A 72,089-nucleotide genomic window follows, 5' to 3' on the forward strand; every position below is an offset into this window, starting at 1 on the left:
AATGAAGTATTTTGAGTTAAACTAAGATTCTGGGAGGTTTGTTGAACAATAATTGACGTACAAATATGGAATTTCTGTGAAAATGATTAGGGTATTGGTTTTACCCACAGTTCCCCTACACCTGCAAAATGAGGGACGGTCAGGTTTTTAAATATACTATTAAAAGAAATCCGTCAAGCTTAAGTCGACCGGACCTTGTTTGTCGAAATTGTAGCTATGTTTGAGATTCAAACAATATACAATGACAATATTGAAAACATCCCATATAGCCCTAGCTGTGCTGGCGGCCGGCCAAAAGGAATTAAATAAATAAATATTGAAAACAATATTCTAGAGTTGGGCAAAACCGTCAAAACGTCTCTTTTGTGTGAGCAGTTCTGAACCGTTTCAGTTGCTGCCGCCAACCGATTCAAATGAGCAACTTGTGGTTCACGCTTGGGTTCACGGTTCATTTGTCCGCCTAGTTGACAGTTCGGTAAAAATAATGATTCGCGAACCAAAGTTCGTGACACTTTCGGATACGTTTGAAGAACTGTGATTCCTTCACTACAGCCGTTCTTTTGAACGCTTCCACTTGTAAACCAGTTCACTGACACCAACCCGCTGTCACCAATACATTCTTACATATGATTTGACAGTACCCCCATACTGATGGGCACCTCGATGCTGGGACCCCAAACAACAATGGCCGCTCCAAAGAATTTCTATGAAGTCAAGTGACTTCCCGGCCAGTGTTTTTAACATTTCAGCTGCAGTCACAGCAAAATGGCGACGTGCCGGGGGGTCGATTTAGACGGCTCGTGAGCCGTTCGCCCATCGCTAAAATATTCTCCAACTAACTGTAAACATTTAGTTGTTTTCATTACGAGGCAATTTTTTATCGCTCGTTTCCAATTTCGGCTTGGTCTTATGATATAGGTTCTGCTGAGAAATGGTCATTTCTAAGCAATAGTTTGCAATTGTAGATTCAAAAAGAACAATATTACTTTATGACTAGGCAAGAATTTTTTCCAATTAAATGGAAAATGATTTCTTACTTTCTGATATTCAAGATTAAAACACTAACACTCTCAAAAATGTTTTTCCAAAATCAACTTTAGTTTAACTTTTAAAATAGTTAAACGTTAATCCGACGAGTGCGGGGTATGTCTTGAAATCGTCGGCCTCTTTCGTGTTCACTAACGAATGCTGTCTCCGCTGGAGGTATATCTGGCATTCTCGCCACGTGGCAGGTCCATTTCAGCTTGCCGCGTTTTACTAACTAGATTTTACCGCTTGGAGCACCAGTTGAAACTGCAGTTCACCGCCTAGAATCGATCGCAGGGGTTTTCGCCTAAAGACACCAAGAGTTCTAAGGTCGCTCGCTTTCAGCGTCAACATTTGGTGGCCGTAGAGTACCACCAGGAGATTCAGTGTCTTGTAGACTACAGGGATTATGTGAACTTGCAGATTGCAGAATTTTAGCTTACGGCTAACACAATTGTTACATGTCACTAGTGTATCAAGGTAAACAAATTCGCTAACCACTTCAAAAGTATCTCCATCTAACACCTCCACCTGCGGCACTAACACCCGACGGGCTATCACGCTCTTCACCAGCCATCGTATACTTCGTTTTGGTAAAGTTTATGACGTATTCAATTCTCGTAACTTCTTTCCTGAGGCTTTTACCCCTCTTCTACTGCTCTAGTTAGCTCTGAAAGTCTCTTATACTGCTCTATGGTTAGCATCGATGATAATGATGTCATCCGCAAATCCTAGGAGCATATAAGACTTCAACAGAGTTATCCACTATCCTGATACTTGGTGTGAAATCTCCCAGCTAGCATTTTGATGTGTAAATTAATAGTAAAATAAGGTTACAATGAAAAATTACACACGTATATGTAACCATCAAAGTTGCATTATACAAGTTTACATATTCACACTATTTTTAAGGTAATGAACGTGGATGCTGAGGAATAATCGTAAACGTGACTGGTTGCATATTGATCTATGACTCTGTTTAGAATCTCGTATGCATGTTAGTTGCTTTCATCTTATACGATTTAACACAGACAAACAGACGAGACACTCGCGATAATTCCATCATCCAATCAAAAACCACTCATTTTTCAAAAAAGCATGTTTCACAACATGGCCACACCGCGGCGCGCAAGTGTTGCTTTGAGTTTTCAGTGTAAAACCATTCAAATGTACAAAACCCTGCAGCATAAAACCCTGCAAATGCAAGCTGTTCCGCAACATGCATAACAGAGGGTGCTAGTGGTGCAAGCAAACTGTGCAGGACGATGGTTTTTAAAGGATTTTCTGTGTCAGTTCGTCAGTGGATTTAATATCAACTTGCTCTGTATTGAGCTTTTTGTATGATTTCGAATTTTTTCAGAGATATTTATGTTAATTTTTATTCATTGATATATGATTTGTGATTTGCTGGTCATCCCACCTTTGATCAGTCTCATCAGTTTCGTTGAAAACCCATATATGACACTATACGAACCGTTTCTTTTCAAGAGATGGCGCTTTTCTAGTGGTAGTAAAATCAAAATTTCTCACTTATTTATGTTTACCTACCTAAAAAACAATCACTAATCATATTTTATTTCTGGTGCAGTTACTCTGTTATTCTTAATTTTCATGACTTCTGCCTAATTTTGAGAAAAAACAAACATTTCCTATACCTCTCCATAGTATCTTACACTCAAAATATATTTCACGTCGAAGTTACCTGAAAAGTTATGTGAATATTTTCCATCCAGCTTTTCCTGTACTATTTACGTGATTTTCAGGTAGTTCGCACGCATACTAATGCGTTAACGTGCAAATCAGATAGATGTTATTATTTTTTCCAACAACAATCAGCTGAAAGTCATGTAAATCCCTGTAGAGAAATTTACGTGATTTTTCACGTGGAAAGGACGTGTGGATTATTTTGAGTGTACTACCAGTCATCCGAGAACCCTGAAAAGCTAAAGCCCTATAAAGATACATTTATAAGGCTTAATGAAAAACCTGGCCGAGAGCCAGGAGCTGATATGTTTGCGACATTTCAATTCGAAAAAATTAAATTTCGCAACATGAACGCAATAAATAAAAACAATGTTTACCAACTATTTATTGGTTCAGGTGTCAAAGGTTATATTGCGATTAGCGATAAACACAAAAGAAACTGAGATGCATGACAGAGTAAGGTTGTTGTGTTCAGTAAATTTATTATCGCGCAAAACTCAGCTGTTACGCAAATGTACAATATACGCTACGAAGTAACGACATCTGTTGTATTCAACAGGGAAACATTGATAGTTTCAGGCATAGTCTATCGCATGTCGCATGATGAAACACTTGCGCCAACTTCTGTTATTTATTATCAGAACAAGAGGCGGAGTCCTATTATAATCCGCCACAAGTCATTTCGCTTTACTGAATTGTACGCTGCCTTGAAGTACGCAAAGAGATGGCGGATCTATAAGTTGAATTCTCGAAATTTGTCCAAGATCTGAAAGTTGCAAAGTTGTTCGTTGTGGAGGGCCATTCGCAAAACCCTGCAAAATCTTGCAACAACCTCGGGTTGTGGAACAAGAACCGGCATGAGAATTTTGATCACCGGGTTGGAGAGAACTATACTCCTTCTTTTCAGGTTATAACTGCAATATGACTGCCTGGATTGCACAATACAGCCGTTCACTTCCGACTTTCAGTTTGCAGTTCTTGAGTTCTCGCTGCTTTCTTCACTCTGTAGGAAGCAGACAGGTCCAAAGCCTATCAGTCATATTCAATCTCTATCATGTTCCTCGCGACGACTCTGCATTTTTCACCGTTTATCACAACGTTTCTCGGTAATCAGGTTTGTAATCAGCCTAAATGTACTTGTAACGCTAAATCCAACTACGTTACTGATGCTTGTCTTGACTGCAAACTGACATAATTGGTTAGAGTTTTCGCTTACTGCGCTTTTTTTGGGGGGCTTTCACCAGGGCACTGACATGTTGCTATTTTTATAACAAGAACTTCGTTTGCGGGCCAGCAGCACAGAATTTACTGCCCAATTGACAATGCTCATGAGGTACTCGCACCAGCTCGGGGTTATGTGGTATTAGTTACAGCTTCGTACAAAGCATGCAGCGAGCGAGCTGCGCTTCTTACCACGAAAATATGGTGTCTTGTCAGGGGCCTGATTTTGGTTACAGACGAAAGAAGACACTTATAATATTGGGAGCATTGCCCAATGCTAAACGCGGTCTAAAGGAAACACCGCGCTTGAAGCAAACACCGCGCTGGAACTGTTCCCTGAATATTGTAAATAAATATGTTGTTCACATAACTGTGACGCCAAAGCAACTAAAATTTTACGATTTCTGTGTAATTTCTTCCAATAATATCAAAATCGAGCCGGCAACCATGAAAGAGCATTTCAGTATGGAGTTGAGCGGTGGATAACTTTCAATGAAACTCACAATATGTATTAGATTTGCCATGGTTCGTCCCTTCTAGCACTGTCTCTACTAGGCAGTTATGACAGCTGTTATATGACCAACTTTAGTTACAAGTATTTTGTTGCAACTAGAACTGCTAAGAGTATACTATTTGGCTAATTCCGTTGGTCTTAATTTTGCTTTTTTTTGCACTGACACTTTTGACGCTGCAGTTTCTTTTTAGCAAATGTTCCCTGCTCTGACGCGTCGGTTTAGCAACTAACCTCAGAGCTTTTGGTAGACTTTAGGGTAGCACCAGAATAGAGCGACTTTACGATGAGATACGTCTTTTGTTTTATGAAATGTAAGCGAAGTTGCATTGCCTCAGAGTACAGTCGCACCATCTGAGACACCATTATTCTCAGCTGTCACTCTAAAGGGCTTCAATAGCGTTTTGCACGGGCTAACATAACCTCACTTCTTCGACGTCTACCGGTGTTTTGTTAACATGGATTTAGAATGTGGGCTAAAATAATGAAAGTAAATATTGTTAATGGCAGGTCAGAAAAGTGGAAAAACTGCCATTCGAAGTAATTTGGAGGGAAACTCTGCTGGACACAAATGAGACGTTTTACTCAAAATAATGTATATCACTTTCGCAAAATTCGACTAACAGAACAAAACACGGATGGATGTCAAATGTGTGGGCCGCGTTTATTCGTAACGCCAGCGTGCAAAACCTTTGGGTAAAGCAACCATAATTGGACCCTTCAGTGCTTGAGTTGTCTTCTATGAATTATTTTGATCTGATAATGCCAAACATCCTACCAATGGCACTAACAATATAAATAATTTTCGATTAAGCCCAAAAACTATCACTTTATCCGTTTCCTTTTTCCTTGTCTTCCTTTCCTCACTTGTTGAAAATGTCGTTTGGCCGGAAATGTTGTGAATTCAGGTTAGGCATACACGCTTGACTATGGGTAAGTGGCCACGATCAAAGCTGGAAAAAGAAGATGTCGGATTCGGTCTTAACTCGAACAACTCACTGGGCGCTGCTATCAGGGTCCTGACAGGAAGCCATGGTTTTCTGATTAGAATCACAACTCGCCTCCCTCACGCTTTACACGAAGCTAAAACTAATACATATTCACCTAACCTAAGCTGAAGCGTACGCTTCACGAACACTTCCTTATCCAAGGCAAGATTTGTCGTGGGCTTGAAACGAGGCGGGTTCAAAATTTGTGTTACAAACAAACCCCGCGCATTCATATAGGGATGTCACCGATCTGGTGGCTACAGCAGAATTGCTCTACCAGTGTTGCACCTTGCACCTAAACAGTTTCAAATCGATTGCTTATCTTCAAGTGAAGCTATGAGTTCATTTAGTTCTAATTTTCCTTTCAACAAACCATGTGATGTATGGGCTATGGGTTATTCAGTAATCCAATATATGAATTGTGACAAAAACTAAATTTTAGTTTCGACGCAGCTCAACTTGACACTTAGCGCGATAATTCCCAGTCACCAAGTGTACTGTTTTAAACTAGTACGCGGTATTCCAATGACCAAGCCATCAAAATGATGAATGGCAGTCGGTTTGTATTGCTTTCCTATAGCTCTAAGAGAAATTTAAATAAAAATCGTTGGACAAATTTTCGAGTTACGCCCGTTTAAAATTTTATAGGACAGGTTGCTTCCCAAGCCAAGGTACACCGTAGTCGGTATTACTTTTTCTGCTGTAAATACACATTGGCGACCATTTTACAGGGTTTGAATTTTGAATTCAATTCAAATCAACCGGAAATGTGCCGACTTCAGTGATCCTTAAGCTGAAATTAGCACTTTGCGACCTGGCCTAAACCAAACCACGTCATGCAACACCTCAAATTACATTAGAATTCAAAAACTAGAACATTGGAACATTGGCCTTCCAGGCAAGTGGTCAGCTTTGAACATGATGAAAAGCTCATCATACTATGCCTTAAACCACACTGGAACTCGAAAACTAGTTCAATCGAAGCCAAATTTAATATCCAGGGCCACGTTGATCGTATCTGGACATATTCGAGGGACTCCGGAAACCCACGGAGAACTTGAACAACACTATATGGCATATTTTTTATAATAAAACCATGTTCGGAATTGGTCATTGTGGTCCTATAACTGTAAGTTAGACTTACATAGATCTTTGCTAGAGTTTAGTGTGATTCGAGATGTCGTATGACGAGTTTTGTTCATGTTCGAAACTGGCCAGTTCCCTGGGGATTCCCGGAGTCCCCTGAACATGTCCAGTTATGACTGGCTTGAACCTAGATAGCGGGTCTGGCTTTGAAAATAGCATCATTTGAATGTTAACAAACTCGACTGGGCACAATATAGCCAAATTTCATGCAGCATTTGTTGCCTTTAGTGCCGTAGTTAATCACTAATAGTTTTTGTATGACTCCAAAATTACAAACTGGTTCGCCCACTCTAGCCTCGCCAGTACATCGGAACTAATAACAACAACAATGGATAATGGGGTACTCGCGACGCGAGTCCATCTGAATAAATATTCATAACTTTCCGAGACATTGGGAGAAGTGATCACCTTTTGAAAAGCAATCAATCAAAGCACGTACATATGCAGGCACGCTTCTTGCATTCGAATGAGCTTTTCTATTAGCGACCCACCGAACCACTTAAGGACCACCGAAGGTCGATAGTTCAGCCTGGTTGAAATCTGTGCTGGCTCGACGCTGGCCGAATTTCGAACTGGCCGGTGCGGAACTGGAACACGGAAAACACTCTGAAGGTTCGCCGGCACGGCACGTTATCGAACGGAAGACTCTGTCAAAATGGGTGAACCCCCGTTTCGTGAATACACGCATACACTGTGTTGTCATTCGAGTAAGTTTTGACGGCTGCCAGTCGTCGGGGACAAACTTAAACTGGGTAGCTCTCGAGTGAGGACACTTGACTTACAAAAGGCAAATACTGACGGGATGTGAAGAGTTTGGCTGATTCTTTTGTTCGCTGTTTTAAGATCGACTCCGTCGTGAATGACGAAGCTGAAGTTCGATTTTGTAGGCACTGGGGGAAGGTAAAATTATTTGATAGCTTTTGTGAACTATTAAAATTGAAGTCATTCTTCACGTATCATCTTTGAAACCCTTAATAAGGAACAATCAGTTGAATCATTTCCATAAACGATGGCGGTGATTTTCCTGAACAACAAACGATTTTATTTTCCAATAAACACCGGTAAGTGACGATTCATTTCGAATCGAGCGTGACGCTCGACCGAGAATCGATCTCTTCGGTGATTAACAGTTCCTAAAAGTAGCTTTTCTGGAGCCATCATCGCGAGGAATTGATGCGAAAGATCGACTTTTCAGGCGAACCGGTCTTTTGAGCGGACCTCGCCGATCGCCTATGTAGGTACTTACTCTTCGCAATTCACGGGACACAACAGCGATAGCCGGTCTCATTAGAACCAACACGCTAAATAAACAAATTATCCGGTTAACATTAATTAAATTATTGGAACACAAACACGACTCTCGGCTAGGGCAAACGGTGGCGATAGCAACATCTCTTTCGCTTCAACCCTCACTATATCTGTCTCTCTACGTTCTCTTTCTCTGCTATGGTACCACCAAAAAAAGTTGTTAAAAACTAGTTTCGGAATTTCACTTCATTGCTTCAAGCGGAAAGATTTTAGATCGGTAGAAATTACAGGCAGTCACGTAGGCAGACATCGGAAAAGTCCTCAAATGTGACCAACATTGACCAAATCTAGATCGAAATGCAAAACAAAACAAAGACTCTGGTTTCACACAGTCCAAAAAAAGCAAACTGTCTTACGAGTGCGGACAAACTGCCAACACTGGACGGGAAGTACGAAATCAAAATGTGCAATTATAACTAAGAACAAAACACTTGTACACACATGTCCCAAGTATCTCCACGATTCCTCATGTTCTGTACAAAAAAAGCGGTTCCCCTTTCCAAAATCTTCACCACCCTCGGACAAAACAGTCCTAATTTTGAGAATTTAATCTGAGCTAATACTAATTGAACGAACGCAACGTGCGTCCATCGTAAGAGATAAAATGATTTGTTTTCTACATTATCTGCAATATTTTATTTCAAAAAGTGTACATATTTTATTATCTCTATGTCTAAGTCGAATCTTTTTATATATACAACATAAAAAATCTAGAAAAAAAACTTTTAGCGATATAGTAATATAAATCAAAGAATCTTGTAAATAGATAATTATTTTTATTTTCCTTTCCAAACCACTTTTCGAATCAAATTGTGAATATTAAAATAAAACTGTAAAACAAACCTATAGATCGAGTTATAATTATACGAAGAAAAAAATCAACAATTCCAAACAGTACATCATTATTTTCCAGCATTATTTCACTAGTGAGTAGAGGCGCCAACAGTAAGCTACACTTCATTGCTGAAAAAACGCAAACTGTGCTGACAAGCGCAACACAAACCCGAACTAATTTCGAATACTATCACAACCTAGTGCAAAATGGCGACAAGCTTACGTTTACCGGTAGTTAGAATCCCTTTAAAATATGTAAATGAAAGGTTCCGATAATCTCAATTGTGTAGCAAAGCAAGGGAAAGCTGAATCCATTTCAAATTTAGAAACGCTGGATCGCAGGTCGAAGAATGAAACAAAAAAAAACACAAAAACAAAAACATCCCACAGAGTGGTGTGTGGGAAAATACAAAATTGTGGAAACTAAAACCAACTAAAACTAAGTGAGACATATGAGAAGAAGAAAAAGAAAAAGAAGAAAAAGGTCTAGTGAATAGAAGATGCAAGAAGACGAAAAATTCTCTTTAAAATAGAGCAGAACCAAGCAGAAGGACTCGGTGGGGCGCCACCGCACTGTGGTGGCACTCTTCGACGTTCGTTGAAGCATTAATTTAAAAATTTAGCAACTCTCGTTTTCTTTGTCGCGAAGAAGCATACAATTGAAGTAATAAAAGAAAAAAAAAACAAATCAATTGAATAAAAGAATTAAGTGTTTTAAAAATTCAACCCCCGGTGTTTCGTTCTACGCGTTCTACGCGGCCGCCGGACCGACCCAGTGAGAATTTTTCGTCCGACGTTGCAAGATCGTAAGCAAAAATTTCGCTTGTATCGGACGACACCTATCCGACGTCGTGCGACAAATTCTTACTGGGGGTTTTTGAAGAAGTCCGTCGAAATCTTTAATCGAACCTGCAACATAAAGCTGACGAGTAGAAAATAAAAACTGCAGTTTGGGTTTATAACTTTGTTTCTACTGATCGGAGAACGGTAAGTACCACAGTAAATTAGCTAGTTGACACTATTAGCAGTTGAATTTTAATTGTTTCTAGGGAAAGTTGAATAAAATCCAGTAAAGTACCCCGGAACATGTGAGAATCCAAGTTAAGTGAGAATGGTAAACTCGCTTCAAGCAACTTACACTGAAGTTTTGCTTTAAAATTAATTTTTGAATTACGTTGTCAGTTACACGAATATTGCTATTAGTGGATTACCTACGAATGGCCGAAACACAAATGGCCGAATCACGAATGGCCGAATCACAAATGACCGAAACACGAATGACCGAATGTCATATTCGACCGAAAATATTCATAGCCTCAACCTGCGCAAACGTTGGGTACATGCTGTCCTTACTCGATGCCGCACGTTCGGACTTAACTAAGGGATAATCCCTAATAGACAGCAAACCTTGAAAAATGCGTGCCCCTCAATAGTAGTGGTTTCTGCAGGGGGGCTGCCACCCCGCAGTGGCCGGCGCTTCCGACGGGGGGTCACCGGCGCACACTCGCGGCCTGCGGCCGTCTCGCCCTGAATCATCTAGGAAACATTTGCTACTAGCACGGTAAATACGTCTCGCACCTTATAATGAAGATGTATTTATAATTAAGAAATATGCGATAATAACCAGGTAAAAACAAGTTTATTACCCTATCACTAAAGTGACCGAAATATTTAATTCAATATCCCGCCGTGTCCATCTTTGTTGACCGCACATAGCAAAGCCAACAGTTGTGTCCATTGTTGTTGAACACGGTTTGCTTTCCGCACGGTAGTTGGCAGTTGTCCAGTGAAAAATGAGTGCATCCGGCGATTCATCCGATGTTGCTGGTTTCAACCACGAAGAAAGTGCACCTGTCGTCAAAATTGTGTTGTCGCAGAGAGGAAAACCGATGCTTTCCATTGATGGGGTACTATTCAATAAAAACAAGCAGGTAATGTACGCAACTATTGTTGGTTCCCATCACCTGTCAATGACCAGGATCATCACAGAGCTGCGGGTGGAGCAAAAGGCGATAGAGTGGAACATCCTTAGAATTCTTCAAGGGGATGTTCCGAATTCGCGCCGAGAAATAGACGAAAAAATCTACTCGAAATGTGTTAATGCTCACAAAATGAGCAGCAAAAATTTTGTTGACGCAGTTGCGGTTTTATTAAGCGCTAAACAAAGGCGTTCGTAAAGCATGTTTTGTTTGTTTAATAGTAGTAGTTTGTTTTTTGTTTGATTAAAGTTATTTGTTAACTACTTGCCAATTCATGGTTTTTTATTGAGTAGTTATTTAGGCATTCCGAAAAATTTCGGCCTTTCGTGATTCGGCCATTCGTGATTCGGCCTTTCATGATTCGGCCTTTCATGATTCGGCCTTCTGTGACTGTTATTGAAATTCGGCCATTTGGATTTCGGCCATTTGTGTTTCGGCCATTCGGTACCAGCCCCTATTAGTGATGTTTTGATTATTTATAAAAGTGTCTATGTGTGCCTCTTTTTACTATTTTTTCCTGAAGGAATAATATATCATCACAAAACGGAAAGTCCTGTATAAAGCAATGGGTTTCTTCTGTGTTAACATTCAAAAATAATAACATATCAATGCTAGGTAATTAATTAATATACTTAATGACTCATCCTTGTACGAAGTCCTTTAAAATTTCACCTGCATAACAGGTTTAGCAGCCGAGAGCCGGGGTGGCTCTTGCCGTATCAAGAATTTCTCTCCATTGTACTCGCTCCTGAGCTACTCGTCTACAGTTCGTTTCACGTCTCGACGCAGGCAAGTCGACTTTAACCTGGTCGAGCCATCCAGCACGTTGGGCCCTTCTATTCCTGGTGCCAGTGGAGCTCTTGAAGAGGACGGATTTCACTACACAGTCGTCCGGCATCCTTGCGACGGCCCACTGTAGTCTCCCAACTTTCACCAGGTGTACGATGGGCATCTCTCCAAGCAGTTCCTGTAGCTCGCGATTCATACGCCTCCGCCAATCTCCGCTTTCTGTTTGTACTACGCCAAAAATAGTCCGCAACACCTTTCATTCTAACACGGCTAGTGCGAGTATGTCTTCCGTAAGTAAAGTCCGCAGAGGACTACTGGTCTGATTGGCGTTTTGTACATCGTCAGCTTTGTGCAGCGGCGTATGTTCCCAGATCGAAGCATCTTGCCGAGGAAAAAGTAGGCTGGATTTCCAGCATGAATGCGCCGTTGGATCTCCTTACTCATATTATTGTCGGTGGTGACCAAAGATCCCAAATATAAGAACTTATCAACCACTTCCAGTTCATCGCCGTCAATAGTCACTGTTCGTGGGAGGCAAACGTTACTTTCTCGGGAGCCTTTCGCTACCATATATTTGGTTTTCGATGCATTGATTTGTAACTCCATCTTCCTAGCCTCAGTCTTTAGTCTTGTGTAGATTGCCTTCGCCGTCCCAAGGTTTCTAGTAATGATGTTGACGTCGTCTGCGAAGGCTAGGAGTTGGCTACTCTTGCTGAAGATCGTTCCTCTCATTTCGATGCCCGCTCGCCGGGTCACACCTTCAATAGGGATATTGAATAACATACAGGACAGTTCATTCCCTTGCCGCAACCCTTTACGCGATTCAAAGACTCGAGAGTGTTCCCGAAACACGTACGTAGCGCGTCACTCGCTCCAGAGTAGCTTTGATCAGCCGCGTCAGTTTTTCCGGAAAACCGTACTCGTGCATAATCTGTCATAGCTGTTCTCGTTCAATAGTATCGTAAGCTGTCCTGAAATCCACGAAAATATGATGCGTGGGAACGTTGTACTCTCGACATTTCTGGAGGATTTGTCGGAGAGTAAAAATTTGATCCGTAGTAGCACGGGCCCCCATAAAGCCCGCCTGATACTGCCCTACGAATTCTCTTGTTATTGGGGATAGAATTACTTAGTTACTTATGTGTCCATGTCCGCCGGTCCGGCAGAACAAAGGGATGAAATCAGAGATCTCCACTGCTGACGGTTATCCGCCATGGCTTTTACCTGCCGCCAGGACAGGTTCTCGTCTACAGCCCGGAGATCGTTGGTTAAGCTCCGTCGCCATAAGCCTGGGTCTGCCTCTTCTACGCTGTCCTTGTGGATTCCAGTCGAGTGCTTCTCTGCAAACCTCCTTTCCTCAAGGTGTGTCCGATCCACTTCCCCCTACGTTCACGAATTTCTGTGGCTATCGGCCGTTGATGACACCGACGATGGAGTTCCTCATTGGATATCCAGTTATCAGGCCACGAGGCACGAATGATGTATCGCAGGCATAGGTTAATGAATACCTGCAGTTTTTGCGTTGTCTCCGCTGAGACGCACCACGTTTCGGAGCCATACAGCAATATGGATTTATTGGGGATAGACGACGCAACAAAATCTGGGAGAGCACCTTGGCGGCCTTGACCAACGTTATGCCGCAGTAATTACAGCAATCTAGCCAATCGCCCTTTTTGTAGATGGGACAGACTACACCTTCCATCCACTCCTTCGGTAGTTTCTCCTCCTCCCAAATCCTAGAAATTATCCAATGAAGTGCCGTTGCTAGCGGTTCTTGGCCATTTTTGTAGAGCGGTTCTTTATGGCGGCTCTATTATTCTTCAGCTGACGAATTTCTCACCGGATCTCTTCGAGATCGGGAGCCGGCAAGCTGTTGTCGTTTGTAGGCACCCCGAGCTTAACTTCCATTACGTATCCTGCTGCTATATCGCCGTTGAGGTGCTTATCGAAGAACTGCTTCCACCTGTCGACCACCTCGGCTCGTTTGTGATTAGATCCCCTTCCTTGTCCCTACGCATGTCAGGTTTAGGTGTAGGTAGTCCTGGCGAATTTGGTTCACCTTTTCATAAAACTTGCGCATGTCATTAGCCCGGAATAGTTGTTCCAGCTCCTCACGGTCTCTGTCCTCCTTCTGGCGCTTTTTTCTCCTCAGGATCGTGATCAACTCATTCCGCGCTTGTCGATACTTGGCCAAATTTTCTCTCGTGGATATGCTTAGATAGTTTTTCCAAGCTCTTCTTTCCTCTCTATCGCTTGGTGGCATTCCCGGTCAAACCAATCGTTTCGTGCACTTTCCATTCCGTTTGCGGCCTCGTTGACGGTCGAACGTATCGAACTCCATCCGCTTTCGAGGGTCGAAGAATATAGCTCCACAGAGGAAGACAGAGCTTCATCCAGTACGCTCACGTAGTTTTCGGCAACTGGCGGGTTGTTTAGCTGCTGAATGATTAATCGAGGAGGGCAGGTTCGTCGCAAGGTATAAACCGTCGATAGTTTTAAGCGCACGTGTACTGCTACTAGGTAATGGTCCGAGTCGATGTCCGCACTCCGTAAGGAGCGTACGTTGGTGATGTTCGAAAAAAAACCGACCCTAGTGAGAATAGTAGTGTGAATGTTTTGGCATTCAAGCCAGGGACAGGGACTGAATGTAGCTTCTATATTTCTCAGGAGGTTTTTACAAATTCTCTAAGAGTAATGTTAAGCGTAAATAATTTTGGTGTAGCAGAGTTTGCAAGCTGCCTTCACGAAAAATACTAAAGCACGGAACGAAGAGCAAAGAAATTCTAACTGGAACAATCAGAATAGACCCATGCGACGAAACAGGACTAAGGATTTGAAACTCGGGACGTGGAACTGCCGATCTCTCAACTTCCAAGGGAAGGGACGTATTGAAGAGCCGCAAGTTCGACATCGTAGCGCTGCAGTAGGTGTGCTGGAAGAACTCAATGGTATGTACGTTCAGAGATGGGCATACCATCTACCAGAGCTGCGGCAACACACACGAGCTGGGTACAGCTTTCATAGTGATGGGCGAGGTGCGGAAACGGACGATTGGGTGGTGGCCAATCAATCCTTGAATGTGCAGGTTGAGAATCAAGGGTCGGTTCTTCAATATAAGCATCATCAACGTGCACAGCCCTCACCTCTGAAGTACCGATGACGACAAGGATGAATTCTACGCGCAGTTGGAGAATGAATACGACCGCTGCCCGAAACAAGATATCAAGATCGTCATCGGCGATTGCAATGCTCAGGTCGGCCAGGAGGAGGAGGAATACAAACCGATGATTGGAGGGTTCAGCGCACACCAGCGGACCAATGAAATGGGCCTAAGACTTATCGATTTTGCCGTCTTCAAGAACATGACCGTACATAGTATCTTCTTCCATAACGGAATCCTACAAATGTAGACCTGGAGGTCACCAAATCAGACAGAAACGCAGGTCGACCACGTTTTGATCGACAGTCGCTACTTCTCAGACATTATCGACGTCAGATCCTATCGAAGCACTAACGTTGACCCGGACCACTACCTAGTGATGGTTAAGATGCGCCTAAAACTCTCCGTTGTGAACAACATTCGGTATCGACGCCAGCCTCGGTTAGATCTCGCGCAGTTGAAGCATCCTGACGTCGCGGCAAACTACGCACATTCACTCGAAGCTGAGTTATCGGAAGAGGACGATCTGGACGGAGCCTCTCTCGAAGACTGTTGGAACACCTTCAAAACAACCATCAGCAGTGTAGCGGAGAGCTCCATCGGGCATGTGGCCCGGAATCAGCGGAACGATTGGTTTGACGATGAATGTAGGAGGGTGTTGGATGAGGAGAATGCTGCGCGGGTGGCCAAGATGCACAGTGCCACATGTCAGAACGTGGAAAGACACAAACAGAAGATGTAGCGAAACCAAATCTTCCCAGAGAAAAAGAGCTACCTGGAAGATCAGGAATATGCAGCGTTGGACCGGCTACACCGTTCTCAGGAAACGCGACAGTTTTATCACAAACTAAACGGATCCCGCAAAGGCTTTGTGCCGCGAGCCGAAATATGTCGCGATAAGAATGGCAGTACTTTGACGGGCGATCGTGAAGTGACCGATAGGTGGAAGCAGCACTTCGACGAACACCTGAATAGCGCCTAGGCGAAGAACCATGGCGGCGTGGAAAGCGATTTCGATGGTGCAACAAACAGAGAAGAGACGCCAGCCGCAACGACATGCGCAGTTAAGGAGGCCATCATGTAGCTAACTTACAACAAGTCAGCTGGAAACATGGCATCGGAGCGGAGCTTATTAAAATGGGACCAGAAAAGCTGGCCGTTTGTATGCACCGGCTAATTGTTAGAATTCGGGATCTGCCCGATCTATAAAAAGGGCGACAAGTTGGACTGCGAGAACTATCGAGCGATCACCGTTCTCAATGCCGCCTATAAAGTGCTGTCCCAAATCATTTTCCGCCGACTATCACCAATTGCGAAAAGATTTGTGGGAACTTATCGAGTCGACTTCGTCGAAGGCACGGATCAAATATTTACACTGCAGCAGATCCTGCAAACGGACCGTGAATACAGGATTCCCACGCACCATTTGTTTGTTGACTTCAAAGCCGCATATGATACCATCGACCGGAAAGAGCTATGGAAAATCATGGACGAGAACAGCTTCCCCAGGAAGCTCATCAAACTGATTAAATCTACGATGGATGGTTCACAGTGCTGTGTTCGGATTTCGAGTGGATTGTCAAGTTCATTCGAATCACACAGAGGGCTTCGTCAAGGTGATGGTCTCTCATGCCTGCTGTTCAACAGAGCGCTACAAGGTGTAATGAACCGAGTGAATATCAACACACAGGGCACGATCTTTAACAAATTGTAAGTTAAAGGTTCACTTACTGTTTGATTCGATGAGAGCATTGAGACTTACCATTGAATCCCAGGGGGCTGCCTAATCTAACGATTTGAATAGGGTTACACTTTCCCCGGACGCTTTTCGGTTCCTAGACCTGGATCGACGCTGGACTGGAGGGCGAGGCACGATGACCTTAACCATTTTTTCACACACTTGTTGTATCGTGGACGTACGGGTTCCACTTGAGCCCGTGTACGGAAGGCAGTACCATGTGGTGTATAAATCGCACTGCTCCGTATTTATGGACGGATAGGCTATCAGACTAGATTCTAACGGGGCGGGATTCCACTCGCTACCCACCGTTTTCGTTGCTAAACTTCATCCGATAACACCGGTTACATCCGGAAATTCACTTTAAGACCTTCTCGGTTACGATATGCCCACATAGACATCTTCGATATGCACGTCCGATAGCCCGGACACGTGCACAATTCTTAGCTAGCACACTGATTTGGGTGGAGTTTTACGATCGCGCACTCGTTTCACGACAAACTGATGCCCGGGTTATTACAAGACAGCCGACGACCACGCGGCTTATACACGGAAAACGGAATTGCGGATCGACCTTTAATTTTGTTCTCACTTCCAATTGGGTGACCACGTGGGATCACGGAATGACACCGAACAGCGGAGACACGTCCGAACGCTTCGGCTCTCACACCAAAAAGCTCCCGAATTCTCTTTGATGCGATAGCAATGCCCTCTCGCAGGCTTATCTAGAACTCCCAAGCGTTACCTGACTCCTCTGTTCCCGGTCGGTCCGTGCGTTGGCGCCATTGGTAACCGCGGCGTCGCCTTAAATGCTACTTAAATGCTATTTTGGCAAAATATACAGCTACTTTACTGATAACCTTCTTATAGTGCTGACAATGCTAATTTACAGCTAATTACCGACACGAAGAATTTGAATACAATTTTAGATGACAATTTACAACACCTATGCAGTCAAAGAGCTAATATACAACAACGTGCAGTATAAAATGCCAGATACGCTGATTTGCTGCTTATGTTAATGCTTATTAGTTACCAGGAATGGGTAGTTTAATATACAAATTTGCAATTTTTCCTCACAGTAAAGTAGAAAACAAGTCCCCTGTCCCCTCATTGCATAGCCAGAAAACGGATAGTACTATTAACCATGATTGTACAACATTTCGCCGAATATCATTTTGCGACAAACCTTAAGCGGAATGTACCATTTCATGGAAAGCTTTTTTGTGCAAAGTACCATTTCGCGATCCTCTCCTTACTCGCTGTCGCTCGTTCCAGGAAAACCAGGTAGGCCTAGGAAAACAAATAAACCTAGACAGTAGTGATTTCTGCGGGGAGTTGCCTCCCCCCAGTGGGCGACGCTTCCGACGGCGGATCACCGGCAACACCCGCGGCCGTCTCGTCCGGCCGTCTAGTGTTACTGTAGATAGCTTTTGGGGTCTTGTTATTGACTAATGTTTTATGGAAGAGTCTCGAATTTCTCGAGATGGATTAGTTTTTGAGTTTCGCAAAAATGTCTGTTTTATTTGTATGAGAGTCCATATCCCCCTACCACAGGGGTGAGAGGTGTCTAACTATCATAAAATAAATTCAAGACCCCAAAATCTCCCACATGCCAAATTTGGTTCCAATTGCTTGATTAGTTCTCGAATTATGAGGAAATTTGTATTTCATTTGTGTAGAAGCCCCCCTCTTAAAAGGGAGATGGGTCATAACTCGCTTTCTAAAGAGGAGAGAGGTCTCAATTCACCATAGAAAAAAATCTTGCCTCCAAAACCACTTACATGTCAAATTTGGTTCCATTTGCTCGATTAGTTCTCGAGTTATGAGGAAATTTGTATTTCGTTTGTATGGGAGCCCCCCCCCCCCTCCTAAAAAGGTAAGGGGTCCTAATTCATCATAGAAAAAATGGTTGCCTCCAAAAACACCCACATGCCAAATATGGTTCCATTTGCTCGATTAGTTCTCGAATTATGATGAAATTTGTATTTCATTTGTGTAGAAGCCCCTCCTCTTAAAGTGGGGAGGTGTCCTAATTCACCATAGAAAATATTCTTGCCCTCGAAAACTTTCACATGCCAAATTTTGTTCCATTTGCTTGATTAGTTCGCGAGTTATGAGGAAATTTGAATTTCATTTGTATAGGAGCCCCCCCTCCTAAAGTGGGGAGGGGTCCTAGTTCACCATAGAAAAAAATTTTGTCTCCAAAAACACTCACATGCCCAATTTTGTTCTATTTGTTTGATTAGTTCTCGAGTTATGAGGAAATTTGAATTTCGTTTGTATAGGAGCCCCCCCTTTTAAAGTGGGGAGGGGTCCTAATTCACCATAGAAAATATTCTTGCCCTGGAAAACTTTCACATGTCAAATTTTGTTCCATTTGCTTGATTAGTTCTCGAGTTATGAGGAAATTTGTAGTTCATTTGTATGGAAGCCCCCCCTCTTAAAGGGGAGAGGAGTCATAATTCCCCTTCTAAAGAGGGGAGGGGTCCCAATTTACCATAGAATAACTTCTTGTCACCAAAAACACCCACATGCTAAATTTTGTTCTATTTGCTTAATTAGTTCTCGAGTTATGCAGAAATATGTGATTCATTTGTATGGGAGCCCCCCTCTTGGAGAGAGGAGGGGTCTCTAACCATCACTAAAACCTTTCCTGGCCCATAAAACCTCTACATGCAAATTTTCACGCCGTTCGGTTCAGTAGTTTTCGATTCTATAAGGAACATACGGACAGACAGACAGACAGACAGACAGAAATCCTTTTTTATAGGTATAGATTTTTAATGGGGCTTTCAACCAGTGGTTGGTTCGCCCCAAATGGCATGGGTATTATCGGCAGAACATCTTTGGCCGTTGCTGAACAGTAGCCAGACTAAAGCGCGAAGCCGAAACGATTAGGTTAAAACTTAAAGGTTTCATTTCATTAGACGTAATTCTAAAACAAAGTACAAAGGAACCAAAGCCGACCGACGCCGCTTGGGCGGTAGTATAATGATCGACGGCGATGAGTGTGAGGTCGTAGACGAATTTGTCTATCTTGTGTCACTGGTAACGGCGGGCAATGGTACCAGCCTCCGAGATTCGGAGGCGTATTATCAGCGGAAGTCGTGCTTACTATGGACTTCACACGCAATTGCAGTCAAGCAGTCTAAGCCCCCGTACAAAGAGTACCCTGTACAAGACGCTTATTAGACCGGTTGTCCTTTACGGACATCAAACATGGATAATGGTCGAGGAGGTCCTGCGAGTGTTTGGATTTTTTCGAACGACGAGTGCTAAGAACGATCTTCGGTGGTATTCATCCCAAGTAGCAATCTGAGTTTTATTGCACTCTTATAAGTGCATTTTTGACTAGTTTTGGTCACGAAAACCATCATAAGGGTGTAATAAAACCTTCAATGTTACTTGGGATGAGAACAGAGTATGGAGGCGAGGATGAACCATGAACTCGCACAGCTCTATGATGAAACCAGTATCCAAATGGTGGCTAAATCTGGACGGATGCGATGGGCAGGGCATATTGCAAGAATGCCGGACAACTATCCTACAAAGACGGTTTCCGTTTCAAATCCGGTAGGGTTAAGATAACCAAGAGCGCAGCGAGCAAGATGGTTAGACCAGGTGGAGCGAGATCTGGTGGAGAGTACTCGGTGTCCAAGGAATTGAAGAGCGGGAATTGGACAACCGAGTTTTATGAAGAAACCTTGTTTAATAGGCTTTGTCTAAGGACAACAAGCCATTTAAGCAAGCACCGTCGACTGCACGAGTCCGAGTTGCTTTCCGATGTTCCGACGAAAGAGTTGAGGATTTTAAAAATGTTTAAAAATTTTAAAAATCAATTCGCGACTTTGTTTATCGGGTGACGCCATTTTCCCAATTTTCGAAAAACTGACAACGAAAAACATACAGTGCAAACAATACACTCTAAACTACTTCTACCCAAGTTTTCAAGAGAAAATACGCAATGGGTAATTTTCTACAGCGTTTTACCGGGATGCAATTTGATGCGGGAGACTCTATTTGTTATGGTGCATGAAAACTTTTATTGTTTTAAAGAGAAGCTCACAGAAATATTAAATATTAAATATTAAAAGGCACCATTTATTGGAAGATATAGACACTAGGCCTAAATAGCCTATACCTATACCTATATCTATACCTATAAAAAAGGATTTCTGTCTGTCTGTCTGTCTGTCCGTATGTTCCTTATAGAATCAAAAACTACTGAGCCGATCGGCGTGAAAATTTGCATGTAGAGGTTTTTGGGGCTGGGGAAGGCTCTCTCAATGGCAAAAGACCCCTCCCCCCGCTAAGTGGGGGGGGGGGGGGCTTCCATACAAATCTAGGCCTATAAAAATGGATTTCTTTTGGTACCAGGGAAGGTTCTTATGATGGTTAGAGATCCCTGCCCCCACTAAGAGGGGGGGGGCTCCCATACAAATGAAACACAAATTTCTGCATAACGCGAAAACTATTCAAGTAAATGGAACAAAATTTTACATGTGTGTGTTTTTGGAGACAAGAATTTTTTCTATGGTGAATTAAGACCCCTCCCCACTTCAGAAGGGGGGGCTCCCATACAAATGAAATACAAATTTCCTCATAACTCCAGAACTAAACAAGCAAATGGAACCAAATTTAGCATGTGGGTGTTTTTGTAGGCATTTTTTTTCTATGATGAATTGAGACCCCTTCCCTCTTTAGGAGGGCAATAATGACCTGTCTCCCTTTTAAGAGGGGGAGCTTCCACACAAATGAAATACAAATTTCCTCATAACTCCAGAACTAATCAAGCAAATGGAACCAAATTTGGCATGTGGGTGTTTTTGAAGACAAGAATTTTTTGTATGGTGAATTGAAACCTCTCTCTACTTTAGGAGGGGGGGACTCCTATACAAATGAAATACAAATTTCCTCATAACTCGAGAACTAATTAATCAAATGGATCCATATTTGGCATGTGGGTGTATTTGGAGGCAAGAATTTTTTCTATGATGAATTAGGACCCCTTACCTTTTTAGGAGGGGAGGGGGGGGGGGGCTCCCATACAAATGAAATACAAATTTCCTCATAACTCTAGAAGTAATCAAGCAAATGGAACCAAATTTGGCATGTGGGGGGTTTTGGAGGCAGGAGTTTTTTTTAATGATGGTTTGAGACCCCTCACCCCTGTGGTAGGGGGATAAGAATAGAAATTTTTGCGTAACTCAAAAACTAAACAAACTTGAGAAATTTTAGACTCATAAAACATTAATCAATAACAAGACCACCAAAAACTATCAATAGTAACATTAGATAATTCAGCGCGAGTCGGCCATAGGCCGCGAGTGTTGCCGGCGACCTGCCGTCGGAAGTGCCGGCCACTGCGGGGGGCAGCCCCCCGTAGAGATCACCTCTATCTAGTTTTGTTTATTTGCCTAGATCTACTGACCTCTATTACTTTCCTTCAGTTGGGTCACCCCTGCGAAATTGTACTTTCTACGAAAAGATTTTCCGTGAAATGGTACATCCCGCGTAAAGTTTTTCGCGAAATGGTATTCTGCGAAACTCTATATTCCGCGTTATGATCAACCGAGAATTGGTGTTCCGCAAAATGGTATTCGGCGAAATGGTTCGTAATGACGGCGAATATTTAAATGCTATCCGCTTTATTTTATCAGGCTGAGCAATGGGGGGAGTTGTTTTCTACTTTACTGTGAGGAAAATTTGTATATTAAAACACCCATGAACTCCTCAGAAACTTGCAAAACTCGAGATTGTGACAAAGGTCATCCGAGATTCACGATTTATGTACAACATAGTTTAATTTGTGGCAATACGAAGTTTGTCGGGTCAGCTAGTATTATATATTTCGGACATTTTCGTTTTACTTTTACCCATGATATCTCATCTCTTAATTATAACTAGGATTTGAAAGTTATTTTGCCCATATTGTCACTGACACCCACATCCCAAATCAATGATTAACTGCAAATAAGACTTATACGAAGAACAGAAAATGTTATTGAAAACAGAAATGACAATGAAACAAACCGTGCAAGAGACGGTAAAATATTTAATGTACATTAAACATTATATTCAAACAGCACAATTTAAATAAAATTCAATCCAATCGAAATGCGAATCTTGGATGTCTCGAACAACTGTCATCATTATCATCCTCACTGTCAGTTCTAACCCCGTCCGAAGTGATAAAGAGTCGAAAGCGGCTGCAGCCAGCAGTAGTGGCAGCAACAGAGACACTTCTACAAATACTTAACAGTTCTCCCCCTTTTCCCAACTCCGCTGTCAGGCTTCAACTCCACTTCCCGTACCCGTAACGTTTCCGTAGCGCGCCATGAATAATGGCGATGACACATTTACAGAGCGCAAATACACTCACATCGAAAACGGAAATAAAACACGGAAAAATACTCCTCAACACGGACGACACCGACAACGACGACAACGATGGATTCCCGTTTTCCCGCTTCACCCTGCCATCACTCAGCTGCGCTAGTATTGGGGTTTTCCGCCCTCTCTACTGTACCAGACAACATTTTTCCTCTCTCACGATACGAAATGACTTTTCCTGCAATCCCCCCGCCACCTTGCCGCGTTACTCCAGCAATAATGGAGCGAGCGCTGCCAATCCGTTGCCTTCCTGCCAAGTGGGTTGTGCGAGAGCATGTTTCTGCTCCAACCAACGGATTTCAATCTTGCAGTCCGCCAACGCCATTCATTTCCGCTGGAAACTCGTGCTGTCCCGTCTCCCGTAGCGTTCGTTGCCTTCGTTGCTGCTTTACTCTCGTTCTCCTTGCAGGGTCCCAGTTGGTTCGCACCAGCACATGAAATATTGATAGGGAAAATCAATAAAATAAAAATAAACGGGAAAATGGCAGAAGTAGTAGAAGGTTGATACACGCAGTAAAATCTGCACGTGCAAGAGCAATAGCTGTGCTACAATGAGTTTCTTTGATTAATGTATGTCTCTAGGCGAAATTGTTCAGATTCACACTCTGCAAGTATAAAATCATTAGTCTAGTCATTGATTTCCCTACGTGCAAGCTTAACCGTCGACATAATGATGCCCTCAATTTCTTTTCGTACGAATTCTATCAACCACTGTAATTTGCAGTAATTTCCACAGAAAAGCTGCAATCGTCGCTTGGCATGGCATGCACTAAAACTAGATTGCATACGAACGAGCACTCAAATTGCATTACACCTGCTGATAAGACTTATTCACTTGAAATGCGGCAGAGGGGTGGCGGTGCGGTGTGGTGAGGGGGTAGCATTACGCAACGGGACAAATGAGGAGTAACCATCCCGTGCTATAGGAACCGCTGGAGGTGGAGAAAAAAATCCAACAACATGCATGCCGGGACGGAAATGCGGAAATCGAGTCAGCCGAGGTACTTAATTTATTGGCTCATAAAAACGGATTGAACCCTCATTGACAGTATGGTGTTTTTTTTTGTTCTGAAACTGGAGCAGCTCGAGCTGCAGGTTCGAGTGGGTATTGTTTTGGAGTATTTGACGAAATGCTTGCGGTGAATATGTTATTTGCGCTTCACTTTTCCGCTATTGTTTATCGTTCGGATATTACGTAATGTGCACTGAAATTAGAATAATATTTTATTGAAGTTGAAATTGGAATCTTCAGTCTACTGATCGGTAGTACGACAAACAAAAAACGAAAATAAATCCGAAGATAAATTTAGACACATTTCTCTTCCGCAGATTGATTAATGATTGGTTCTCGTTGCTTATGGCTGATTAGAATCGGCAATATTCTACGACCCAGGAACCGTTCATCGCACAGCGACGGGCACACTCAAGCACTAGTCTGCACAGCTTCGGCAGGCTAACAGAAAATTAACGAAATTTCCTTATCGGTCAACAAACAGCTTCCACATTATTTCACGAGCGTGTCATCATAAATTTTCACCCGTTCTCGACATCGTGGCACCAACTGCTGCACAGGCACAGGCACAGTATGTTCGACGTTTGAAACTGCTTCATAAGAGGCAGAAAGTCCGCCATCATTGTCAGCCAGTTTAATCTGGGCTAGCGTATGTGCAGTTCCAGTGCCGTAGGGCCCCTGCCAGCTTCAGGTTTGGGAGGTTTGATTTTGGCTGTGAACGTTTGAGTGGTTCGTTAGATTCAATTTCCACCTAATTGATTTTCCATTTGTTTCTAAAGCTAGTCCTTAAAAGAATTTTAGGTTGGTAAGAATGGGAATTCCTGTCATAAGACACGTTCTGGTCTAAGTAATTTTGATTTCTGTTATTGGAACCACGGATGATGTTGAAAAACAACCCGACTCGACTGATCTCAATTTTACAACTATTTATTAAATATGAATTCAACCAAAAGATGAGCCAATGAGGAAACCCTAGCTAGTTGGCACTAGTGCTTTGGCAAGATTCACTTAAATGCTGTCCACTTGATGTCGTTTCTCCAAATTCGAGTTGAGTGCGCTAATATATCACGTAAGATTTGTGGTAGTAGAGCGATTTTTCATGAAACCATGCTGATATTCACATATAATGGGTTTCGCCCCAGAATAAATTTCTCGTGAATCAGAAGCTGGAGAGTTTTTGTTAGACAACAGAGCATCGAAATCGGCGCTAATTTTTAACGTCGACGTATTTTTAATAGACGCCATTGTGCAACACTGTGCACGAGAACACCTCGCTGTGTGGGACTCTAACTCACACTTGCCGGGTTTGCGCCCAAGTGTTTTGACAGTTAAACTACTAGCACACGATACCCTAGTTTCGATCATTCCAGCTTAACCATTCGTACGCACACACATATGCTCCACCCGACGACGGTAATTATTTTTTGTAGGATTGCTCTTTTTGTTTCTACAACTGAGAAGATAGGCTATTATCGACTGCATTGCGACTACAATAGCAAAGCAAAGCCATACCTAGGCGCTACATTCCGTTATCGAAACTTGATCTTCTGTTTTTATACGACAGACTTTGCAGCCAGCTGTTAGAATACAGGACAATTGCAGGGCCAGTTGCTACGAACCTATTGATTTCAACAGCCAGCCTCTCCCAGCCGAGATTCGAACATACGACGACTGGCTTATTAGGCCAGCATCATACCTCGAGGCCGCCTGGGAGGACCGCGACTACAATAGACGTGTCAAAAATTAACCCAACTCGCCAGTGTTGCTGGATTTTGAAATAGGACACACGCCTAATAAGGGTGTTGTAGAGTTTTCTTTTTATCTAGTGCGCTGTGGTACAAAGGTTCGCCAATATCTGTGATCCGCAGAGTCTGCGAAAAAAGTGGGGGTCGAATCCCACTATAGTTTGTGGTTCGATCCGCGGGCCATTTAACTTGGATAAAGCGGAACGTTATACAAACTTAACAAGCGTTGCTTCAATGACCGTTGCTTACCTACATTTCCGCTCTTTTCCCTTTACGTCTTGAGAGGCAGGATTTATGTCCAAAGCGGTTCACTTGGACCTTTGTCAGTGACCTGTTTACTCAACATTTCCAGACAGTGCTATAAGAATTCATTGTACACATCCACTCTGATAGAAGCGAGACTTTTGAAGAAAGCAAAAATAACCTGAACGAGTTTATCGAGTAAATCAACTGCGGAAAAGTCAGGAAACAGAGAACACTGTTTTAGCTTGTGTGCGGATTACTCTGCTTTAATAGGATCCAGTATGGCTGATAATGCTGTATTTGCGCAACCCAAAGGCTTGCTGTGTTCATTCCCTTAAGTTACATCGGATACTAAATATCGCTTCTACCTCTTGGGACCAGCCAGTATACGAGCAACTTTAGTCGTAATCAGGTGGAAACCAATGCCGTATACTGACAATGAAGAGGGCACTCATGCGAATGCTCAATGTTGGCATGAGGAATTACCCTTGCCAGCCTTAAGCGTCAGGGTCGGGCTTGATAGTGATTTCACTACAAGGCGGAACGTCGGTTCCTGACCCTAGCGCCTAGGGTCCGCACTCCGTGCTGGACGCGGCTACTAACCAAAAGAAAAATTCGACCAATCTCGTGTTTTGTCTTGACCTTGAATGAGCTCGGGCATTTAATTAATTTTGTATAAAACGATAGTTTTTACTATCAACGGAGAAGAAAGCAATCAAATAAAGGCGTTTATAATATCTAAACAGAATGAGACAAGACGAGAAGGAGAAAGAGCGGAAAAAGTGAGGGAAAGTCATGGAAACATAGCCTTTTAAAGTATGTGGGTAAAGAGGAACGATAAAATTCGGTAACAGGACGGCAGAAATGAAACATCACTTCAGCTACCTCGTTTTACATAATAACACTATCTGACGGTGAAAGATAGATAGGTTAATGTAGGTTTCATGTGGGTACAGTACCACCCCGCTAATCCGACAAATTTATTATTTAGGGATTAGCGAACTTTGAATCGATAATCTGGTAGTCAAACGGACGTCAGTGTGGGCTTGAAATGTGCTCTTGTTTACATACGCTGTAAACAACTCCGGAAATTTTTGAAAATATTTGTCGTAAATACGCATTAAATTTGTTTTGTACCCAGTAATGCTCAATTTCATCAACAAAAGACTTTTAAATTCATAGTTAGTGTAGAAATAAGCGCAAGCACATCAGTCTATTGAGAATAGCGATGCAAACAGTGAAGCCATGACAAAATTGAACGTAGTTAGAAGGAGCTCTATTTACCATTTCCATTCAGTTGGAAAAAGGACCATTTTGACTCTGACGGAGACGCCAAACGAAGGTAGAGTTCGATTGAAACAAGTTAAGTATAATACTTTTTAATTAGGAATTTTCCGAATCAGCGCGATCCGGATTATTGAGTCGTCGGATTAGCGGGGGGATACTGTATTTTCGGCCTATTAAGCGGTAGCCCAGTAAACCATTTGGTTTGTATATCTCGATTGCAACTGAGGTATACGAAATCATATCTGAACGAAAAAGTTATATTTCACGCCATATAAGAACATATACGTACCAAAGTGGAGACGATGTATGTTGCTACATCGTCGTAATTGCCTATTCCCGTCCTATTCAACACAAATTATTAAAAATATCAGCATTTTTATGACACACAATGCAAAACTAGTTATTGCCTAATATTTTAGTTAGTTGTCTATCATACGCGATCAATCAAAGTGAGCTGAGATCTATTTAAATGCTTTTTATCATTAAAGAAATCTTACCAGCCAAATTTCTTGCGTTTTTCGTGCGACGAAGAAGACAATGTCGACTAATCGTTTCAATTTCCGTCATTCATAAATGAAAATAACTCACGCAAGGCATTGTCGTTATTCTACAGCCAGAAAAACTTGCCTGACCTGCAGAAATTTTGTAGAATAACATTTGTCATGCCGTCCTACACTAATACATGCGCGTTAGCTGCGTAAAAATTGTTGTGATTTTTAGCTCGGACGATGAAAAATTTTGTTGGACGGATTTTAAAACGGTACGACGAATTTTAGAAATAAAGTCAGTTGCGTAATTTCAATAACATGCTTTAATAGTCGCTTTTCAGTGATTTCAAAGTTCACGGATCGGAAGGTAAGTGTGTTTTAGTCAAATCAGCACAAGAACTTTTGGAGTACTCACTAAATACATCCAGCAAATGATGAAAATTAGAATGGCTTTCCTTATTACGACGGGAATTAGAAAAAGACCCTACGTGCGAAAATTTTGACAACTATTTGTTATTCTATTTTGCGCAGTTTTTATAACACGCAACTAAATACTCCTGAATATACGATTAAGATATAATCAAATATTGCAATTGTCTATCCTGCTTTATAATTCACAGTCATTAATTGTATATGAAGACACGCACGACTGCAAAGCAACTTATTGTTCACTTCGATTTGACATACTCTAATCATTATACAATTCCAATGTGAAATTGACATGAAAACGATTTAATGTGAACTTTCTATTACGATTTTGTGTTATCTGGGAGGCTGAATAATATGCATGAATTACGTGGAATCTAAATTTATTGCAGACAAGATTTTTAAACCAATAGGACACCGCCTCTACTTTCTGAAAATAAAAAACAGAAGTTGACGCTAGTGTTTCATTGTGCGCCAGGCGTGAGAATATGCTTGAAACTATGTTTCCCGCAATCACACTGTTGAACGCTGCCTACAAGGTACCTACGCTCCCAACTTTTATGTCGTCGATTATCACCATTTGCAAAGGTGTTCGTAGGGCAATATCAAGCGGGATTCATGGGTGCCCGTGCCACCATGGACCAGATTTTCGCGCTTCGGCAAGTGTTGCAGAAATATCGCGAATAAAACATGCCCACGCATCATTTATTCATCGACTTCAAATCGGCGTACGACACGATCGATCGAAATCAGCTATGGCAGATTATGCACTACTACGGATTTCCGGATAAACTAACGCGATTGGTCAAGGCGACGATGAATCGAGTAATGTGTGTTGTTCGAGTATCAGGGGCAGTCTCGAGTTCCTTTGGATCTCGAAGAGGGTTACGGCAAGGTGATGGGCTTTCATGTTTGCTGTTCAACATCGCTTCGGAAGGTGTGATAAGAAGAGCGGGTATAGACACGAGTGGCACGATATTCACGAAGTCCGTCCAACTTCTTGGTTTCGCTGACGACGTTGACATCATTACACGTACCTTTGAGAGGATGGCGGAAACATACATCGGACTGAAAGCTGAAGCCAAATGGATTAGACTTGTCATTAATACATCGAAAACAAAATACATGAAAGGAAGAGGTACTAGAGAAGTGAATACTGACCTCGCTCCCCGGATTCATTTAGACGGTGATGAGATTGTAGTTGTAGAAGAGTTCGTGTATCACTAACTGAATATCTGAGTGCACTTTGGTCTTAATAAAACTCCGTTTAATTTGAGTTACAGTCGCGAGAAATGATGAGGTTGCTGCGACTATTTTAGACCCATTTTTTATTGTGGTGTCTGTGTGGTTTGAATTTCCGGCAGGCCGAATGCGCCTGTATGGTACAAACCATTACAGTTATAAAGCAATCCCCCAAATAATTCAATGCCTGATACTGCGCGTGCGCCCACCGTAATTTCTCAGTTGCACTTTATTGTGGCTTATCAAACGCTTATCGCCTAACAAAACCAACTACATTAATCTCCCCAATAAGGACGCTAATAGGGACCGCGTTCATGGAAAACCGTGTTAATGGAGTCTACGTAGCATATGGGAACTGACTTAATTGGTTCCAACATGTAATAACTCGTGATCTTGACCGTATAGAACGTTGGTGTCTTCGACAAAGTTGTTCAGCAGATCAAGGGCTTTTCGTTGAATTGTAGTATTACGACTATTTTAATATTTTTGTAATATTAATATTTTTGTATAGGCTGTATCTTGCGTTGCTGACTATTTAGAAAGTTGTGGTCTTCAGGAAGGTTGCTCAAATGACTACCACCTTCAAGATGGCATGAAAAATAGCGCAGAATTGACTCACTACGTGGCACTAGCGTATATGTGCTATGCTTAGACAGGCTGTATCTTGCGTTGCTGACAATCTAGAAAGTTGTGGTCTTCAGGAAGGTTACTCAAATGACTGTCACCTTCAGTATGGTATGGAAAATAATGCAGAATTGACTCAACGGACGGCGCTAGAGTATTTGTGATTTTTTTGTGTTTGCCATAACTCATGATTTTGGTAGTGTATAAGAAGTTGCTTTCTTCGGTAAGGTTATTTAAGTGACAGTGGTTATTTAACTAGTTGAAAAATTAGCTAATATTTTGCTCGTTATTTAACACAATGCTGGTCTCTTACAAAAATTCTCTGCAAAATGCAACGTTGGCAGTCGATGAAATTTTTTTAGAGTTTTTTCACTTCTCGCATTTATCTTGCAGCGGACATGAAAGCTATACCGCAACACGAGAAAGCTGAATTACTAAAAGTAACGTTACGTATGCCGTTGACTTCACATTATTAATGCTGTGTGACATAAATGCTTAGTAAATTGTTGCAAGTATCGATTAAAAAAAATAGTGATAAAAACGAAACTATAATTGTTCATGAATCATTAAGAATGTTTAGAAAGTAGCTGGAAATGTGTTAACGTGACTAAGACTAATTGAATAAGTGAGTTCATGGGATTTCTCTGGCCATTTAGGAAGCAGCATTAATAGTTGGTGGATTAGCACGACAGATTTTTTTGCAGGCAGTAAATGTTGCTAGAGAACAAACTTGAGCGTCGACCGTTCAGCATCGCAAGACACAGCCTGTATAAGAATACTACATATACGCGCCGCGAGTGAGTTTTGCGCTGTTTTCCATACCACCTTGACGGTGTCAGTCATTTGAGTAACCTTCTCGAAGACCACAACTTTCTAGATAGTCCGCAGCGCAAGATACAGCCCGTCTAAGAATATTACATGCATGCTAGCGCCACGTAGTGAGTCAGTTCTGCACTATTTTTCATGCCATCTTGAAGTTGGCAGTCATTTGAGCAACCTTCCCGAAGACCGGGAGTTTCCAGATAGACAGCAGCGCAAGGTACAGCCTGTATAAGAGTGTTACATATACGAGAGCACCACGTAGTGCAATTCCGCAATACTAGAATTCAATGAAAACCCGGTGATGTATTGAACAACTCTGTCAAAGACACCAACCTTCTATACGGTCAGGATCACGAGTTATTCCATGTTGGAACCAATTAAGTCAATTCCCATATGCTACGTAAACTCCAATAAGGACGTTCGACCGCGTTAATGGAATCACTCGAGACCGTCCTTATTGCAAACGTTCTTATTTGAAACCGCGTTATTCGGGGGACTGCTGTATGTCTATTTGAAAAAAAAACCTGAGAAATTACGATGAGCAAACAGCACCACCCAAGGACACATTCGGTGGATTGCTGTGCTTCAACAGCAGACCAAAAGGGAGACACATGGTGTATGTGTCGGTATTTTTCAAGCGTTGTCTACATACAGGCTTAATATCAGCCGAACGATTCATCGCTCTCTGAGCGTAAAGATAATCTAAAATATTTTGATACTACAATAAACTACAAGAGAACCCATCCGATTAGTCAAACCCGGTCCCGCCTTTAAACACAAGTTCAAATCAACTTGAATGTCCCACAAATCGCCAATTTCAAGAAGATTTCGTTTATCACCTTTCACCGACTACGGTTGGAAGTTCCTGTTTATCGAGAGCTAATATTTGAGCTGGAAATTTTGTCTTCAGCTCCTACCGCAGCAAAACGAACAGACAAATGTTTCTTCCCCGTCCAGTTGATATCACTGGCTGGCTGGACACTATCAGAAAGCTTCTCCGTGGCCATCGTGACCGACGCAATCGCTATCAGTGCCGATGCTCTGTGCATGCATGCGATTAAGGCAAAAGCAAACCTCAAAATCCGGAGTCGAAATCCGTTGTGACCGACGGTGCTCGAGACTGGAGTAAAAACTAGACTAGACATTGCATTTTTTTTTCACGGCTATAGCGACGGCAGCCGATTGCATACGCCTCGGACAGATACGGTTTGCAGCCCTTGATGGTCGAGCACCAGATCGAGGACAATCTCGAGCAAATAGAGCGCGAGATATGGGTTGTACCCGACGACGGAACGTAGTCGGACCGACGAGAAACTGCATATACTTCTCGATACTACACACTCTATCTTCCGTATGCTGTTTGCCGATAAACAACATTGTCTGTTTGATTTAGAATCGATTTTTGTTTGATTTCTTCATAAAAGTGTTCGACGTGCCGCGGCACTGCAAGGCCAGCCGGAGAGCCAGCCGCCGTCGTCGTCGTCGCACAGCTGATAGTCCGAGTGCCGAACGCGACCGTCGGAGAAAGTCCCTGACATTGGCATTGAAGGCGACTGGCCGGACAATATTTGCCAAAGCATATCGGGGCGGGTTGTTGAAAGCGACAGTGCGCGAACAAAGAAATGCAGGGTAAACTATTTGAATTAATTATCGTCAATCGGCTGGAAGCCGAAGGTCACCACCAAGGAAGAAACGGGGTGTATGTTATGGCAAATTTTAACGAACTAACTTGGGAAAGAAAGTGTGTTGCTAATTAGTATCACTTTACGAAAATGAAAATTACAAATTTGAGCAGGAAATGATCAATTTATTTTTAAACAGATGATTATTACTAGTAATTTTAAAATATTGAAGAAAACGAAGTAGGGTAACTGGTGGTAAAATGCCCAGTCGGGGCAAAATGCGCCGCTGTAATATTTCACGAATTACTCACTTTTAAACTGTAATTCAGGTGCCAATCGCTTATATTTTACATTACAAACTTGTGTTGAGCATATAAGCTTTCTAAATTACATAAATCCTATGAAAAAACAAAAAAATTATTTGCCGTCTTATTTCTTACAATTTTCGCAACTTTTTTCGTAAGACATTACGCCACCAATAAACAATATTACGTATCGGTAAATGGATCTTGTTTTGAACAATGGTCTCGGTATCCAGCAGCCAGTGTAAAATTGCTTAATTGAATTATTATTTATGTGATTTAAACGATTTTTTTTAAACAAGTTCTAGCGGGGCAAAATGCGCCGTGAGAAGCATGAATTTACTTGCAGTGCAACCAAACGTTAATCGATCTAGTAGCCCATACACTTTTAGGCAAACGTCAAAACGTTGGTAAAAGCAAAAGGCAAAGTGTTTTTTTAATTCTGATTCGCTCCGAAAAATCCGGTTAAGATGTCGCGAAGCTACATAAACAACCCACCGTGGTCTTGGCCGGAGCCTGCCACTTGCGGCGGTAGTGAAAACCAGTGAAAAACAGTAAAAGGCGCGTTGCCGGCAAGGTACCAAGAAAAACCCTTGTGTGATGTCTTAGCATCGACCGCTCCAGCGAAGATGGACCTGGCGATTGCAAAACCGCGATCCGGAATAACAGATTTAACAAGTAGGTAGGTCCTCACGCTGTTCTGAGCCGTGCCGGGTTTGCATCAAAATAAAACAGACAGCGCATTTTGCCAGTTTGTTGTGGAGCATTTTGACCCTTTGTTGTGGTTCATTTTGTACACACCTATGCGCATTTTACCCCTAACGAATCTGAAAACAAATTTTCAAATGCCTTATATAATTTCACGATTTAAACGTGTTTTATTGATTTTTATGCTTCAGGACGAGCATGTTAGGTAGAAAACTGTTCTACTTTAGGGTTTATAGTCTAGTTTCTGGAAATGCATTCCGCATTGATGAATAATATGATATTCTTCTTAACGTGGGCATTATACCCCCAGTCCCCCTATGTTTTCTTAGAAGGTAGTAAAAATCGACTGATCTTAACATCAGTAGGCATTTCCTGTTCGGAACCACTTACCCGCACCAGCGTGTCTACCGGTTGCACCTCTGTACACTCGTTGACAATCTGCAGCGACGCGACAGTTTGGTTGCTCCTTCGCTCCGAAACCTCAGTTTGGCCCATTTCGTATTCGAAAGTCACGTCGATTGAGCTCAAGTGGTGCCAAGTGGCTGATGCCCATGCTAGTGCTGATCAGATGCGGAGGCACATCTTTTCAAATGCACCAACGAACGTCCTCGTCATCGGCGTGTTATTCCTAAGCCGGTTCGTCACTTGGAACAACGTACGAAAACACTCCATCATCGGCCATGCTGACGGCTGGCTGAGCAAATCCGCCGCAGCGAACGCAATTTTTATGAATGAACGAAGATGATTTTCACCCTTTTGCTGCTTGTTCAATGTGATGTTTCTATCCCTCTGGAACGAGAATAAGCGAAAAGATCGTGTCTGCTGCAAACTGCGTGGGGGAGGTAAAAATAACATACTACAACTCAACTTCTATGCTACTCCAGCGAAGGTGTGTGTTTGCATATGTATGTCAACTTGAAACCTGGAACAACGAACAATGGAAGATTGACAGTTCTATCTTCATTCATGAAATGCTGCGCGGACTTTTGCATGGATAACATGAGCCCATTTGGTGTAAAAAGTTAAAAAATCATTTTCACAGGAAAATTATTAACATACTGTTCTTTGACTTTTCTTTGGCAAATGTTCGACATAAATTTAAAAAAAAGTATGAAGGTCTGTGCCTAGGGGCACGAACGAGGTGCTCACGTAGGACTACGAATGCTGGTTCAATTCGACAAAGCTTGACAATTTGCAAATGTTTGTCACGCAAATATTTAATTTACTGAATTGTAATAAATGCTCTGAAGCATTCCTATAAATATGATACAAAAAGACAAGATTAAATTTCATAAATGCACGATCTCTGTATATCAGTTTTATCCGTTTCTTAGAGTTTGTAGTTTCACTAAGAGTTTAATCAGGCCACAATCACATTTCTTCTGGTGATTGGTGACGATATCAAATTTTGAAAATTTTTGTAGCACTAGTCAACTTGTTAATGTTAATTGGTTTAAGGATCTTGCCCAAAATATAAAATATTTGTCATTGGGCGCACAACTTAAACGGAAACAATACATAAATAATCTGGATTATCATTTACCACTGGTTCACATTCGTCAATTTGCTTGAAAACAGTTGATATATAACACCATTTATTGTGACATGTTGACGAGTTAAAATTATATTGTTAGAGTTAACATTATAGTACTAGAACTTGTTGATTCTTTTCGGTGAAAATCGGTGAAATCATTTCACCGATTTTCACCGAAAAGAATCAACCAAGTGTAATACTATCAATGTCACAGTGATCGATGATAAGCAAATAGAGTTAAAATTATGACAGTTAAAATATCATCAATTCGCTAATGTCCTCTGCAGAGTTAGAAGTTCTTTTGACACTCCGTTTAGACGACATCCAGTTAATACATCACGCAAATTTTGATCAAAATCAACCCTCCCCTCCCCTTCTTGTCACATTTTATCACACATTCATGAACTCTACTGAAAAACCACGTCACGTGATGAAAACCATCCCTCCCCCCTTCACAACAACAAAAATCAGAGGACTTCACTTTTACCGTATATAAACAATTACTTTGTATAATTGAGATATTTTTTTGTTTTATCGCATTATTATAATTATTTTTGATTAGCATAGCTGTAAGGGGCATAATGAGCATGCCTGGCAATGTATAACCAATAAAGGCTGGAAAGTAATCTTATATATAAAAATGGATTTCTGTCTGTCTGTCTTTCGGGATGTTCCATATAGAATCAAAAACTACTGAATGTAGAGCCCAAGTAACCATAAGCATTAATCTAAAACCGTATATTGGAAATAATTCTGCATCCCAAGTGCAAAACTTTTGTATATTAGCAATCTTAATGCTTATAAAACGAATATTAACATTGTTGATGCATAGAAGCATTAACGTAAATCAGCATTAAAGAAAGCAATATATGCGCATATAACGTAACAATATAATGCATTTAGTCAATTGCATTAAAACGAGCCGTAAGTGTTGATGAACGGCTTGTACTTGACTTCTTATTTTGCTATTCTGCGGCCACTACTTGTGCTCTCTTCCATCTGACGGTTGCCGTCTTTTTCTACCCTATTGGTAATGCAGGACAAGTAGCTATGATATGAGAGAGAATATCACCAAGATTTAAATACGATTAATTTCACCTAACTCAATCACATCCACTATGGTTTAGATAGCAAAGGTGCAAGGAAACGAATGAGGTTGCATGACTAACTCCCGGTTCGAGCCCTGTCTAGGTGGTAAGAGTATTCAGCATTTCCAAAAATGGTTCTGTTTATCCTTCTCCCCTTGAGATGCAGCAAAAAAAATCGCTTGCTTTTTTAGTTTTTTAAATCCCGACCGAATCTATTTTTATTTACCGTAACAAGCAAACGATATGCCATCGATACTTTTTCGATACGTCGATAATGTAGACAAAATGACGTTTCGTTTAAGCCTCAAACAAACACTGATAATGCTTATTGGATGCTTGTGGCGTAGCATTTTAACAACCCGCTATTTCGCCTTTTTAGCATTATGTGAGTTCTACAGAAGTATATAACGAAAAATATGCTTTTAATCATAGTTCTGTATGCTTATATAATGTTGTCCAATGACTAATGTTTAGTGCTTACTGGTTACTTGGGAGGTTTTTGGGACCAGGAAAGGTTTTAGTGATGGTTAGATACCCCTCCCCCCACTAAGAGGGGGGGCTCCCATACAAATGAAACACAAATTTCTGCATAACTCGAGAACTTCTTCTTCTTCTTCTTCTTCAGCAGCATAGAGCCGGGGTGGCTCGTGCTGTTTCAAGCACTCGTCTCCATTCAACTCGGTCTTGGGCCACTCGTCGCCATTTTCCTAGTCGTCTCAGAAGTCGCAAATCACTTTCGACCTGGGCGAGCCATCGTGCACGTTGGGCCCCCCTGTTCCTGGTGCCGGTGGGGTTGTTGAAGAGGATTGTTTTCGTCGCACTGTCGTCCGGCATCCTTACGACGTGTCCGGCCCACCGTAGCCTGCTAACTTTCGCTAGATGTACGATGGGAGTCTCCCCAAGCAGTGCCTGTAGCTCGTGATTCATACGCCTCCGCCACTCTCCGCTTTCAGTTTGTACTCCACCAAATATCGTCCGCAGCACTTTCCGCTCAAACACGGCAAGGGCGCGTATGTCCTCCGTAAGCAGCGTCACGGCTTCAAGTCCATAAAGAACTACCGGTCTAATAATGGTTTTGTACATTGTTAGCTTCGTGCGGCGGCGTATGCTTCCTGATCGTAGCAAGCAAAGAGAACAAAAATGGCATGTGGGTGTTTTTGGTGACAAGAATTTATTCTATGGTAAATTGAGATCCCTCCCCTCTTTAGAAGGAGACTTGCACACAAATTTCCTCCTAACTCGAGAACTAATCAAGCAAATGGAACCAAATTTGGCATGTGAAGGTTTTCGAGGGCAAGAAAATTTTCTATGGTGAATTAGGACCCATCCCCAGTTTAAGAGGGGGGGCTCCTGTACAAATGAAATACCAATTTCCTCATAACTCGAGAACTAATCAAGCAAATAGAGCCAAATTTGACATGTCGGTCTTTTTGGAGATAAAAATTTTTTCTATGATGAATTAGAACCCCTCCCCACTTTAGGAGGGGGGGCCCCTATACAAATGAAATACAAATTTCCTCATAACTCAAGAACTAATCAAGCAAATAGAACCAAATTTGTTATGTGGGTGTTTTTGTAGGCAAGAATATTTTCTATGGTGAATTAGGACCCCTGCCTACTTTAGGAGGGGGGCTCCTGTACAAATGAAAAACAAATTTCGTCATAACTCGAGAACAAATCAAGCAAATGGAAACAAATTTGACGTGTAAGTGGTTTTGGAGGCAAGATTTTTTTTCTATGGTGAATGGAGAGCCTTCTCCTCTTTAGAAAGCGAGTTATGACCCATCTCCCCTTTGAGAGGGTGGGCTTCCATACAAATGAAATACAAATTTCCTTATAATTTGAGTAGTAATCAAGCAAATGGAACCAAATTTGGCATGTGGGGCTTTTAGGGGGCAGAAATTTTTTCTATGATGAATTAAGACCCCTCCCCTGTTTAGGAGGGGGCTCCCATACAAATTAAATTCAAATTTCCTCATAACTCGAGAACTAATCAAGCAAATGGAACCAAATTTGGCATGTGGGAGATTTTGGAGTCTTGAATTTATTTTATGATAGTTAGAGACCTCTCACCCCTGTGGTAGGGGGATATGGATTCTCATACAAATAAAACAGAAATTTTTGCGAAACTCAAAAACTAGTCGGACTCGAGAAATTCGAGACTCTTCCATAAAACATTAGTCAATAACAAGACCACAAAAACTATCTATAGTAACATTAGATCATTCAGGACGAGACGAGACGGAGTGTTGCCGGCGACCCGCCGTCGAAAGCGCCGTCCACTGGGGAGAGGCAATTCCCCGCAGAAATCACTACTGTCTAGGTTTATTTGTTTTCCTAGGTCTACCTGGGTTTCCTGGAACGAGCGACAGCGAGTAAGGAGAGGATCGCGAAATGGTACTTTCCACAAAAAAGTTATCCGTTTAAGGTTTTTCGCAAAATGATATTCGACGAAATGTTGTACAATCATGGCGAATATTACTATCCGCTTTCTGGCTGTGCAATGAGGGGACAGGGGAATTGTTTTCTACTTTACTGTGAGGAAAAATTGCAAATTTGTATATTAAACTACCTGTTTCAGGTAACTAATAAGCATTAACGTAAGCAGCAAATCAGCGTATCTGGCATTTTATACTGCACGTTGTTGTATATAGCTTTTTGACTGCATAGGTGTTGTAAATTGGCATCCAAAATTGTATTCAAATTCTTCGTGTCGGTAATTATCTGTAAATTAGCATTGTCAGCACTATAAGAAGGTTATCAGTAAAGTAGCTGTATATCTTGCCAAAATAGCATTTAAGTAGCATTTAAGGCGACTTAAATGCTTATCGGCCTACATTTGAATAGCATTGGTGATGCTTATTGGTTACCTGGGATGCTTTCATAGTTACGTAACTGCCAAAATGAATCATCTGAGGTTGAACTCCTCAGAAACTTGCAAAACTCGAGATTGTGACAAAGATCATCCGAGATTCATGATTTATGTACAACACAGGTTAATTTGTGTCTTTCATCTATCTGCCACTTGAACTGCCATGTTGTTCAACTGCCTATGTTGTTCAACTGAAAAAAAATCGTTAAATAGAAACAATCATAAAACAACCGCTGAATGAAATCAAAATAGTCACCATTTCTCTTTTCTTCTATATGATATAATCTTTTATGTTATTTTCCAGTCAAAACTGGCTAAAATGGTAACTTTAACTAACGTGCCCATACTGCCCCGTATGGTCGGAGATCCTTTGACTCTCAGTCACTTGTACATCTGTTATTCTAACGAAAATTCTCATAATGCAAGAAACAAAACCCTTTTTCTTCATTTGGATGTGTGTACTACTTTTGTCAGTTTCCCTCCTGTTGTCCTCCAGCCACTTGCAAATTTGTCTTCTTCTCGATAATTTCTATAAATCGACTCATAGATTTTTTTACGTTTTTTACACCCCCTTGTCAATAATTGCCACAATATTCCGCATTTCAGAAATCCCAGCCCCTTGTACAATTGCTATGGTTCCAAATGCAAGAGCATCACACCCCTTTACCCATTAGAACCTTCCTCCCCCTTGTAGAAAAAAGTCTCTCTCTTTTCCAGATCCGGACGTTCCGGAGTTATGGCGGAACATATATTCATATTCACGTTCTTCGCCTGCCACCCAGGGCCAGGGGGGAGGGGCCCTCAGCGGCTCCTTCCCAGTTAGCTCCCTCTTCTGCCACGTAGCAAACTATGCATCAGTTTGCTCTATGATAATCCCTATAACGGAAACAAAGTTTTTTTTTATTTATCTCTTCTCGGTGGAACCCCTCTTTTTCACAGTCACTTGAACCTCCCATCCTGGTTAGGGACTACCTTCCTTTTGTCAATTTCCCTGCGTTGATTTTTTTTGCGTCAAGCAGCATGTGTGTCAAGTTTGATAAAGAACCGTTCGGGCGTTTCGGAGTTAAGGCGGAACGTACATTCGTTCCCCGTTCCTCGGTCCTTGGACAAAAGGTAGGAGTCGCAGCGACAACTTGTTAAGCGTAGCTACCAATTACCTCTCCTTCCCCTCCCCCTTACCTTTCCACTCTTTCCCCTCAATTGTCCAAATAAATTTTCATTGCTTCTGCTGCTGTCCCTTCATCAATTGTAGTAGCACCGTTTCAAAAAAAATATTAGAGCACATTATTTTTTTGGTTGAGCTCCCGTTACCAAACCGACCATACTGCCCATAAATGAATAATTGGCTAATATGCCATTTTTCCAAAATTGAGACCATAATATCACATGATAGTATACACCCCAACCAACGTCCCCGCGGAAACCGATTGTAAAAACCCGATTTAATCCACCTAGTGGTGAAAGGAACCTTTGCTATACCATCTTATATGTCATTTGATATGGGCATTTCCAGCTCAAATATTATTTTTGATTTGTATTTGAATTTGTTATTTTCATAAAACTGACAGAGTCAAATTCTATACGCGTCACTTTGAACTAAATCCTAATATAAACTTTTTCTTAGGCCCAGCGTTTTGTCAAACCTTTTTATTTTTTACTTACAGATAAACATGAAAATCTCGACCAACATGTCAAAGGGTCCAATGTGCAAATGAGAGACTCTCTCTGCGTCTCCTCTCTTATGCTTATTACGGCAGCATAAATGCATTTCTACCCAATTTTTCTAAAGGATTAGCTTTCCATTTACACCGGCAACCATTTCATGCAAAATATACGCATTCAAGTGCATTTATGCCGCCGTAATAAGCGCAAGAGAAGAGACGCAAAGAGAATCTCTCATTTGCACGTTGTACCTTTTGAAATGTTGCTCGTCAAATATTAGGATTAGAAAGAAACTATTATAACCAAACGCTGGAAATGATCATATAGAAATCTACACTTCTTCGGAACTTAATTACACTGTTTGTTAACACTGTGCTAGTTATCATCCTTGTGCATCCTAGCGATAAACAATCTTCAGAGTATATTTAAACCTACTAAATAACTTTATAGAACATAGGAAAGCAATGAAAACATCGTGTGCAAAATTTTTGAGCAGAACTGATTTTGAAGTGGCCCGCGCAGTTAGCGTCGGGGTACAATACTAGCCTAACAAGCCAGTCGTCGTATGCTCGAATCTCGACTGATCGCTGCCGCTACAGAGTTAATAAGATCTTTGCCCTAGCCCCGTAATTTTCCTGTACTCTAATAACCGGCTGCGAAGTCTGTCTATAAAGAAGGGTAAAGTTCTGAAGGAAGTTTACACCCATGGGTTTGCTTTGCTTGATTTTAGGGGTTTCTTTAAAGAAATCATTAAAATTCGCAACCAGTAAGAGATAGATTGTTTTACAATATGCAGCAAAGTTGCTTATGTTAGTGTGTTCTGCAATTTTTGTGAAGACGCTATTTTTGGACGCGTTTTAAAAACAAAAATTTGCGTCACCCTATTAGGCGGGTTCACGGTAACGGTCACGGTTCACGGGTTCACCCTAAAAGTGTAAGAAAATGTGCTGTATTTTATTAATTGACTGCTCCAAAGAAACACCCGTTGAAAAATTACACATTTTTACCTTATTATTCTATTTTTGATGTTTGGTCCCATTACAGGTCTGGCCATTAAAGTTTTTTTGAATAAATTTCATCAATCATTTTTAAATATCTTTTGACAAGTAGAACCAATCCTTATCAAATTTGGCAGATACATTTGCAGTATTAAGACCTCTCGTTTAATACTAAAATAATTGAAACTAAATAAATTATCTTGGTTAAAATCGCTATAAATTATTGTAAATTTTAACGTGTAACTTTAATTGCTCATAACTTTCAAACTAAAGGTCCAATCAAAAACAATTCAATAGTGATCTAACCGGCTATATTACCTTTCAAATGAGACTAATAGCGCATAAATCGGTTTGGCCATCTCTGAGAAACAGGTGATAATTATTACCTTGTCAAAACACGTTTTTAAGCATAACTTTTAAACTACTTGCTTGCTTACAATAAAACTTTTTATGGTTTTTAGAAAGTTTTTATGGTAACAAGAGCTTTCATTTGGTACTAATATCATTGAAACCGGTTGTGCGGTTCCGGAGAAAATCGTGTCCCGTAGTTTTCACATTTTTGCTTATAACTCTTCAACGAAACATCGAACCACGAAACAATTCAATAGTGATATACTAGGCAATAATACCTTTCAAACGAGACTAATAGCGCATAAATCGGTTCAGCCATATCCGAGAAACAGGCGATAGAAAATGAGCTGCACACACACACAGACATTGCTGAGTTCGTCGAACCCTGTCGATTGGTATAAGTGACTCGGTTCTATTTCGTGTTTTTCGACAAATTTCTAAACCTTTGTTATATACTATAACTTTGTTATATAAAAAATGCCTTTTCGGAGGAACACGACCTGAAACAAATTTGGCTAATTTCCAAAATAAATGAGAAGTTGGTTAATATCCGTAATGATGTCAAACCGCATGTGCAGCAACCGATGTGTTCTTATTTCGCATTTTCCATCACACATTCAAACTGATGATATGGTGTGGTGGTTTCAGGCGTAAGGCTAGCAATCGCTAAGTTTTTGGATCGAATCTCGTTTTTTTATTTTTACTACAGCCTACACGGCAGGATTTGCAGCTCCCATTAACGATGGCATGATGAAGCTGCATCTACCTTCTAGTTTTAAGCGCTTGAACCTCACGCTTTGTTGGCAATTTCTTCGGGGTGCACGGATTAGATGTTTCATCAGCCAGTTCGTCCTCACTTATACTTCCGTACTGTTTTAAATAGTTTAAAACAATTTTGAAGACTCACCAGCATAAAATAATTGACAACGTATGCACGTTAGCCAAATTTTTCCCTGGATTGTCAACTCGCCTTGTGTATATAAATGAAAAAATGGCTACTGTGTTAAAAATGTTCCCCGGAGGCAATTTGGCAACAGGTATCGTTGTGTCAATTCAACGGCATGGCTCCAGCATGTATGACGGGTAATATGCACATTAAACAGGTTGCCTTTTAATTTTAAGAAACTCTTCCATAAACCTAAAACCAAGTTTTCCCGCTCAAAACTCTAAAGGTTCTACACCACTGTGCTGTGCCCGGTTAATTAGATTGCGTTGAGTTTTCGGTTGATCAATTGAGGGGTAAAATTTAGTTTTCAGTAGAAATTTCTGATATTTCAAGGTCCTAAGTCCTGGAAAAATTTGAAAAAAATCGAAAAAAAATTTCCCATGTTTTCCCATGTTGTCAGCCCAAAATCCAAAATGGTTTGGCTGTGCTGCAAGTTGAGAAATCCAAATTTTTAAAAGTCGATAATCTTTTGAAAGCGTTTTGTTTATTTTCATGATAGAAAGCTACTAAATAAACGAGTTAAAGTTGTTTGCAAATTGTTTTGTGCCTTTTAATGCTTTATGCTGAGTTGACGGTCAAATAAAGATTGCATCACTACGGATCGTTCCATCATTTTCGAAAGAAATCAATCTAATTGTAATGCTTGACTATTGAAACTATGTAATGAATTGCAAGCAACCAAAGCAGCAAATGAAACGTTCAAAACTATTCTCTGATATAAGAGTGTCGCTGATTTTCCTCGCTTTAAGAATTGCTGCGTGTAGGCTCGACCTCCAACTTGAATGCTTCGCTACGTCTTTTGCCGAAGAAAGCACATCCTGTCCCAGATGAAAGCAAACCGACACATTGTTCGATTTAGTCTAAAAAATGAACCGGAGAAAGAATGTCGTTGCCTTGAAGCCGTTGAAGTTCTACTTTCGGGACGTTTGAAATGACGAAATTCACGCCAAATCGTCTATGGGGTTGGCAGCAAAAACGTTCGAGACTAGTCGGGTAAAAGTTCGTGCCGAAATGGGACACACAACGAGAAGTGATTTTTCATCAAAAACCTTTGTAAATTATTTTGGAAAGGGAGAGAATGTCTATAACAAAGAAAGAATCTAGTGAAAAGCTAGTTCCTTTAGCCAGCTTTGTTAGCTTGAAAATATTTCGGTGAGCAGCAAATTTAAAGTTTTACTGTCAGATCATCCCGATCGATTTGGTTTATACCGACCATAATAAAATATTCCATAGAATAATTATTAAATTTTCAGCAGTATTCGTAGTTATGTTGCGAATGCGCATTAAATTTTATCGTGGATATTAACATAATAGGTGGATAAAATCAACGCACCAGCGAAACTTTTCAGTTAAGCAAACTCATTTTCTAGCAAAATCATTTCAATTGCTTCCTGTGACATGAAAACCGATTGATAGTAACTTTCTTTCTGCAAAACACTGCTCTGATGAGTATTTGTTTGCGAGCTAAGAAAAATACTAGAATATGGCAATAATAACAAGTAACAAGAACATGGCGGTTTGACAAGTAACTGTAATAAGATCAATTTTGATTGGTACACCGTATTAAGTTGGCAACGTCTCATGTATGGTAAGTTTATAAGAGATGTGGCGCAGCCAACTAGATTTATCGAGGTAATATAAGCAACTTCAATAGACAATTTGATTTATTAACAATCTTATTGTGGTTCTATAGATAGCAATAAGTAGTTTTTGGATCCAGAAAACTTTACCCTGATAATACCGGAACGGAGACGAACAACGCGAAGCTTCGACAGGATTGCAGATAACCTATATACGTATGCTTTCTCTAACGATTGCAAGCACGATAGCTCCTATCGTCCGAGGCATCTCCTTTAATTTCCACCGGCTAACAGCTTGCTCGCAGCTCCCAGGTTACAATCAGCAGTAGCACAACGTACAGTTGCTCCGCACGCGAATTCAGAAAAGCGTTCCTGACAAGCAGCTCCCAGCACAGAACATGCAAAGGACATGCGCATATTAGCAAGTCAATAAATTCAACCCTTCCTTCGTCCGCCCAACCAGCAGCCCAGCAAGCCCCAACCTGACCGGCACTCGTGCTTCGGAGCTGCTGAAGCTCTTCTGCGCCATTTCGAAGGCACCGTACACACCGGGAACACAGCTACTTACCGACGGGTTATAAATTTGTAATTCCTCATCTGCAGAGAAAACGAGCGTTCCTTCGCATCATCTTCCGGCTGCTCGGCAAAGTAGCTCCGGATAAAAGCTGCCGTATGAAATATTCATTTAAGGCTCTGCCACTCGAGCTACAAAAAAGTAATTGATATGACAGAGCGAGCAAAATGGTACCTACCCTAAACCGGGATGCGAATCTACCGTGTTTCAGTTGACGGGCTCCAAAAATCCAGCCAACATTCGGGCGATCCTTAATCATGACTGTGGCGTGGAAAGCATTTCGTCCCCACAGTACTTACGACTCGTGCTGTGTATTTGAAGAATTTTATATTCAAACATTAAATATATAATGTTTAATATTGAAATAAAATATATACATAAGCCATAAATTTAACATGCACAGAAAGCTCGGCTAAACTTTCTTTTGCGGATGTTCAACCCATTTCGGGTTGGTGCTGCGAGCGGAAGAAGCGAATGTGGAACCGAGTAAAGGGGGTGGTAACCGTTCGTTCGCCTCTTTTTCTTTTGAAAAGATAAATTTTCGTTCGCTGGCTGCTTCCGTAGAGCAGCTAATCTTCCATGTATTTGGATGCTTCGAATTGTTCGTCGAATTTCGAAAAACTCAAACTAAGCAACCTCCCAGGGGATTCGCCTTTCGATGGAAGACGAAGACCTTCAGCAGGTTAATGGCTTTCAAGATTTTCCCCAAGAGCACAGAATCGTCGCCGGAGTAGTCTCAAAGCTGCTATGTAGAATTTTGGAAGATATTTATTGGCTTGGTAATTAAATTCTATTATGATTTGCAAGAACAAATTAGAAATTGCTTCATACTGAGCACAAGATGATTAATAAAATTTGATCTTTTGCATAAATATTTAAGTGTACAAAACTTACTTCTACTTCTCCATCTGCAATCAATAAACCTAGAAAGCATATTACAGGTGCATCAATCCCTAACGAGTATCCCTCTAGAGAAATAATTAAAACCGAAAAAATCAAACCATTTTCGATCCAAACGACAATACAGTGAATCCCGTCCTCCTCCAATCTGGGTAACTTCCGATATCGTCTCGGATGCGTGACCTGCTGCGATGTCTCGGGATTAGGTCCACCCTGCCGGTGCTCATATGAGTGGTTTTACAGAATCCCCGAAGAGAAGAGTACACCACTGTTGCATTTATAAAGTTCGTGTCTTGCAGCAGGACTTTCGTGTGACCCGTTTGGGGTGGACCTCAAGCGGGGATTAGGAGTAAAGTGTTTCCTATGGGAGAGTTAATCCCGGTGAAATTGATAACAATTGATCTCACGTGCGGACGAAGTGATTGGGCGCTTCACCGCTTGGCTGGTAGTTTTTATCGGCGACAGCGGCGCTCCTCGTACCTGCAGGGTTTCCGCTTATCATCGGTATTTGTTTGCACGGTATTGACGGTGACGCGCGTTATCATGGCGATGCGACAGCGGAATCCCAACCTAGGCCAGCAAATGTGCACGGCTAGTGAATGCAAGCAGGGCCTGTTTGCTTTTCAATTCACAACGGTTACCTCTGCCGGTTCGAGTGCCGCTCGCTAGAGGTAGGAAATGCATTCAAATGGTTATCAATAAGGGCTTTTTGCGTGAGGCCTTCGGGTTGAGCGTGGCTCGAGTGCAGTCTGTTTCGCTTATCAGCAACTACTATCGCGTTCGTTTAGTACCCTTCGCGTACTCTATAGGGACATTGATTTATCATGGTGAAACAATCACGTTCCGTTAGCGTATCCCCAGAGCAGTAGAAGTTAAACTCTAGTGGCTTCGGAGAATTTTGATTACAAGAATTTTCCAAATAATTTCCAATTACTTTATTACATTTTGACCAGAAATGTATGTATAGTTTGAATATTTTGTTTCAGAAGCTACAATTTTGATTTTCGAGCGATTCGATTATTTCCATTCGAAATCGATTCCAAACTAACCAATTTCACAAGAGCATTTTTTCTGCTACTTGTGGACTTGTGGAAAACTTTAACAAACAGTATTTTTTATTCAACAACTCTCAATTTAACTCTATAAAGCAGTTGTTTTGAATCGCATTCAATACACTAATTAAAAAATCTTAACTTACTCACCATTATCCCTGATGACATCGGATTTTCAGGAGAGGATAATTGAAATTAATTGCTACCGAAGCAGTAATTCCAGTCAACTTCACACAAATTAGTATTCCACGTCGTCTGCCGAAGTGATTGACCACTGTCACCTGGTCTTGACCGGGAACAAAAAAAAACTCAACAATAAACTTCAATACTATCCGCGCCGATTCTTGCCGCCGCAATTTCTTGCTGTATCCTGCCTGCTAAACCCAAAGCGGAGAGAAGTTCAGTTTAATTTTCCAATTTTCATTACCGTTTTTTTTTCGCCTCTCCCGTTTGAAACTTGAGCCACGTTTCGCGTAGTGACTTTTTACTTTCTTTCGCAAAGAAAGAAGCAACCCCTGCACCTTTCGGTTTCGGAGCTCCAATCACGATCTAATCGATGATGACGACGATAGTCGATGGCCGAATAACGAGAATAGCCACCGCGAGTGGCCAAGCAGAATTAATTGATTTCAATTTGCCACTAATGAATCGATTTGTTCTTGTTGACTTGTACTTTGTGACCGGACAAAGGGACAGAGAAAAAAAACTCATCTGAAAGGCGATACTCTGAGTTGTAAATCAGCCGGTGTGCCGGTGAGCTGGAGCTGGTGTAGTGTGAACTTTATCAATTCCCCACTCGTTGGGAAAATTTTCATCGTTCGAAATTGGAAATAGCACCAGCTGCTGTTTGCTTGCAGGATTTTTAATTAGCATCCTACGTCGTGTATCGGGTGGAAAATAGGAGTGAACACATATACTACAATGGTCGATGTGTGAATTTTTCCGGTGACGGCACATGAATTAGACCCCTTTTAGACCCTTTGTTTTGCAATTGTTGGGTTTCGTCGTCTAGTAGGTGGAAATGTACCAATTCCCTCTACTGCCAAGAGGCGTATAATACTGATTGGAAATTTACTTTTACAGTAGGTTGGCTAACGTTTGCCTGGTTCAGTACTTCATTCAGTTGGAAGCCAAATAATTATTGTAAACACGAAGAATATAGTTTAATAACTACATCTAAGATGCGAAAGTAGTGACGAAGAAAATCTACGAAGCGTTATTTTTATTTTACTGGTTTAGTTTTGCCTTTTCCAATAACAATCATCATACTAAAGGTTGTTCACGATAATTGCATCAGCCAAAGTCAGAAATTGAACAGAATATGTTGAAATTTTATGCAAATAATTAACAACATGTTACCTGACCTTTCCCATTTTTATGTGAATCCATTTCGATTCTCAAGCAAAATGTCCTTATTCACTTTTTAGATCCACCAACATCAGAGCCAACGATCCCCGGTTTATCCGGTTTCTAGATTTGTTTCGTCATCCATGATACAATAGTGTGTTGATGTCATAATTAGTATGTAGGCACAGCTTTCGGGCACATGATTTTCAAATGTACGTAGTTTGCACGAATCTTTATTCCAATTAAACTTATCCGCATCCAGTAAAGCCTCACTCGCTACAGAGGTTATGTAACAGGTTCTAGAGACCATGTTGGGAGATCAGGTTGAGAGGAATACGAGGTTGAATTGGGTATAAGGGTTGCCACTGGTTTTATGCCAAGATGGTACAACTAAAAAACTACTTAAAGCTTTTTTTTTTTTTGAAACGATGATTCTACAATTGATGAAGGGACGGTAAGGGAAAGCAATGAAGAAGGATTTTTTCCGGGAATGAAGGGGAAGGGTGGAAAGGAAGGGGGGGGGGGGTAATAGGTAGCTATGCTTAACAAGTTGTCGTTGTGACTCCTATCTTTTGTCCAATGCTGGAAGGTGCATGGGCCGAACCAAGCTGTAATCAGAGATTATAACCGGATTTGAACCCACAACACCTGCCAGGGCGTGTCGCTCACTGGTACCCGTGTACCTTTGAACCACAGAGGCGCTGGACAAAAGAGGTCTGCACAACCCTCCTTATTAACCATAGCGACATGGGTTGGTCTATTTTTAGACACAAATTGTGCGTCTTCCTCCACCTACTGTAGAAACCACCGACCGAGAAGTTTTAATCTAACGTGTTTTTACTTTCAGGACGACGACACTATGCAGGCCCTTACGACTTGCAAGGTACTGCGTGTGACGCTGTTCGTCCGAAAGCGTGTTAGTCCGCGTTTCTCAGCAAAAAATCCTTCTTCATTGCTTTCCCTTACCGTCCCTTCATCAATGTAGAATCATCGTTTCAAAAAAAAAATTAATATATGACTGACCGCATTTCAAGGTCATGACTAAAGTCACGAGTTTGGTCAATTGTCATAGGAACGGAGCCTTTCTCCGAAGAACCGCGCTGAGAAACGCGGACTAACACGCTTTCGGACAAACAGCGTCACACGCAGTACCTTGCAAGTCGCAAGGGCCTGCATAATGTCGTCGTCCTGAAAGTAAAAACACGTTAGATTAAAACTTCTCGGTCGGTGGTTTCTACAGTAGGTGGAGGAAGACGCACAATTTGTGTCTAAAAATAGACCAACCCATGTCGCTATGGTTAATAAGGAGGGTTGTGCAGACCTCTTTTGTCCAGCGCCTCTGTGGTTCAAAGGTACACGGGTACCAGTGAGCGACACGCCCTGGCAGGTGTTGTGGGTTCAAATCCGGTTATAATCTCTGATTACAGCTTGGTTCGGCCCATGCACCTTCCAGCATTGGACAAAAGATAGGAGTCACAACGACAACTTGTTAAGCATAGCTACCTATTACCCCCCCCCCCCCCTTCCTTTCCACCCTTCCCCTTCATTCCCGGAAAAAATCCTTCTTCATTGCTTTCCCTTACCGTCCCTTCATCAATTGTAGAATCATCGTTTCAAAAAAAAAAATATTAATATATGACTGACCGCATTTCAAGGTCATGACTAAAGTCACGAGTTTGGTCAATTGTCATAGGAACGGAGCCTTTCTCCGAAGAACCGCGCTGAGAAACGCGGACTAACACGCTTTCGGACGAACAGCGTCACACGCAGTACCTTGCAAGTCGTAAGGGCCTGCATAGTGTCGTCGTCCTGAAAGTAAAAACACGTTAGATTAAAACTTCTCGGTCGGTGGTTTCTACAGTAGGTGGAGGAAGAGACACAATTTGTGTCTAAAAATAGACCAACCCATGTCGCTATGGTTAATAAGGGGGGTTGTGCAGACTTCTTTTGTCTAGCGCCTCTGTGGTTCAAAGGTACACGGGTACCAGTGAGCGACACGCCCTGGCAGGTGTTGTGGGTTCAAATCCGGTTATAATCTCTGATTACAGCTTGGTTCGGCCCAAAAAAGTGAGAATTACACTTTTGATACCTCGAAATTGTTCGCCAAGGGGCCTAACAGTTTCAAAAAAAGTTGAATTTTGAGCAAACCTTTAGATCTATATCATGTGATATTTCATAAATTTGCTATGAAACAATTAACAAATGACCCGGTTCTGTAAAGAAGAACAGGGCTTTCAAATGGAGTAAATTTTTTTAGGCGGCCATCTTGGATTTAGTCGCCATATGGGATTTAAACAAAAAACTACAAGATATACAGCCCTAAGGGTTGTACGAAAGGGTGACGTAGGACTATATCAGATCATTAGATCAAAGACTAATGTAAACTGCATTTCTGGCATATATATGTTTATAAGAATCTGTAAGTGCCATTGCTTAAGTGAATGTTTAAAAGAGAAGAACGAAATATTCGAATCAAATTCTTCTTTAAATGCAATGGTGGCTTCCCAAGCAGCAATGTGAGTTTTATTGTACTATTATGGTGGTCTTTAAGACTAATTTTGGTCTTAGATGCCATCATAAGAGTGTAATAAAACCCAGATTGTTACTTGGGTTTGAACATACGTGGACGGTCGTTTATAAGTACAAAGCCTGCAACCATTGAGACATAGAGATTTCTTTTAAAAATCACTTGTGTACATCATAAAGGTTGAAACACACGTACAAACGCAAAAATTTCTGTTTTATTTGTATGAGAGTCCTTATCCTCCTACTACAGGGGTGAAGGGTCTCAAACCATCATAAAATTAATTCAGGCCTCCAAAAAACCCCACATGCCAAATTTTGATTCCATTTGCTTAATTAGTTCTTGAGTTATGAGGAAATATGTGTTTCATTTGTATAGGAGCCTCCCCCTCTTAGAAAGGAAAGGGGTCTCAGTATACCATAGAAAAAGTTCGTACCTCCTCGTACCGTTTAAATACCGATGAGTCTCAATACACCATATAAAAAGTTCCTGCCTTCTAAAACCCCCACATGCCAAATTTGGTTCCTTTTGCTGGATTAGTTCTCGAGTTATGAAGAAATTTGTATATTATTTGTATGGGAGCCCCCTCCTCTCCAAAAGAGGGGAGGGATTTCATTTCACCATGGAAAATGATCCTGCCTTCCGAAACCCTCACATACCAAATTTGGTTCCATTTACTTGATTAGTTCTCGAGTAATGAGGAAATTTGTGTTTCATTTGTATAGGAGCCCCCCCACCTACTCTTATGCCCTCCTTAAAGTTGCTCTCTTAAACCCACCCCCCGCCCCCCCATAAAATTGCTGGTCATTTTATCTATCCAACGACATATAAATTATTCAGTTTAATTCAGTAGTTTAGTAGTTATTTGCATTTGAAATCTTTCATTCAAACGTTACACTTCTATTTTCGTTTTCACAAAGTGCTACCCAGTCCCAGTATAGTAAACAAAGACGTAGTCCTACTTCAAAATCGCCGCTTTCACCATGAGCCCCCCAACCGATTTTTATTTTAAGACCACCATTGGAAAGCTGAGCAAACATGCTACAAGAAACATTCATAGAATTTGGTGTGCAATAGCATTAACCAGTTATTTATAGCACGGTTCACAATTTTCACATAATTATTGTGATATTTCCAAAATTTGCTATGAAACAAACTACAAACAACATGGTTTTGTAAAGAGGAGAGATAGGGTTTATGAACAGAGTGAAAAAAATTGGATTTGGATCTTGGATCTTGGCCATCTTGGATTTGGCCGCCATGTTAGATTTTATCAAAAAATCGCCGTTTTCGCCATGACTCCCCAACCGGTTTTAATTTCAAGACCACCATCGTAAAGCTGAGAAAAAATATAAGGATATAAGGAACATTCATCAAGTAACCCTGGCGGGTGTTGTGGGTTCAAATCCGGTTATAATCTCTGATTGTAGCTTGGTTCGACTCATGCACCTTCCAGCATTGGACAAAAGGTAGGAGTCAAAACGACTACTTGTTAAGCATAGCTACCAATCCTCTCCCCCCCTCTCCTCACCTTTCCGTTCTTCCCCCTCCTTCCCCTCCTTATGTCATTCATGACTTCTGCGGGGTTGCAAGGTGAACCTGGGTCCTTGGCGTGAGAGGCGTGAATGCTAACCACTACGCCGGGACTGACCCCTGTGCCCATGAATATAAATTAGGGAATTAGAAAAGACTTTCGCGAATGATTAAAAATACTGAGAGATAAAAAAGTTATGGTAATAATTTTCGTTGAAACGGAGCCACTACTGACACGAGGACTTCATATATTGGAACTTTTGCACTTAATTGGTTGAAAATAGGTAAAGAAATGAGAGATAGCGGACCCCTCGTTCGCCAAGGGGCCTAACATTTTCGAAGAAAGTAAACAATCAGTTATCTGTAGCAAGGTTCACAATTTTCATATAATTATTGTGATATTTCCAAAGTTTGATATGGAACAAACTACAAACGACACGATTTTTTAAAGAAGAGAGATAGGGCTTATAAACGAAGTGAAAAAAAATGGCGGCCATCTTGGATTCGGCCGCCATGTTGGGCTTTATCAATAAATCGCCGTTTTCGCCATGATTCTCCCAACCAATTTTAATTTTAAGACCACTACCGGAAAACTGAGAAAAAATGCTACAAGAAACATTCATCAAATTAGTTGTGTAGTGGCATAAACTAAACGAAACAATTAATTATCTGTATCATGGTGTACAATTCTCTTGTAATGGTATATCTTGCTTTATTGAATTGAAAAAGGCTAAAACCAAACGCCGAAACGTCAGGCAGCATAAATCAACCGTTTTCGATAGATAACCGACTGTACAGTCGAAAATCCCGAATATAATATACCCCAGTCGATAGCAAAAACATTATTATCAACAATATTGTTGAAGAATGCTGTTGTATTGTCTTTTGTATTTATGGCGCCATAGACCTCCAATGTCGTTGGTAGCAACAGGGTAGCAGCCTCATTGCACCATAAATTCAAAAGACAAAACTCTACTTTCTTCATCAATCTTGTAGATAATAATTAATAAATTAGGGGGTTGGCTGTTCAGTCTTTAAATAAAATAGACGATTTGTTGTCTTTTACGCCAACGTTTCGATCTTTGGTTTAGATCTTCTACAGTATAGAAAATATTATTATAAGGAAATGTATTGACAGAGTTAACAGGAAATAGTATAATAAGAATCAAGCCAACAGTTAAAAATATCGTGCCCAGTAAAAGTACTAAGAAATGAGTGTAATTGTGACGCAATCAATCTATTTTAAATTTTATAGACAAACGAACCATTATACATCTTAACCCAAAGACAGACAACACTATAGCACAGACAAACAGACATAACACTCGTTTTCCATTCTTCGTAGCGATTAAACCGTCATTTCAAATTTGGGTTTAGTTGGAAATATCTCCGTTTTGGTCAAAATAGCGCTTTTTGACGAGAGAAGGGGAATTCCCCATAAAAAATACTTGTTACTTCGAGGGATACTCCTGTTGCTATTTGATATTTGGGAATGTCGATCATAGATGGTGCTAGTACTCAGACTAAATGTGAGGTACGATAATTTTTGTTGATTTTTCATCCAAGAGTTATGTCTGTTTGTCTGTGACTATAGGCTAAAAGTAACTAAGCAAAGACGATTAAAATTTTAAGCCCCGAAGAAAATCTAAACCAAAGATCGAAACGTTGGCCTAAAAGACAACAAGTCGTCTACTTTATTTGAAGACTGAACAGGCAACCCTCCAATTTATTATCAAAAATAGCTACAGCCGAAAAAACTCTCAATGATAATAAATTAACTCTTCAATACTCTACAATACAGCACTTTTTCCAATTTTGTTTCGCTGAGGCGTTGTAGTCAAAAGACTGCAAAGAATGAGTAAAAACAGCAAACAAAGCCTAGTTATCGATTGTGACCATCAAAAAGCATTAAAAAAGAAGGTACCAAAAACGGGAACACCTGCTTCCTAGAAAAGGATGTTGCAAAAATTGGGAAGCCCCTGTATACTCATCTCGATATAAAACATTCCAATCCTCCCGGCCATCGATATTCAACTTATTGGAGGAACAAATAGATAAAATGTGAACAAACAGTGAAATATCTGTCGAACAGTTAATTTTGCCATCAGAACCTGTCCCAGTGTGGGCCATCCCCGTTCCAACGCTGTAAACCGGCCAACAAAGTATTACAACAGAGAAGATCCGACCTCGTCGTCGTCGTCGTCGTCGTCGCCGGCCCACGGAGTTGTCCTGACCCATCCTCCCCAACAGAGCCCCGCAGCGAAGGGCAATTTGCCACGCGAGAAATTCCTTTGTTTGAACTATTTTTAATGGCATCGGATGGCAATGAAGTCCGGTGTTTACTTTTCACACGTCGCATGCAAGTGAGTAATGAAGTTTTCCTCCATTCTACTATAGGTGTTGTAATGGAACGGCCATCCGGTCATAAAATCGATTGCTGGCAGTGGAATACACGTTTCGCTTAAAAGACATAGCGCACGCTCGATGTCCAGCCACCAAACTGTGCTTCAAAAGTATGTTAACTCGGCCTCGATACTTTCGCCTGATTACAGTACCGTCAATTTGTGCAAACACACGAGCGATGTGCATTTGGTTCTCCTTAATCCTAAGCATAATGAACCCAATAAACGATTACTTCCCCCGACATTGCACGCACATTCGGATTATAACTGTTGTTTAGCAGTTCATTGATTGAGCATAATTCCGTTTCCATTGTGCTCACTATCGCCAAAAATCTGGATCAGTTACGGTGCAATACCTTTTTCCCGCTTTCCCTTTGCATGTCCTTTGTCCGGAATAAGCACCTTATAAAATAAAATGCCCCTAATTCCGTTTCGTAATCGCTCCGATGCTCGGCGGATAAATCGGTGTCAAAACACCCACAACCCCTCGGCGCACGGGTCCGAAAGCTTATCGACTGGAATCACCCCTCTGCAATTAACACAACCGAGATGGAAGTGGTATGCGAACATATGACGAAAATAAACTATCCACCACGGCGACACAGCATAGCAAAACAAAAACAACAACAACAACGGTCGCGTCGTCCTGTTTTCCCGTAGCCAACTGCCGGAATATGGGGCGGTTGAGTGGCTCGAAACTGTTCCGCTCCTTTTCAGGCCAGGGTGTAACTTGGCCTACAGGGTGTGACGAAAGTGTGAAACCATCGACTGTGCGACGATTTCAAAGAGGAGATAAAATTTGACTGATATTTTACCAAATTTACAGAAAAAACAATTGCTTATGTTCAAAGAAATAATTCTCAGCATTTGATGTTATGTTTGTAAATATATATCCGTACGCAACTTTCTGTTGGTCCCCGTGTTTGACACGATCGAAGATCGCCTTGTGCAGCTTTGATTCAATATATTAATTATTTGCAATAAACGGTTTGCGCTCAACTTCTTTCTTCTACTTCTTCTTGCTCGCCCAGGATTGCAGCCTGCTCTGCATGCGTTTTCTGACGAGCGAGGGTGATTTTAATTTGATTTTATTATATTGCATTTAACTCATCCGTACACGGAGTCGACTCGATCCTGTAGGCGCTAGTACGGGAGAAGGGTGGAAATTCAGCCTGTGCGCATACACACAACACAAGCCAGCCAGCAGTGGATGAAGAACCAGCAGGCAAAGGAGTGCCCTGCCTACGCTACGATTGCTACTACGGCACGAAAACCGGTGGATATCGCGACCGGAGCGGGAAAAAGTGATGATTGATCTTTGTTGGCTTTGTTTGCCTTTGTTTCCCTGCACTCTACGTCGCCCGGACGGAGGAAAACCGAACTACGAGGCGCGCGCACTCGCTTTCCATTCGCTCTATCTTTAATTGAATGGGGGTGTTTGCTTTCTGTTATTATGTTTCACTTTTGTGTCTTGCCGGGTACGGCGAAATAGGAGATTTCCCATTTTTTCGGGGGTGAACCGTCCGGATCAGTTCGTTTCAGACAGAAGGGACCGGCAGCGGCGATGGCAAGGGAACAATCCTGATCTGGGAGAGCAAAGTAACAGCCGTATCGGATAAACATGTTTTAAATTAGGACTATAGTGCCGGCCTGTAAATGGAAGGCCATTGTTGTGGATTTCATGGCTAATCGGGTGATGATAACTAATATCTTAATTCAATCTATCGTGAAGGGTAGAATGACTGTGTGCTTTTAACAAGTATGATTTTAATCAAATTTTTTGAGAATAAAATCTAAACTGCGGAATTGGGAATAGTCCATATTGTGAAGAGATCTCTACGCTTTTGCTAGGTAAACATGCCTCCACTTGCATAACTTGATAAAAAAAATGACTCGTTTACCGACTTCAATAATACTATCAATCAATAGATCAAAAATGCCGTCCCGAAAGCACTCGGGATTCAGTTGGAAACGGTGAAAAAGGGTGCACATCAATTGGGACGTCAAGTGGCTTAGCGAGCATCGAAGACTAGAGGACCACATAGACCGGTGGAACGATATCCGCTCGGATGTGCCGTTGTGCCGTAGCCCAGGCACCTGCAATAATAAACCATATGGTCAATTTTAGACCTGTCAGCTTCGAGTACAGCGGCAGCCTGGTTTGATTTCTACTGTATAAACAATAGGGTATGTCTATGACGTGCTTGTCAGTAATTGCACTAATAACGCTATAACTTCTGCACTCGACGCATTTGAATTTATTTCGTAAGCAAATGGATAAAAAGGCACTTTTTTATTTTTACTTAATAAATAATACCAATAAAACAATCAACATTTATATTCTACTAGCTAACCCGGCAAACTTCGTATTGCTACAAATTAACTAAACTGTGTTGTACAAAAATTGTAAATCTCGGATTTAGAGTTTTGCAAGTTTCTGAGGAGTTCAACCTTTAATGATTCAATTTGAAAGTCACGTAACAATACGGCGTTTATGTCTTTTTTTAAGATTTTATGTGATGAATTATGAAAAAGGGTGAAAATTACGCCAAAAAATCAGTGGGGTTGTGCACAAGACACTACCGCATAGGTGACGTAGAACTATGTAAGTCTCTTTGTAGCGATAGTAGGCTGTATCCATTTATGTAATAATACGATTCTTCATGTATACAAGCTACATACGTAACGTTTATCAAAGTAGTAACATTGTATACGTTCAATCCTCAACCGATTTTGGAGTTATATCCATGAATTGATTGAATCTATTTTATTAATACGAAACCAAGTCACAGTAAACCAAATAATAAATAATTTTTCATGATCTGTTTCTGCGTTGAATAGTGCTTTTTCTCTGGTAATCGATAGACGGTACGCGCGAGTTTTCAAAAAGTTGAAAATTTTGCGCAACTTTTTTGAAGCTTTTGTAAGCTGATAACTGATAATAAAGCATTTATAGCCTGCAAACGGTTTGGAAGTCGCAGAAAATGTCGCTCGTGACCAGAAAACTTATTTCCGCCATTTGTTGGTCGTCCGCAATGGCGAAAAATTTAACTTTTCCTCGTTGCGTGTGTTATTATGGTATTAACTGGGCAAGAATATATAATAAACTCTTCCATCGTTGTGTGTCCCTTAAAAGCACCGATTGTTTGATTATTATAACTCCAGCTTGCAATAAACTTACACTACCGCACTTAACGTAATGCTCTGCTCGGTAAATTGGAGTACCAATAACCGCAAACCAGGCACGGCTTGTTGCAACGGACCAGCCAGAAAACCTCAGCACCTCAGCGAAGTCGTTCGTGTATGGTCCTCAGTCACGATGAAATATCAGTCCAGGTGGCCAACTGCAAGTAACGTGGCATAATTCTGGTCGTTTTGTTGTCGCGAGCAGCATATTTTCTACCAATTCCAGAACTTCAGCAGCCTGATATTCCATCACGGCAGCGAGACTAGTGCTCCAGCTCCAACACGCTTAGTATACTTTCCTTTCCTCAGCAGCCGATGAACACGACCAACTGACGGTGATGTGCACCGTAGGGCAAACAATGTTTCAAATACAACCTTTAAAATTATGCCACGGATGTGACTCGAAAACTGCCTGTCCGATGTGTCGCCAACGAAAGCCGCTAACCGAATAACGATGCGCAGTAAAAGGCATAGCAGCCAAAACCATATCGCCATACTGGCGGATGCCTGTCCGCTTGGTGAATTTGGATGTTTTCGTTGCCTTATCCAGGGAAGCAGCAACAGCTGAAGCCCAACAATTTTCGATCGGATTCTATAGGGCGTAAGTTAAATACAATCCTAGGCTTTCGATAAGGTGCCACACGTGCTAGCAATCGAGAAAATGAAACGTATAGGTCTACCGGATTGGATATGTAACTGGTTGCACTCTTACTTGACTGGCCGGACTGCTTCCGTGAGTGTTCAAGGAATTAAATCCTACTGCTTTCCTATTCCATCCGGAGTACCCCAAGGCAGTATCCTAGGACCATTAATTTTTGTGCTTTTTTGTGAATGATATTTGTAATTGCATCGAATCTGAGAAATTGTTATTTGCGGATGACCTAAAAATCTTTAGAACCATTACATCCTCTCTCGATGGAGATGCTTTGCAACGCGACATAAACAACTTGCTGCATTGGTGCCTTGTAAACGGTATGGAAGTGAACATACCGAAATGCAACATTATTACCTTCTACCGCCTTCGTAACCCGCATCAGTTCACATACAAGATGCATGATAACGATATAAAACGCTGCAGCTCTATCAAGGATCTTGGTGTTACGATCGACAACATGATAAGGTTCGACGAGCACATTAGTACAATTACGTCCAAAGCTTTCGCCATTCTTGGTTTTATACGTAGGAATACCACTGATTTCGATGATATTTATGCCTTGAAAACGCTCTATTGCTCTCTTGCTCGCAGTATTCTGGAGTATGCAGCACCGGTTTGGTCTCCATACTCTATTACGCATGTTACTAAAATTGAAAGCGTTCAACGTGCATTCATCCGGTTTGCACTGCGCCGCTTGCCATGGCAGAACCCAATACGGCTGCCGTCTTATGAAAATCGCTGTCAGTTAATAAGACTTAGTACGCTAGCTGAAAGAAGAGTGGTATCGCGCAGACTGTTTATATTCGACATACTAAAAGGGACAGTGGATTGCAGTTACCTCCTGGAGCAGCTAAACATTCATGCACCTCGTCGGAATTTGCGAAATTATACGTTGCTTTGGACTCCAACGCACCGAATATTGTATGGTCAGAATAACCCGTTGCACGCTTGTTGTAGGCTTTTTCACGAAGTATCTCATGTATTTGACTTCAATATCAATAAAAGTAGGTTTAGAAAGGCAATTGTTAATTTAAGTTGATAGTACATAGTAATACTAGTCTGTACAGAATTGAAGACTGTGAACAACAATAAATAAGGAAACTTAACCCATAGCTCATATCGTATATATTTCTGTCAACCGTGCTAGGGAAGCACTGACGAGGGAAGGCAAAAATATGAAAATAATTCAATCTTTCTATGACGCGCATTGAAAATCAATAGCTTTCTATATTTTCAATATTTTCCAAATCGATTTTCCGATCAATTGGTGTAAATATCTTGGAAATCTATTGAAAATTGACTGAATTATAAGCCGAAGCGTGAAAACGCATTTCCACTTTGATGACGTCATTTCTGACAACCAATCACGAAGCGAGAATTCTGGTAAAACATAGGTTCATTGTTTTCAATTTTTCAATAGTTCAACATCAAGAATCCTTACTTTTCTTCATTTTTGACAATTTTTAGAAGATTTTCCTATCGATTGGTGTAAGAATATTGAAAATCGATCGGGAAACCACTAAGCTATTAGTGTTCAAAACCTGACCACTTTTCGAAAAAGATTTTTTGGAATTACCCCCTATACCAGCCTGAAAGACGTAGTCCTACGTCAAAAAAATTTTATCCACCCAAACGGATACTATGATTTAAGTGTGTTATAGAGTTTTAGTGTGTATTCTGCAACTATCTCGAATGTAAACATTGTGTCTAGCTGTCATTTAGTGCTCTTGAAGTTTTCGTGCTCAAAATTTCACTTTTGTGTTAAAAATTGGAAGTTATTTGTTGCAAAATGTATATATGTATGGGGTTAGCCACCATTACCTCAAGGGTTTCCAATTGCATGCAAGTAGAATTACTGCAGAATCGAATATATCTACCTAGCAATTTTCATGTCAATGTTGTTCGTGAAGGACCAAAAGGGGTTGGGTGGATCTTTAAGCAATGTCACTTATATGATTCCACGGGAGTATAAGACACTCCTTCCAGGATAGACTTCCGGTTTCTAGATACATATCTTTGCCGTGCAAACTTATCTTGCGTAATGATTTGTGTGCTAGAAGGGCGCGTCAAAATCCTCTCCGACCTTATATGACTTAGGCTGGTTACCACATCCCTCATCCAGTCTTCGATTCATTCGATGCTCTTTCCCCTGTACGATAATGATGGTATATGGCAATGTAATAAGATATGAGTTATATGAATATACATTATATGAAGATATGTGGACAAAAATAAAACAATCTCATCAGCAGTCCTTCGAATGGAATAGAGTTGCATCATTTGAGTTTACATGGGTGCTTCCATTATTAATTTAATTTTTCTTCTGGTATCCATGAGCATTATATAAACTTTCTTCGGCTCGAGTTTTCACTGTACAGTAGGAGGTGCTTGCTCCATGAGCTAAATCGAAACAAATAAATACAATAACTTATGTTAAGCTTACCTACTTACTAACAAGGTCGTGTGGCTCAGCCGTCATCCAAACCCGCAGTTTTGAGATCAGGCAGCCGGGAACCATCCATCATCGCACCTCTTAGCTTGGCTACTAGAGCATTACCGGGTAAACCCACGTGGAGGCGCTAGCTAAGGGCTTGGGATGGCTGGAGCAATGTTGGACGCTTCCTTATTTGCCTTCCCCATTTCATACCCTGGAAGTTATTTGTTGCAAAATGCCCAAAAAAGCATATTTCGTTCACCATCCGAAATTTGATTATTGAACATCACAAAACTACCAACTGCCAAACAATATTGCCGATATTGTCCAGCTTCACAAAAATAAGGTCGCTAGGATTGTGCAGATGTACAAAAAGCATGGTGCTATCTCACCAGCTAAGCGATTGGAGCGTCCTTCAAAGAAAACTGGCTGAATTGACAAAGCTATCATGAATAAGGCGGAGCTGGACCGGGGATTATCAGCTCCGAAAGTTGCGAGAGGTTGAAAGTGAGTTTTCCATTGATCTGATTTCACAATTCGTACGAAATCGTGCTCATAAGAAAGATATTAAAGGCAGAGTAGCAATCGAGAAGCCAAGCTTTTGCGCAAAAATATCAAAATGAGATTGAAGTAATAAAATGGCGGCGAACCGAAGAAAGGAGTGTTTGCAGCCTACAGTCAAGCATTGCGGTGGCGAGTTACTTCACCAACATTGATTTTTCAACCAACTGAGCATGACTTTGATTTTTTTCGCAAGTAAAGCCATGGTGTGGGAATCTATGGCTACATCCGGCGGTGGAGAACTTGACCAAGGAGGTTTATTTGGGCATTTTGAAGCGAAAACTACCATCTGCGTCTACACAAAAGCTAAAGTTGAGGCGCAGATATACAGGGGTCAGACAAAATGATCGGGACAGGTAAAATTTTGACGAAATTCAAACGGCCATAACACGTTTGTATGCGAAAAATGGCCCAGTCTATAACATGATGCGCCATTATAATCAAAATTGCGAAATAATTGACACCACTATGTCCAGAATCCAAATTAAACTACAACTTAGCCATCCCAAGTAACAATTTAGGTTTTATTACACTCTTATGATGGCATTTAAGACCAAAATTAATCTTGTAGACCACCATAAGAGTACAATAAAACTCACATTGTTGCTTGGGATAAGAATTATGTATAGTATATAAGTAAACATTGTAATAATATTATTGTATTAGTCTTTATAAATAAATAAATATTAAAGCCAAAGGTGGTCACACGAAGTACTAAAACTATGTGAACCAGAGGGGTGGATATCCTTTTATGCCTAATTTTTTACCCTTTTTCATAATTCATCACATAAAATGTCAAGAAATGATATAAACGCCGTATTTTCAATAGCAATGTGATAAATAAACACAAATTGATAGATCATGAAGGAACAATCATCAAATTGACCTGATTTTGACCTGCAAAACCAGGTGGTCAGGTAAGCCAGAGCAAACGAAACCTTGGTATGGCGTACATTGACTATAAAAAAGCATACAATTCCGTACCATGCTCGTCTTATTAAGGCACTGGAATTATATAAAATAGAAGGTGCCGTCATCAGGTTAATGAAGTACGCAATGAGAATATGGAAAACGTCGCTGTACATTACCGACGGAGCATCAGTGTTCAGTAGAATAAAGGCAGGCTTCTAAGGTAACACCTTTAATCTTCTATGGTCTTGCCTTGCGACGAACCCCCTTAGCAGAACACTCAACCGAACCAGGTATGGCCACAAGTTGAAGAGTGGATCAACGAGAACAAAAATTACCCACACCTTCTACATGGACGATCTGAACCTGTTTGCGGAAAAGAAGCAGTAACTGCATAGGTGGTTTCGACTTTCAGTAACGATACCGGGATGGAATTGGGCATCGACAAATGTCAACTCGTCAATATTCGTCGGGGTAAAGTCCTGGACGCCGTAAGCTTCCGCGTCAATCCTAGAGAGGAAATTCGGAGTATGATTGAAGGTGAATCGTACAAATACCTGGGATTCCTGCAACTGAAAGGTATTTGCCACGCGATTGTTAAGAAAGAACTGTAGAAAAGTTTCTCGCATCGCATCAACCGTATTGTGAAGATTTCTCTCTCGATCGGCAACAACATCAAGGCCATAAACACGTTTGTCGCGCTGCTGTTGACACACAGCTTCGGGGTGGTCAGATGGACCGAAATGGCAAAGCAGCATCAAATACGTAGTTGGGACGAAGTGATCTCTTTTCAGAGACAGTCGGATTTATGGTAGTCATCCAGGACCGGATTATTGAAAAGAAGATTTTCCGCAGGTACATATTTCACGAAAATATAGAAGATCGTTGCCGTAAGTACAATCGAATAAGCGAGGAGTCGATTGAGCATTTTATTGCAGGTTGCCAGGCACTAGCAGAAACAGACTACCTCAATCGCCACAAGCAGTCTTCGAAAAAATTGACAGTCCTGCATGAAGGTGAATACAAAACGCATTCAGTGCACACAGTTTTACCCCTGGTAGTATTCTTTTATCTGTTAGCCCATGGACATAACTACTGAGCTGATGACAATGTATGTGTTTCTCAGTTTTCTACCCTTGAAGGGCGTTTTCATTCATGAATGATTGCTCGTTTAGCCTTTCAGTAGGATTGCCAAGTCTGAAAATTACAAAAGCCGGCCGGTCGGTCCTGCCTTCATAAAATAGGGGGGGGGGGGGGTAATGGCAGATCGTTTTGGCATTTTGATATTTATAGCTTACTAGCTGACCCGACAAACTTCGTATTGCCACAAATTAACCTTCCTAGTGCATTGGGGTCGTTTTCGACCCATCGGCATACTTACAAAGCTTGATACTCAGTAACGGAACGAGCTAGAGACTTGAAATTTTCTGACTTTTCCTAACTTTGGAAAATTAGCATTGTGGGGGAGTTTCAGCTTTCAGCGACATCTGGAAGAGCCACAGCAAAAAAAGTTACATATTATGCATTAAGGGTCGAAAACGACCTAAGTTTTGAAATTGCTCTCATTCATCCATTTTCAATCCGAATTTCGTTTTCTTTACCTCGTTTGAAAGATATGGCCAAAAACTAGTACCCAAGGTATGTTGGGGAATATTTGTTGACTGATGGCCACTTCTGCGTCGGTTCCGGAACACCCCCTACCAGGTCCCGGGGAACATTTTTATATTTTGAGATAATTCATTTTGCGGCACATCAAATCACATTGGCTTGATAAAATAAGACTAGTGGAAGTACAACGGGGACATTTTGGACCCGAATGGCCACTTCCCCATCAGTTACGGAACATCCGGTACCTGGTTTTTGAGGCCTTTTTTGAATTTTAGGATGATTTCTATTGCGGCACGTCAAATTTCATCACTTTGATAACATAAGACTATTGAAAGTATAATAAACACATGTTGAAGGCAAATGGCCACATCAGCATCGGTCCTGGAACATCCGGTACCCGGTTTTTGGGGACATTTTTGTATTTTAGAATAACTCATAATGCGACATATCAAAACACATCGGCTTGATAAAATAAGACTGATGGAAGTAAAACAATGTCATTTAGAAGCCAAATGGCCACTTTACCATCGGTACTGGGTCATCCGGTACCAGTTTCGGGGGACATTTTTGACTTTTGAGATAATTCACCATGCGGCACCTCAAATCACATCGCGTTGATAAAATAACAACAATGGAAGTATAATGGGGCGTCAGTCGCATATAATCCGGTACCCGGTATTTATAATGAACCGTAAAACGGGGTAACTCGGGGCATATGAATTACCCTGTAATCCAAAAATGTCCCCAAAACCCGGATACCGAATAGTCCGGAACCGATGATGAAATGGTAATTTAGGCTCCAAAATTTTTCCATTGTACTTCCATTGGTGTTATTTCATCAAGCCAATGTGATTTGATGTGGCGCATGATGAATTATCCTAGCCAAAAATGTTCTCATAAACCGTGCACCCGATGCTCCGGAACCGATGATGAAATGGCCATTTGTCTTCAAATGGTCCCCATAGCTCTTGGAACTGTTTTATTTGATCAAGGCGTTGTGATTTGATGTGCCGCAAGATGAATTATTTCACAATCCAAAAATATCCCGCGGAACCAGGTACCGGATGTTCCGGAACCGATGGTAAAATGGCCATTTGGCTTCTAAATGACCTTATTTTATTTTCATCAGTCTTATTTAATCAAGCTGATGTGATTTGATGTGTCGCAAGATGGGTTATCCTAAAATACAAAAATGGCCCCAAAACCCGGGTACCGGATGTTCCGGGACCAATGCTGATGTAGCCATTTGCCTTCAAAATGTCTTTATTATACTTTCAATAGTCTTACGTTATCAAGCTGATGTAATTTGACGTGTCGCAAGATAAATCATCCTAAAATTTAAAATTGTCCTCAAAAACCGGGTACCGTATGTTCCAGAACCAATGAGGAAATGGCCGCTTGGGTCCAAAATGTTCCCATTGCACTTCCTTTAATCTTATTTTGTCAAACCACTGTGATTTGATGTACCGCAAAATGAATTATCTCAAAACATAAAAATGTTCCCCGGGACCTGGTAGTGGGTATTCCGGAACTGACGCAGAAGTGGCCATCAGTCAACAAATATTCCCCAACATACCTTGGGTGCTAGTTTTTGGTCATAGCTTTCAAACGAGGTAAAGAAAACGAAATTCGGATTGAAAATGGATGAATGAGAGCAATTTCAAAACTTGGGTCGTTTTCGACCCTTAATGCATAATATGTAACTTTTTTCTAATGCATTAGGAAGGTTAACCTGTGTTGTACATAAATCATGAATCTCGGATGATCTTTGTCACAATCTCGAGTTTTGCAAGTTTCTGAGGAGTTCAACCTTAGATGATTCATTTTGGCAGTTACGTAGCTATGAAAGCATCCCAGGTAACCAATAAGCATCACCAATGCTATCCAAATGCAAGCCAATAAGCATTTAAGTCGCCTAAAATGCTATTTTGGCAAAATATACAGCTACTTTACTGATAACCTTCTTATAGTACTGACAATGCTAATTTACAGCTAATTACCGACACGAAGAATTTGAATACCATTTACAACCCCTACGCAGTCAAAAAGCTAATATACAACAACGTGTAGTATAAAATGCCAGATACGCTGATTTGCTGCTCCTGTTAATGCTTATTAGTTACCAGGAATGGGTAGTTTAAGATACAAGTTTGCAATTTTTCCTCACAGTAAAGTAGAAAACAACTCCCTTGTCCCCTCATTGCATAGCCAGAAAGCAGATAGTAATATTCGCCATGATTGTACAACATTTCGCCGAATATCATTTTGTGAAAAACCTTAAGCGGAATGTACCATTTCACGGAAATTTTTTTGTGGAATGTACCATTTCGCGATCCTCTCCTTACTCGCTGTCGCTAGTTCCAGTAAACCCAGGTAGACCTAGAAAAACATATGAACCTAGACAGTAGTGATTTCTGCGGGGAGTTTCATCCCCCAGTGGGCGGCGCTTCCGACGGCGGGTCGCCGGCAACACTCGCGGCCGTCTCGTCCTGAATGATCTAGTGTTACTATAGATAGTTTTTGTGGTCTTGTTATTGACTAATGTTTTATGGAAGTCTCGAATTTCTCGAGTTCGATTAATTTTTCAGTTTCGCAAAAATGTCTATTTTATTTGTGTGAGTGTCCAAATCCCCCTACCACAGGGGTGAGGTCTCTAACTATCATAAAATAAATTCAAGACTCCAAAATCTCCCACATGCCAAATTTGGTTCCATTTGCTTGATTAGTTCTCAAGTTATAAGGAAATTTGAATTTCATTTATATGGGAGCCCCCGCTCCTCTACAGGGGAGGGGTCTTAATTCATGATAGAAAAAATTCCTGCCCCCTAAAAGCATCACATGCCAAATTTGGTTCCATTTGCTTGATTAGTACTCAAATTATAAGGAAATTTGTATTTCATATGTATGGGAGCCCCCCCTCTTAAAAGGGGAAGGGGTCGTAATTCACCATAGAAAAAATTTCTGCCATCTAAAACACCCACATGCTAAATTTGGTTCCATTTGCTTGATTAGTTCTCGAGATAAGAGGAAATTTGCATTTCATTTGTATGGAAGCCTACCCTCTTAAAGGGGAGAAGGGTCATAACTCGCTTTCTAAAGAGAAGAGGGGTCTCAATTCACCATAGAAAAAAATCTGGCCTCCAAAACCACTTACATGTCAAATTTGGTTCCATTTGCTTGAATAGTTCTCGAGTTATGAGGAAATTTGCATTTTATTTGTATAGGAGCCCCCCCTCCTAAAGTGGGGAGGGGTCCTAATTCACCATAGAAAATATTTTTGCCTCCAAAATTCCAAATTTGGTTCTATTTGCTTGAATAGATCTCGAGTTATGAGGAAATTTGTATTTTATTGGTACAGGAGCCCCCCTCTTAAAGTGGGGAGGGGTCCTAATTCACCATAGAAAATATTCTTGCCCTCGAAAACTTTCACATGCCAAATTTGGTTCCATTTGCTTGATTGGTTCTCGAGTTATGAAGAAATTTGTATTTCATTTGTATGGAAGCCCCCCCTCTTAAAGGGGAGAGGAGTCATTATTCCCCTTCTAAAGAGGGGAGGTGTCCCAATTTACCATAGAATAAATTCTTGTCACCAAAAGCACCCACATGCCAAATTTTGTTCTATTTGCTTGATTAGTTCTCGAGTTCTGCAGAAAATTGTATTTCATTTGTATGGGAGCCCCCCCCCCTCTTAGTTGGGTCTCTAACCATCACTAAAACCTTTTCTGGCCCCAAAAACCTCTACACGCAAATTTTCACACCGATTGGCTAAGTAGTTTTTGATACTATAAGGAACATCCCGACAGACAGACAGAAATCCATTTTTATATATAAGATTCGAGTATTTCTGGCATGTTAAATATGCGTTAATGACCTATTAGTTGGCCAGTCACCGGTAGCATGTAACCGGCACAGAGAGAAAGTGGGGGTCGGTTAACCGTTTTCCGTGTAAATGAGATGATGAGCAGTCAGTTGTAGAGATAACGAATGGCAGGAAAATTTACAAATCAGGCAAAAAATACAAATCCGGTTTCATATGTTGGAAAACCGGCCTTTTTCCGGATTGACCGGCCACCGGCTTTGCAAGCGAAAAACCAGTAGGGCCGGCCAAAAACCGGCCACTTGGCAACCCTACCTGTCAGTCAATTTTCTTGCTCTTGACTGAAATTTAGATCTCAAAGTTCAGTTTCTTAAATTGCCTGCTTTTTAAAATCAACCAAAACCTGGCTGAAGGATATTAATTAAAACTTCGGAGCAATGTTTGCGTTTATTGTAATTTCGTTTGCGATTGTTGGCAGCTAAAAATGAATGAATGATTCACATTTGATTTCATTCACTATTATCGAGAATGAATAAATGTAGAGAACAATACAAACATGAACGCAAATGATTTGCTTGAATCATTGTTTTGAGGTTGGCAGTGCTGAGTTTATCTCATTTGTATAAACAGTATGTTGAGAATGCGCAGCATATTGCATCAAATTAGATGTATTGCATAAGTTGAATATGACATTTCTAAGCTCTGGCCACAACGCGGTCACCAAGATTGTGCACCAAAAACTTGCTTTGAAGGACAACTTGGTAAACTGCTACGTAAGAGCAAAGCATAGGTGCAACATTCCGTTATCGAAACTTGACCTTCTCTTTTTATACTACAGACTTCGCAGCCAACTGTTAGAGTGCAGGACAATTGCAGGGCCAGTTTCAACGATCCTATTAGCTCTAACAGCCTCTCCCAGTCGAGATTCGAACATACGACGACTGGCTTATTATGCCATCGTCATACCTCGAAGCCAACTAGGAGGCACTGGGCTACGTACCCTACCACGAATACCCCAGCTAGCACCAACTCGTATATCAATGTACGAAAACTATCGTAAATATCTCTGCTGGATAAAGTGGGATCAAGTTGATTTTCTGTCGTATATAATGATAATGATTGACATACATACGATTTTCAGCACAAAATCGTAGAGTAATACGGAGCGACTCGCGCTTAACCCTAGAGCGGTCGCGCTAGTGTACTGAGTACACGCGTTTTCGAAAAATGCGAAAAAATCATCGAAATTTTAATCAAATCACACCAGGTTTCGGTTGTATTCGAAGATCTACTCTTCCTCTTTCTAATGATGCCAAAATATAGCAAAAAGAAATAATAATAGTGGTCGAAAGTTGCTTGTAAAAATAGTGTGTCCGCGTGCGTGTACTCAGTACACCAGCGCGACCACTAACGTAACTTTTTTGAAATGATAAAAGTTGCACAAGCGGTCGCGTCGTGTACTGAGTACACGGCGGGCAATAGCTCAAGTTTGTGAAGAGATAGAAGGTTGCAACTTTCGACAAAGTTGCTTATCTAGTTAAGACACATCCGGTGACATACAACAAAGTTCGGAACTGATTCGCTAGATGGCGCTAATAATGAAGAAATTAAATTCATTTAGGAATATTTTATAACCGTCATGAGCTAGAAGGTTGCTATTTACTACAAAGTTGTTTGTAAAACCAAGACGCATTTGGTAACGAACACTGAAGTTTGGAACTAGTCCGCTAGTTGGAGTATACGGTGAAATTTAATTTACTTGGCGATATTTCCGAACCATGACGAGATAGAAGGTTGATGTTTTCGACAAAGTTGTTTATCAGGTCAAGATACTTCCAATGATGGCAAATAAAATTCGGAATTAAGTCAGTAGTAGGTGGAGATAATGAGAAAATCAAATTCTTTTCGGAATATTGTGAAACCATGATGACATAGAACACTGCTGTTTGCTACAAAGTGGTTTCTGTAGTCAAAACACGTTAGATGACGCATCGTTGTCCTTTTCATCATTGATTGCGTTGTCAATTCCAGCCAATCAACAGCTATTTTTATGGTTTCCTGACAGAAGCAATTGATACGTACTGCTTCAACTTTTATCAAAAGACAAAATGAAGAGCACAGACTGATCAAAATGCTTTTGACGAAGCAATTTCGTCATCTACATCGTCTAGCCAGAAAGATCACCAGGAAAGGATTCCTGGAAACTCGTGCTGCGTGTCCATCACAATGTTCAAAAATATTTTGGAGTGTTTGAGTCCCTATTCTTCCCAGGGTCGCTAATAGGTTTATTCGAAAATGTGACGAGTAAATGTCACAACACGAATAAATGTCTGGCCAAAATCTGGCGATCAATTTGATCGATGAAGAGGACTTTTTCGGGAAACGTCTTACCAGTTTTATTCAACGCAGGTACAAAATGTTGTTTGTTAAATTAGGAGTGATGACTCTTTTACAGAATGGAGACACATAAATCTGGCAAAAATCTGGGACATTAGCAAATATCTGGAAGACTTTGAACTTTGTCTGGCATGCAATAAAAAATCTGGTAAAATTTAGATTTATCAGCAAAGCAAAACCATGGGTATAAACATCCTTCAAAACTTGACCCTTCTTTATCGATAGACTTCGCTGCCGGTTATTAGAGTACAGGAAAATCACTGGGCTAGTGCAAAGATCCTATTAACTCTGTAGCGGCACCACCCAGTCGAGACTCGAACATACGACGACTGGCTTGTCGGACAGGCTTGGCGGACAGGCAACGGCAACGTTGATGCTTGCAATTATTAACGTGTGCGTGATGATAAAACCAAAGCTATTAGTTTTGTATTGTTTTATGGTAAGTGTCAACATAATTTTAACATTCTAATGTTTAAAGCATTACCTCAACATACAATAGCAAACTTCCCTAATAACAAAGCAAAGGCACAAAGCTCCCTTTCAATGAGAAGAACGTGCTGCTCAAGCCACAAGTAATGATCCCGAATAACATACTCATTATAAAACTGTACACCTGATTGTTATATAACTAATGTGAGTCATTAATAAATTGACAAACTCTGTTTTGGGAAAATCACCAAGAAAATACTATGTATTTGCAAACATTTTGGTGTTCTTTGCCAGACCAAATAAGCCATTTTACCGTTTATTCGACATAAGCTGAGATATCGCAAAAAGAAATATGATTTTACCAACTGCGACATCTAACGGGACAGTTCCGAATTTAACCGATCATTTTCAAATTCTTCTTGTCTAGACACACAACTTTGTCAAAAACCGGAACCTTCCATCGCATCATGGTCATGAGATATCATCATAAGATTATAATTTGCATTGTTATGCATTACCAAATGTGTCTTGTTCGAACAAATAACTTTGTAGAACACAGTTACATTCTATCTCGTCACGACTCTGAGATATTCAAAAAAAAATCAATATGCTCGTTATAAGCGCCATCTATCGTATCAGTTCCGAATTTTGTTGTTCGCAGTCAGATAAATCTCGTCCAGATAAACAACTTTGCCAAAGACAGCAACCTTCTATCTCTTCTCAGTCTCGAGATATTAGAGATTCTATTATCGAGATTCTAGAATCATTTATGTTGGTCGCCATTTGCGCAATCTAGCGAATCAGTTCTCAAACTTTATTGTTTGTTATCCGATGCGTCTTAAATAGATAAACAACTTTGTCGAAAACCGCAACCTTCTATCTCATGCCAGTCCTGAGATATAGGCAGTATTATTCGCCGTGTACTCAGTACACGACGCGACCACTTACGTAACTTTTTTTAACGCGACCGCTCTAGGGTTAATCGGATATTATCGTATATAAATACTTATATAGTCTTAACGCTCAAAATTATTCGTAATCACGTATATCGTCTCCAAAATAGTATGGATATGCCAATTTTGCGCATGAAATACGATTTATTAAGCATATATATCTGTACGTAATGCTGATTTTTACCTTTTTTATACATATGAAAATGCTAGCTGGGACCTGCCCCACCCAGTCCTGGAACATGACTGTGTAAAACAGTTCTGGGATCGCGAGATCATCACGGATGTCGAGATACGTGCCAATCACTCTGATATTGTGGTCTACGACAAAAGGAGGAAGTGGGTAACCCTCGATATCGCTATTCCGCCAAACCACAATGTGCAGTCAACTTTCTTAACCAAAGGTTCGAAATACCATGATTTGGTCGAACAGTTACGGCAAATGTGGCACCTTGAGT

This window comes from Sabethes cyaneus, chromosome 1 (assembly GCF_943734655.1).
Source record: "Sabethes cyaneus chromosome 1, idSabCyanKW18_F2, whole genome shotgun sequence".
Lineage (NCBI taxonomy): Eukaryota > Metazoa > Arthropoda > Insecta > Diptera > Culicidae > Sabethes > Sabethes cyaneus.